Below are 63227 nucleotides of genomic sequence, written 5' to 3' on the forward strand. Positions count from 1 at the left end.
ACCAAACGTCTTAGTAATTTTTTTTTAGGAAAACAAGCAACCAAAGGAGCAAGCAGAACGAGCCGGAAAGATGAATCAGCAAGAAAGGAAGAACTTAAAAGGGGGACTTGCGACTCGATCAGGCGTGGCAGTTTTGTGGAGCGGAGTCTCCCTGCCACCCAGCGCTGCAATTTGCCTTTGCCGTCTGTACTCAATAAATTTTTCAAATTGGCTTTGAGTATGGCCCTTTGTGCTCATTTATAACAATTTGGTGCCATGACTTGGATCGAGATTGGGTAAGGGGGATTTCCCGTCTGTGGGAAGGCGCGCCCCACCCTCTTGGTGGTCCCGAGGGACGGGAGCCCCCGCTTCCACCTCGACCGACGAACCTAAAACCAGAAGGCAAAAGCAAAGGAGGAAAGGGCCCGGTTGACCCCTTAAATTTTGTGCACAAAGTCCGGACGAAGACGCGGGACGCGTAAGTAAAAGGGGATCCGTTCGGGCGGGGTCGGGATCCCGGAGTGCGGCGACGTGGTGTGTGACTGAGAGGGGAACTGGCAGCCAGATTCCCCAAGCGAGTGCAGACCCTTAGTAGTGTGGTTCCCATTGACCCGTGAGGGCGTGGGCCACGAAACAGGGGAAGCGAAAGTGACTTTTTGTGCGAATGAAGGCACTCCGGAGGAATGGGACAGGGGAAGAGTAAGCCTCCTGCAGGGATTAAACTCCCACCTGTACCAAGGGACAGTCCCTTGGGGTTTTTATTAGATAATTGGGAACATTTTCCGGACACAGGGGGGAAGGATAAGGCTAGGATGATACACTATTGTGTAGAGATATGGGGTGGAAAGGAAATCTCAAAGGGTGTGTTTTGGCCAGTGTTTGGGTCTTCCGAGGACTGGGTGAAGCAAAAACTAAACATTTGGGTAAATACAAAGAAACCTTTTCACCTGGAGGAGAGTGAATATGCTAAGGTGTTTATTTTTAAACTAACAGAAAAATCTAGCGAGAATAAGGAGAAGATGAAGGGGGGTCGAGCTGAGGAGACTATGATAGCCCCTCCCCCATACTGAGGGCAAGATCAGGGAAAGATGCAAAAAGAGCCTATAAGAGAGTTTGGGGGTCCGAGAGATTCGAGGGAGAGGAAAGACCAGAAGGTGTGCTTTTATTGTGGAATGAGGGGACATTTCAAGAGGGAATGTCGAGTTCGAATTAGAGATGAGAAAATTCAAAGCAGATTAGAGGGGTCAGGGGCTCTATTTAATGGGGACCCGGAAACAACAAAAAGAACCCTTGATAAAACTGAGAGTGGGTCCCCATGACCAGGAGATAACCTTTCTGGTCGACACGGGTGCAGAAAGATCTACCATTCAATTTTTGCCCAAGGGATGCACCCTGTCTAAAGAAACCCCCACTGTGGTGGGGGCAAAAGGACAACCTTTTGAAGTAAGGGTGATAAAAAGGGTGACGGTGGAATCAGAATCAAAGATAGGAATAGGGGACTTTTTACTAGTACCAGAATCTGATTATAACCTATTAGGAAGAGACATGATCATAGAATTAGGAATTCAAATAGAAGTAGTGGAAAAGGAATTACAAATTAGGCTTTGCCCCCTTAGACAAGAGGAGGAGGACAGAATAAGTCCTGATGTGTGGTACAACCCAGGAAGCGTTGGACAACTGAAAATAGCCCCATTCACGGTAAAAATTAAGAATCCTGAGGTCCCCGTGAGAATAAAACAATACCCCATTTCCCTAGAAGGAAGGAGGGGACTAAAACCTGAGATAGAAAGACTACTAAATAGGGGGCTGCTGGAGCCTTGTATGTCTCCCTACAATACACCTATACTTCCTGTCAAAAAGACGGATGGGTCGTACCGTCTAGTACATGATTTGAGGGAGATAAACAAACGGACCATAGCAAGGTTTCCTGTAGTAGCAAACCCCTACACCATTTTGAGCAAGCTAGGACCTGATAATTTATGGTATAGTGTAGTGGACTTAAAGGATGCTTTTTGGGCCTGTCCCCTCGATGAAGCAAGCCGGGATTACTTTGCTTTCGAATGGGAAAACCCTGATACAGGAAGAAGACAACAGCTTAGATGGACAGTGTTACCCCAGGGGTTTACAGAATCTCCAAACTTGTTTGGACAGGCACTGGAACAGGTCTTACAAGATTATCAAACTTGACTGGGGGTGACCCTGATACAATATGTGGATGACCTATTGCTGGCAGGGAAATTGGAGGAGGACGTAAGAGAAGAATGTATCCGGCTATTGAATTTTCTGGGACTTAAAGGGCTGAAAGTTTCCAAAGCCAAACTTCAATTTGTGGAGGAGGAAGTCAAGCATTTGGGACATTACTTGAGAAGGGGAGAAAAGAGAATAGATCCCGAAAGGATCCAAGCAATTGTGGCATTGCCAATACCAAAGAATAAAAGACAAATTCACCAAATTTTAGGACTTACTGGGTATTGTAGACAGTGGATTGAAAACTATAGTAGCAAGGCCAGATTTTTGTATTACAAATTAACACAAGAAGGGTTGTTAAAATTGAGCCAAGAGGACACAGACAAACTCCAGGAGTTAAAAGAGAGCCTGGTCCATGCCCCAGTCCTAAGCCTCCCCGATCTAAGGAGGCCATTCTTTTTATTTGTGAACATAGAAGAAGGTATTGCTTTTGGGGTGCTTACTCAGGACTGGGCGGGGAGGAAGAAGCCAGTGGCATATTTGTCAAAAATTTTAGATCCAGTGAGTAGGGGGTGGCCCACATGCTTGCAAATTGTAGCGAGATGCACTCTATTGGTTGAAGAAGCTAGAAAAATTACCTTTAATAGTAGCCTAAAGGTGATGTCTCCTCATAATATCCGGAGTTTGATGCAACAAAAGGCAGACAAATGGATCTCTGATGCGAGACTTTTAAAGCATGAGGGCATTCTAGTAGAAGCCCCTGATTTAACACTAGAAACTACCACCTTACAGAACCCAGCTGCATTTTTATATGGGGAACCGGAACATCAACCCCTAACCCACGATTGCATAGCAACCATTGAAGAGCAAACAAAGATTAGGCCTGATTTGGAGGAAGAGGAGTTAGAAGATGGTGAAAGATTATTTGTAGATGGATCCTCTAGGGTGATTGAAGGAAGAAGGAGATCGGGATACGCAGTTGTGGGGGGTCCGACTTGCAAGTGATAGAGTCAGGTGCTTTAGATAAATCTTGGTCTGCACAAGCATGCAAGTTGTATGCCATATTAAGAGCCCTAAAACTCCTCAAGGGAAAAGAAGGGACAATATATACTGACTCCAGATATGGATTTGGGGTGGTACATACCTTTGGAAAATTATGGGAAGAAAGGAAGAAAGGGGCTTGATCAATTCACAGGGGAAAGACCTAGTGCACCAGAAGCTAATAGTTGAAGTATTGCAGGCTTTGAGGGGACCTAGGAGAGTGGCCGTGGTCCATTTAAAAGGACACCAACGGGGGATAGATTTCAAAAGCAGAGGAAATAATGCAGCGGACCAAGAAGCTAAGCAGGCAGCCTTAAGAGAGATGGTCCTAAAAGAAAAAGGGGGGCAAGAAAACCAAGAAGTACATAATGAGGAAAGTACTAACATAATTTTTACTAATGAGGAAAAGGAAAAATTAAGGAAAATGGGGGTTAAGGAGAAGTTAGGAAAATGGATGCTAGAGGATGGAAAATGTATTCCACTAGCCTTGCTGAACATCCGAACCCAACCCCGAGCGGATGTGGGGCTTTCCCCATTTGAAATGTTATGAAATTTATATCAATAAGAACCTGGTAGCTCTAACACCAGGTACAGCCCGGGAACTGGATATTGATCCGGAGTTGGAAAGAAAATCCCATAACCCCGAAGTGGGAAGGACCATATTTAGTACTCCTCACCACAGACACGGCCATCCGGACGGCAGAGAAAGGGTGGACTCATGCCAGCCGAATAAAGGGACCAGTGGATCCATCGAAGTTCACAAAGGACACTAATAACTCTGAATGGGAGGTGAAAACAACAACGGGTGACTTAAAATTGACTTTGAAAAAGAAAACGCCTCCATAAATGGACTCGGGGGACATTTGGGTAGGAGATAACTGGATATTGCAAAAAGAATTAATCGGAACCTCAGAGTCACCTGGATATTGCGGATATTTAGAGGAACTTGCACAACAACCTTACTATCGAGACATTAGGTTAACAAATAAAGGGAAATTGTATAATGGGGAGGGGAATGTAAATCATAAAGATATAAGGGTGGCATGCAGCTGGTTAGACTGTGATTGCTACCCATTTGTATGCTTTTGTTGCAAAATTTGCAGAGAGTTGTGGTGGGTTCATTGCCAAAGAGGGAGGGCTCCTAAAAGCGTGTGCCAGCCTTGTTGGGAGGGACAGCGCGAGCTGACTACCTTGGTTTTAAGTCAAAAGGTAGCAGCTCGAGAGCTAAAAGTGGGATCCCCATCTTGGTGGCAAATATTTTCCAAAGGTATTAACCCTGAGCTTTATTGTTACCACCCCAATGAGCCTTTGGGACCATTCAATACAGATATTGTAGAAGTGAAGTGCCGGAAACAGGTAAAGAAACTCAGGTGTGATACTCCACCATTGAAAGAAAAGAATTGGCATTCTAAAGGAAGGAAGTGGGAGAGAGGAGCAAACTCCACCCCTGAAGAATATCCTTGCTGCCGCGAAGATGGGTTACCCCGCAACTAGCAGCAACCTAGTTGGCGGGCGAGGCAGAAGGGTAAATAGTGGGGAAAAAGGGCTCCCAAATATAATCACCAATAAGGCACTTATCCGTTCAAGAACCCAAGGCCGGGAGGGAAGTGGTAAGAGGGATGAAATGGAAAGAATTGGTAAACAACGAACTAACTTTGGCAGTGAACACCCCCTAACTCTAAAATTGTGTGTGATGGGGGGACTTCTGGGACTTGTTATGGGACCAGCAGCAGCTAGTCACGAACCCTTCAAATGGTCGCTAATAAGGTCCGAGGATCAGAAAGTTCTCTCTACAGTAATAACCTCAGGAAGTCCTTCGTTTGGTTGTCAGCCCTGCGACCTTATGCCAACAAAACCCTGCCTAAACAAGATAGGATTTTATTTTTGTCCTGCATCCAACCCGGGAAGGAGTTATTGTAATTACCCAGGGGAGTGTTATTGTGGATATTGGGGATGTGAGACGGTGGCTCATGGCTTCGCCCCAGGAGGCGGGAAGGATCAATACATAACTTTAGGGTGGATACCAGAGGGCTGCACTCCCTCTAGGATAGGCTCTGATACAGGAGTGGCGAACATTGGCAACTGTGCAGGAATGAAAATAACCGTCAACCGGGAGAAGCTTCAGGACCCAGTGTGGACAATTGGAAAACTTTGGGGATCCAGGTTATGGGAACCCGGGAAAGATCGAGGGGGGCACTTCCTTATAAAGAAGGAGCCAGTCCCACACGACCCGGAACCCGTAGGGCCAAACCCAGTTATCCATGAAGAAGAAGAGATTGGCACAAAATTAAATAACAATGTAACCCTGGAAACTAACGGGTCAGGAAATGGGACTAGTTTATTCAATCAATCACATGAACTTCAGGCCACCCAAGAATATGGTGCCTTATGGAAAGTAATGCAGGCCACATTTGAGGTTTTAAATAATTCTCACCCTAATTTAACAAAGGAATGCTGGTTATGTTACATGATAAGACCACCCTTTTACGAGGCTCTGGGGTCATCTGCGAAATCTAAACGAGTCAATGGAACAAACCCTAGAGAGTGCTTATGGAAAAAGGGGAAAGAAAATACCCCTGGGTTATCACTGGCTCAGGTAAAGGGAAAGGGGAGATGTGTAGGGAATATACCCGCAGAGAAAGACCATCTCTGTCAGGTTAAGATGTCCATTTCCGACTCACGGAGACCCGCTCAGTGGCTTATTCCCGCAGCCAACACAAAATGGATTTGTAATAATCTAGGAATCACCCCATGCCTAGATACTAAAAACTTTAATGAAACATTGGAATATCGCATACAGGTTCTCATCATCCCCCGAATATCATATCACCCAAAGGATTATGTGTCTGAACATCAGGTGACCCCTGAATATCACTTAATGAAAAGAGAACCATTTACAGCACTCACAGTGGCAGTGTTGCTGAGTGTTGGGGGGGGCGGGATCGGTACCGGAGTAGCGTCCCTAGTAAACCAGCAGCAAGGGATGAGGGATCTGAGAATGTCAGTGGATGAAGACCTAAGTAGAATTGAAAAGGCTATTGATGGCTTGGTAAAATCAGTAAGGTCTTTATCAGAAGTAGTGTTGCAAAATCGTAGAGGGTTGGACCTGTTGTTCTTACAACAAGGGGGATTATGTGTAGCCTTACGGGAAGAGTGCTGCACGTATGCAGATCATACCGGCATAGTCATAGACACCATGGCTGAGCTCCAAAAACAACTAGAGCAACGAAAAAGGGAACGAGAGGCTCAACAAAGTTGATATGAATCATGGTTCAATCATTCCCCTTGGCTAACCACCCTTTTATCTACTATAGCAGAACCTATAGTTTTACTGGTAATCGGATTGAAATTCGGCCCCTGTATTTTTAACAAATTAATTAATATTGTAAAAGGGAGATTAGAAGCTGCCCACCTTATGCTGATACGGGCGAAAAATGAGCCTTTAGATGGTGTCGAAACTGAGGATTGCTTAGAACTTAGCAGAAAAGAGCTCCAGAGATACAACAAACAAAAATAGGTAAATAGAAAAAGGGGGGATTGTGAGGGAATGGTGACCTTTTTGTTCGTTGTAAGATAGGTTATCTTGAAACCCGGACATGCAGGCTTAAGATAAGTAATCTTGAAGCCCAGGTATGCGGGCTGGTCTGTGGGTATGTGATTACTGATTACTTAGGCTAGCACAATAACCAAACGTCTTAGTAATTTTTTTTTAGGAAAACAAGCAACCAAAGGAGCAAGCAGAACGAGCCGGAAAGATGAATCAGCAAGAAGGGAAGAACTTAAAAGGGGGACTTGCAACTCGATCAGGCGTGGCAGTTTTGTGGAGCGGAGTCTCCCTGCCACCCAGCGCTGCAATTTGCCTTTGCCGTCTGTACTCAATAAATTTTTCAAATTGGCTTTGAGTATGGCCCTTTGTGCTCATTTATAACAGAAACAACTTGCTAAATTGGTATTAGAAACAAAGTTATCATGGGTTAAGTGCATTCCCCTGGCCTTGTTAAACATTCGGACTCAACCTCGAGCGGATTTAGGAATTTCCCCATTCTAAATGTTATATGGCATACCCTATAGTCTGGAAAAGACACAGAGAAATCCGAATGTTAATGAACAGTATGTTAACAAGTACTTAGTAACCTTAATGAAATTCAGGAAACAGTTGTGGGAAAAAGGAATGTTGGCACAGAGACCACCGTTAGATCTTGTATTACACCAGGTTCAGCCCGGAGACTGGGTACTGGTCCAAAGTTGGAAGGAAAATCCAATAACACCTAAGTGGGAAGGACCTTACCAGGTGCTGCTTACAACAGACACAGCGATGCGCACTGCAGAAAAAGGGTGGACTCAAGCAAGTCGAATTAAGGGACCAAGAAATCCGTCCAAGTTTACCCACGATCCTGAGTGGGAAGTGAAAGGCACACCTGGGGACTTGAAGCTAACACTGAAAAAGAAGGTACAGCCTTGAGAGACATTTTTTTTCCCTTTTTCTCCTTTCTCTAGGATATGAGACCTGTATCACATGGATGCTGAAATTTGGGACCCACAATACTTTTCTTTCACAATAGAAAACAGAAAAACTGGAGCACCACTAGGGGGCGGGGAAAGCTTACTGGGTGTTGAAGTTAAAATCACATGTAATGGTGAAAATTGTTGGGGAAATTGTAACCCATTTGTATGTTTTGTTTGTTTAGTTTGTAAAGAGGAGTGGTGGGCCCATTGCCGCAATGGTTACATCCCTAGGGGGGTGTGTTGCAATTGTTATTTGAGTCAAAGGAAACTCACTTCTCAAGTCCTAGCCACCATAGTGGCTGCTGGTGGGCTTTCGGTGGGATCCGAAGAGTGGTGGAAAATCTTTTCAAAGGGAGTGAACCCTCAATTTTACTGTTATCACTCTAACGAACCTACCCCATTTGTAGCCAAAATTGTAGCTGCCCTGTGTAGATGGTGGGTACCTGAACTCAGCTGTTACACTCCTCTGATTAAAGCCCGTAAGTGGAGCAAGTACATAAAACGTATCAAAAACCATGGGACAAACACCCCTCCTGAAGAATACTCTTGCTGCCGAGAAGATGGAACTCCCCATAGCTCGTTGCAACTGAGTTGATGGGCGAGGCAGAGGAGGGAAATATCGTGGAGAGTGTTACCCAGGTAAAAAGAGGAGATCAGAGATCAGGGCCCAGGGCATCAGAGCAGTAGGGAAAATAGACACTGAAATAATAAAAAAAAATCATTGGCAAATAAGTTGCGGACAATGGGAAAGTTGCTACCTCCAGTTAGGAATCATTTGTTTAATGCTTTTAAAAGGGGTGCATGCAAGTCACGAGCCCTTTAAATGGTCACTTATGAAATGGGAAGGTCAGAGAGAAATTCAAACACAAATTACTTCGGGAAGTCCTAGCTTTAACATAACCCTGGATGACTTACTTGATAAGAGGGGTTCTAGCCCCTATAGTGTATTCTACATGTGCCCAGCATCTAGCCCAGGAAGGTCATACTGTAATTACCCCGGAGAATTTTGCTGTGGATATTGGGGCTGTTAAACGATTTCCCTGGGATGGCCGGTCCAAATCCGAGATAAATACTTTAAAGTTTAAAGAGGTCCACATGGATGTAAAAAGCCCTGGACAGATCCGTCAGGGGGGGGTGATGTATATCGGTACTTGCAAATGGGTCTATCTTAACGTCCCGCAGCCCCAGGACCCAGGATGGGTAATAGGAAAAATCTGGGGAGTTAGAATATGGGAACCTGGGAAAGACCGGGGAGGATATATTATTATAAAAAAGGAAATTGTACCCCACGATCCTCAACCTGTTGGACCAAATCCTGCAATAATAGACTCAGAAGCCACAATAATAAATCAGGGTGACTTAGACAGCATGACCCAAGAAAATTTCATGAAGGCCAACAATAAATCACAGTTAATAGGAACCACAATCATGACACAATCAAGTAGAGGGGCCCTATAGAAAATTCTACAAGCCACCTTTAGGCTGTTGAATGACACATACCCCAATTTGACTAAGGAGTGCTGGTTATGCTACAGTATTAATCCACCCTTTTATGAAGCTTTAGGTTCTGTAGCAAAGTCTAAAAGAGTAAACGGGACCAATCCCTCCTTGTGCCTTTGGAAAAGGGGAAAAGAAAACACCCCAGGAGTGTCAATGGCTCAGGTAAAGGGGAAGGGGAGGTATATAGGCAACATACCTCGAGATAAAGACCACCTCTGTGGGGTAAAAATGGCTGTAACTGATTCCCACGAACCGGCCCAATGGTTAATCCCTGCTGCAAACACCAAGTGGGTTTGTAACACATTAGGAGTAACCCCGTGTATATCAATATCTATTTTCAATGAAATATCCGAATACTGCATTCAGGTCATGGTAATGCCCCGGATTGTATACTACCCAGAAGACTATGTGTATGTGTCACAGTCCGCCCAATTCAAGACCGAGTCGCGACTGGTTCTTTTATGGATTTCAGAGCGCAAAAGACACAGCAGGGGACAAAACCAGTTTACTTCTACAGAAATGCACTTTATTTAGTGCCAACCAAAATGCGATCGTGGGACAGAGAGAGAGAGAGAGAGAAAGAAAGAAAGAAATGGAGGTCGGGATTATAGCTACCAAGACGGGCAGACGAATCCTCGTGGAGCCAGCCAGTAGATATCTGTTGCCGTCTGGGGAGATCTCAGGGGTCTCCTCCGAGAAAGTCACTTTTATAGTCCTTTCCCAAAGCGAGTGGCTTCTGGCCAAAAGGTGGGAAGATTTATGGACTATTGTATGTGGAGCTCGTTACGCGGGGGAACAGGTGGAAACAGGACGCTTCAAGGCACATCAGACCATCTTTGTCGTCATGAACACACGCGGGGCAGCCCATACTGACCAGTCCATTATTATTCCATCTGTGGGAGCTTGTTGAGTAAACGCCCCATGACTAGTTGTCATGAGAAACCAGTCCTGGTAGGCATCACCTGCAGAACAGTCCCTTGGCGTTCCTCCCATCCCTGGCCAGTGCAGGCCTCAGGCAAGGGTCGTTGGGCAGAAACAGACGAGAGGTTCGGACGGACTCACACAGTATGCTCATCAAATCACTTCAAAGCATCACATAGAAAAACAAGAAGCATTTACAGCCCTCACAGTTGCTGTATTACTGGGTATAGGAAGTGCTGGAGTGGGGACAGGAGTGGCTTCCTTAGTGAACCAACAGCAAAGATTTAAAAATCTCAGAATTTCAGTAGATGAGGATTTAAGTAAAATAGAGAAGGCAATGGACAGTCTCGTAAAATCAGTAAGACCTCTTTCAGAAGTTGTATTACAGAATAGACGGGGATTAGACCTGCTGTTTTTACAGCAAGGGAGGCTGTGTGTGGCTTTGCGGGAGGAGTGTTGCACCTATGCGGACCACACTGGGATAGTAATTGACACTATGGCTGAGCTCCAGAAACAACTGGAGCAACGTAAAAAAGAAAGGGAGGTCCACCAAAGTTGGTATGAAGCGAACAAAAGTAATAATATAGCAAAAGGGGGGAGTTGTGATGAGTAAAAAACCTTTTGTTCGCCTGATAGTCCTTGAGAGGATATTGCAAGGACTTGGAGGCTGGAATATCATTTTGCTGTTTTGCTTTACTTGCAAGGATGCTGTTAATTATTTTGCTTTGCTTGTCTGAAAGACGTTGAGAGTGAGCCAAGATGTCTCTAATTGTTTTGCTTTGCTTGCCAAGATGCTGTTAGTTATTTTCACTTTTCTTGCATTAATCACATATCGCTTTAAGTGCTAGTAAGGGTCAGTAAAACAAGGATGAGGAAGACTACTCACCTTCATCCCTCGACCACCAGAAGGCAGAAGAAGACCCCCTAGCAACTGGAGGAGCGTGCGCAGAACTACTAGAGGAGGGGCATGGAACCCTGGAAACTGAACAACTTAAAAGGAACGAACAGAGAAGGGGGGACTGCGGCAGTTTTTGGAGCAGGAGCTCCTCTGTCGCCCAGCGCTGTGGATTTTGCTTTTGCCTTCTGTAACTAATAAATTTTTTAAATTTTGATTCGATCCTTTATGGCCAATTGCGTTCATTTATAACAGTAACTAAAATCCTAATTTTCTAAGATGTGTTTCATTGTCAGTCTGCCACAGCTGGCAGCTGTTCAGGCCTTTGGGATTGACCCCTTTACCCATAGAGAGTATTTGGTAATTTTGGCAGTTTGGGCATGTTCAACAATGGCTTTTGCCTGATTTTTGGGAGCTTAAACATTCGGATAATAGCAGGTACATTTTGATGAAAAAATACATGTGCCAGTTTTGCCTGAGCAAAGATGTCAGGGACGTTTGCAATTTCCATAGACATGGCCAGTGCATCTGCTTTCCTGTTTCCTTCTGTGATGAGGCCTGGGAGATCAGTGTGTGATCTCACATGCATAATATGGTAAGGTTGTTTTCTGTGGGAAATTAAATGTGTCAGTGAAGAAATTAATTGGTCTAATTTTGGGTTGGAAACTTCCTTGAGGAGGGCGTGTTCTGCTCTAATGGCTATTCCAGCCACATAAGCTGAATCTGTGACCAGATTAAAGGGTTTGTCTTTGAATTTCTCAAAGGCTCTAACAACAGCTTCCAATTCGGCAATTTGTGGAGATCCCTCCACTATTTGGACATCAGATTCACAATTTTGGGTTTCAGGGTCTTTCCAAATCATTACTGACTTGTGGGATCAGCCTGAGTCGTCTGTGAAAACAGTTAGAGCTTTGAGAGGTGTCCTACTTTGGACTAATTTTGGGACCAGATGAAAAACTGCATTCTAATTAAAAAGTTTGTGTTTTGGTAAATGGATGGAAATTTGGCCTGTATAGCTATCTAGAACAAATTGGAGGCTTTCATTGGTCTGGAGAAAATGCTCCAGATCTCCAGTGGTTAGTGGCAGGTAGATGCATGTGAACTCACACCCTGCAAGTGAGCGGAGGCAAGTTCTGACTTTTTTATCAGATGTTCCATGATTTCAAGAAATGTGGCAATTATCTTTGTGGGTTGATTGCTTGTGAAGATCCATTTGAGGATTAACAGAGGGTCTGTGAGTTGAGGGTTTGATTGGAAAATCAATCCATGAAAAGGAGGGGTTTTCTCCGGATGACAAACTGGAAAGGCAGGCTAGGCTCGAAGTGATGAGCCTGAAGTGAGGACAGGGCTTCTTGGACCTTGGTGATTGCATTTTGGACTTCTGGTGTGCAGGTGCATGGACAGTCCAGCTCTTCTTTGCCTCGGACAAGGTTGAATGGTGGGGCGAGGTCTCTGTTGTGATTCCCAGTCGGGGGCGTATGCAGTTGATGTAGCAGTGGCCTTGGTCTCAACTCTTTGAAAAATATTGTTTGGGGTTTGGGTTTGTTCCCTTACTTTTCCTCCTCTTTGGAGAATTTTTCCCATTATTATGCTAAGGAAGCCTGCCGAGCGGCATCCCCAGCTCTTCATGGCTCAAGACAAAGGGATGGGCTAGGGCTGTCTCACTCTCTTGCTTGCCGTCAAGTTCTGAGGGTAGTCCGGACTGCTCACTTGCATCCCGTGCCATCCAAACACTGGGGAGCCAGGTTCTCTGCTGTGGAACACTGCCCTGCCATCTTCTCTGCTCTGGCTTTCTACCTCTGAGAACACAGCTGAGCACCAGGACCCAAACGGTGAGCGGAGAGCCCTTAATCCATCCTTCTCCCACCTGGGACACGGTGCTGCCGCCTTCACCATTCCCCCCCCCCCCTTTCCTCCCTCCCCCTCACTCCAGCCTGCTTCTTACGCAGCCGCGTGGGACCTGCCCCGCCCCCCACCACCAGGACCAAGCACAGGAAGAAAAGTGTCTGCAGCTGAAAGGACTGAAACTGAGTTATTTGTTCTGTTTGTTGTTAATTTTCATACCTGCTGTTGTTTCTGTTTGTCTGGTTAGATATGTTAGTAAAGAGCTGTTATTCCTACCCCCATATCTCTGCCTGAGAGTCCCTGATTCAAAAATTATAATAATCGGGAGGAGTTCCTGCCGTTCTTGGCAAAATACCTACTCTTCAAACCAGGACAGATCTTGGCACCCAGATGTGGGGCAGAGGGCATAAGGAATAAGAGCTCTTGAGTTGCCTAAGGTTTTCTGTTAGGTGGGAACATGTTGTCTGGTTTAATCTGGCTTGAGCTATCGTACTCTAAGTGTGTGTTTCTGGGGTTACTTCAAGAATGGTACTTACTGTGAGGAAATGAATGCAGGGGAAATTTTCTCCCAACACATCACCGAGTTTTTTTACTCTACCCCACCAGTTTTAAAGGAGTCCAGATCTGCTTTAAAAGCTAATGATATCATACAGTGGCTGGTGTTGCTGATAGGCCTGTTCTATTTAGCGTTCAGAGATAAGGGAATATTGGCTTGGATAACAACCCTGATACCTACCCCAGGAAATAGAGGTGCCGCCCCAGAGCCTGACCCTGACCCACAGTCAACCGCAGAAAGGAACCACTCAGAGTGGGTGAGGGTTCTAGTGAAGAAGATATGTGAGATAGGTGACATGCTGAATAAGCACTTCTCCCCAGATGGTGAGAAAACCTCACCCTGCCTTAAAGAGGGAGAGTCTGATGGTGCTGCAATGGAACCCACAAAGGTTACATTTGTCCAGGTTCCAGCTGAACCGCAGGGACAGCCACAGCCAGCAGCAGTCACCCCTGTGGAAAGTATAAAGTCTAAGATTAAAACAAGGCACCTAGATAATGAGGATAAGCAAGGAGGGCCCTCACAAACAGCAAGGGAGCCAGAGGTTGAAATCATTACCGAGTCCCTGTCATATGAAAGTCTCCGTAATCTGTGAAAAGACATTGTACAACAGGGCCTTGAGGTTTTTACAACCTGGTTACTCCGGGTCTGGGACCTTATGGGAACAGGTGTACAACTGGATGGTACTGAGGCCAGGAATTTGGGATCCTTGGCTCAGGACTCCAATGTGGATCAGGTATTTGTAAGGGAAAAAGGCACCCTTCCCCTCTGGGAACAGCTTTTAATGAGTGTAAAAGAGAGGTTTGTCAATAAAGAGAGAATGCAGGAGCACCACCATAGAATGAGCTGGAAGACCCTTGAGGAAGGGATCCAGAAGCTGAGAGAAGTGGCAGTATTGGAGGTACTCTTTGGAAGGGATGGACAGCATGACAATGACTCTGACAAGGTCAGGTGCACAGGGCAGATGTTGTGGAATTTGGCAACCCTCGGAGCATCTCAATATACCATTTTTATTGCAATGATTAATGCTGATAACCACCAAGAGACAGTGGGTTCTGTTGCTAACAAGCTTAGAAATTTCGAGACTATGGTGAATGGCCCGATGCAGGCCCATGACTCTGCCGTGGTCAGGAGCCTCCAAGAGGAGATGAAGGAAATGAAAGGGTTGAGAGGTGAGGTGAGGGAGATGAGAGAGGAGATGAGGTAGATCAGTGTGGCACCAGTGCGAGTCACATGCCCAAAATTTAGAGCCTAATGCCCCCAGCTAGGGAGAGAGGGTACATCCCACGAGTTGACCTGTGGTTGTTCCTGTGAGACCATGGGGAAGACATGGGAAAATGGGATGGGAAACCCACTTCTGTCCTGGCAGCACAGGTGCATCAACTCAGGGAAAGAAATGCTAACTGAGGGAGCTACACTAAAGTGAAGGCAGCCTCAACCTCCCTTGATCAAGATGCAGGGTATTACAGAAGGGAGGATGATCTGTCAGATCCCCTGGAAGGAACCTCCACTATGTATGCCCAGGAAAGAAATAATAACCAGGGCTAGAGGGGCTCTGCCTCTAGCCAGGGAGAGGCATGGGATGACAGAGATGGTATTGGATGGTATGGATTCAATAGCCTGGCACATCAAAGCCACAGAAACATAAAGTGCTAGTTGATACTGGTTCACAGTGCACCCTAATACCATCAGAACATGTGGGGAAGGTACCTGTTTCCATTGTTGGCATGGCAGGGTGATTACAGGACTTGACTGCTAAAAGCTGAGGTGAGCCTCATTATGAAGGGGCGGCTGAAACATCCAATTGTAACTGGCCCAGGGCTACTGCGCATTCTAGGCAGAGACGTCCTCAAGAACGGCTACTACAAAGACCCAAAGGGGTTCAAGTGGGCTTTTGGAATAGTTGCTGTAGTGGCAGAGAGCATTAAGCAGTTGAACACCTTGCCTGGACTGTCAGAAAACCCATCTGCAGTGGGACTCCTGAAAGTGACAGAGCAAAAAGTTCCAATTGCTACTTTGACAGTCCACCGCCGGCAGTACTGGACAAATCGAGATTCTGTGATCCCCATCCACAAGATGATCCGTGAGCTGAAGAGCCAAGGGGTGGTCAGCAAAACCCACTAACACTTCAACAGTCCCATCTGGCCTGTGCAGAAGTCTTATAGAGAATGGAGATTGACTGTGGACTAGTATGCATTGAATGTAGTGATTCCACCGTGGAGCACTGCTGTGCCGGACATGCTGGAACTCCAGTATAAGATGGAGTCCAAGGCAGCAAGGTGGTATGCCACCACTGACATTGCAAATGCATTCTTCTCCATTCCTTTGGCAGCAGAGTGCAGGCCTCAGTTTGCTTTCACTGGAGGGGCATGCAGTACATCTGGAACCAGCTGCCGCAGGGGTGTAAACATAGCCCCATAATCTGCCATGGACTGATCCAGGCTGCACTGGAAAAGGGTGAAGCTCCAGAGCACCTGCAGTACATCGATGACATCATTGTGTGGGGGAACATGGCAAAGGAGGTATTGGAAAAAGGAGAGAAGATCATCCAGATTTTGCTGGGAGCCAGCTTCATCATCAAGAAAAGCCAAGTCAAAGGACCTGCCCAAGAGATCCAGTTCCTGGGAGTAAAGTGGCAGGATTCCCACTGAGGTCATCAACAAGATCACTGCAATGTCTTCACAGACCAGCAAGAAGGAAAGAAAAGCTTTCCTAGGTAGGCTTTTGGAGAATGCACATTCCATAGTACAGACAGATTGTAAGCCCTCTCTACCTGGTGGCAACATCTCCTGGCACCCCGACTGCCAGTGCTGGGGTGGATGTTCAAAGGAAAGCTTCCCTCTGCCCACCATGCCACCAATGCCACATGGAGCAAGTAGATTGCCCTCATCACGCAGTGTGCCCATATTGGCAACCCGAATCACCCTGGGATTTTGGAGATAATTACAAACTGGCCAGAAGGTGAAGTTTATGGTCTTGCTGATGAAGAGAAGCAGAAGCAAGTGACCCGGGCTGAAGAAGCCCCACCGTACAACCAGCCGCCAGCAGATGAAACATGCTACGTCCTTTTCACCGACGGTTCCTGCTGCATTGTGGGGATGAACCGGAAGTGGAAAGCTTCCGTATGGAGCCCCACACGACAGGTTGCACAAGCTACCGAAGGAGAAGGTGGATCAAGTCAACTTGCTGAACTCAAAGCTGTTCAGCTGGTCTTGGACATTGCTGAGAGAGAGAAATGGCCAAAGCTCTACCTTTACACAGATTCATGGATGGTAGCCAATGCTCTGTGGGGTTGGCTGGAAAGGTGGAAAAAGGCTGACTGGCAACGTAGAGGAAAACCAATCTGGACTGCTGATGAGTGGAAAGACATTGCCACTCGGGTAAAGAAGCTCCCCGTGAAAGTCCGTCATGTGGATGCCCATGTTCCCAAGAGTCGGGCTAATGAAGAACAGAGGCACAACAAGCAGGTAGATCAGGCTGCACAGATAGAGGTCTCAAAGATAGACTTAGATTGGGAACACAAGGGAGAAGTGTTCCTGGCTCGATGGGCCCACGATGCCTCAGGCCACCAGGGTAGAGACGCCACCTATAAGTGGGCACGAGACCGAGGGGTGGATCTAACCACGGACAGCATCTCTCTGGTTATCTATGACTGTGAGACGTGTGCTGCCATCGAGCAAGCTTTCACGGTGTGACTAGAGGGTTTGCCAATTTTAAATATTTAATTTTCTTTAGAGATAGGATTTAGGAGTAAAGACAATGCAGGCTCAAAACTTAAAAAAAGATACAAGAAGATATTTATTAATAACACAAAAAAAATTATTCAGAATAAGATTCCTAGATTATTCCCTCCTCCCTTCACTCCACATTTCTTACCAACCACATACAGAGAACACTTCAGGCAGTTATCCACTCAAATAATCATTTCAGTTCACTTAAGAGAGAAAAGTTCCTTTTTCTGCTTTAGACTTAGGGGGTGTCTTCATCTTCACAGTATGCATCGCCAGGGACCTACAGAACAATAAATTTTCCTTCCATTCCCACAGTCTTTCCTGAGCCGTGTTATGGATTACGACGCACACATGGGGTACTACTTTTAAAGGAAGGCTGCTGAAAAACAAAATCCTCTTCATCCTCTTCTCTATCAAATGTCTCTGTTCATATTTGTTGGGGGTTGAGTGTTTTTCTATTACTGTGTCAATTGAAAGAATTTTTCCCATTTTCATGCCAATGGAGCTGGCCGGGTTACACCCAGGATCTCTGATGACTCCAGAGAAAAGGTGTCAATTGCAGCGGCTCCTGGAGGGGCCTCTGAGGCTTCTGGGGGCAGGGACTTGTGTTTCCGGAGAGCGGGGAAGAGTACGCGCGGGATCTTCAGCCCACACGGCCAGGCACAGAAGAGCCAGACCCTCTGTGATCACCTGCCCTGCATCTGCCCCATTCCAGCCTCCTGCCTCTGCGAACACAGCTGATCACCCGGACACACACAGTGAGCGAGGAGCCGCCCACTCCAGCCCGTTCCCGCCCGAGACCAGAGTGGCCGCTGCCGCCCCCTTCCGCCTGCGCTCCCGCCTGCCCTCGGCAGCTCCGGGCTTGGTACTAAGCACGGAGACAGTGTGCTTGCATCTAAAGGGACTGACACCGAGTTATCTATTCTGTTCTGTTAGCAATTTTAACAACTGCTGTTGTTTTCTGTTTGTACAGTTATATATATTAGTAAAAGAGCTGTTATTCCCACCCCTTTATCTCTGCCTCAGAGTCCTTGATTCAAACAATTATAATACTTGGGGGGAGTGGAACCAAAGTCTCTATTTCAAAGGGAATCTTCTGCCCTTACTGGCAGACACCTGTCCTTTCAAACCAGGACAATATTCCAGTCCTAAAACAGAGAGCTCAATTTCCCGAGGCAAGGAAATTCTTCTTTTCAAGCACCCATCCTCTCCAAGTATATTTTACAGTTTAAAGGAATTTTAGTGAAGTCACAATCCCTTCATAGCCCCACAAAAATAGGTTTTCAGCTACTTCTCAGTTCCATCTTTTCAATCTCTTCCTATCAGGAACTTTATCTTCATTCCGCCGACTTCTGTGGGCTCCATGCTTTATCTCTTCTCATTAAGGGTTTCAGGAGATCGAGAATCTTATCCAGGCATTAAGAAGTTAAAATTGTATCCAGATCATTAAGAAGAAAGCATGTGGCCGGTGCCGGGGGCGCCATGTGACCGATGCCGGGGCCATGCGGCTCCACCGATCCAAGCCGGGGCTGGACTAAGGGCTCCCTGCAGAGCCGGTGCCGGGCAGGGGTGCCAAGTCAGGCCCCCTGCAGAGCCGGTGCTGGGCCGGGATGCTGGGCTGGGCCCCAGACCAAGCCCAGAGCCAGGCCGGGGCCCTGGCCGGGGACCCCCGCTCCTCCAGAGGCCGGAATCCGAAAGACCTCCCAGCACTTGATCCACTGTGATTTGTGAAAGCAAAATAACTTTTCATTGGTTTCCCAAGCTGTCCATCACCAAATCAGCTCTCTGATTGCTGCCAGCAGCTCACAGGAGAAGCCCCGGCAGACGGGACAGCCCCCTCCATTCCCACACCACATGAAGCTTTCCGTGAGGGGAAGCCACCCCTCCCTCCAAGCACGTGAAACCAACACACAAGCCAAGCGGGTGAAGCCCTTCTTTTCCACAACTCATCCTCCCTCCAGGAGGATATCATCTCCTGCTGAGCCATTCAGTCCCACTGTATGACTGATAAAATTACATCATCCCATTGGGAGATGCTCCAGCCAGGGGGAGGAGCCAAGCCTGTCCTACCTAGTTAAAAACCTGAGATTTTGGACAGCAAGATACCGTCTTTCTACTGGATTCCAGAGGAAAACTGGATCTTTCCACATCATCCCTGGGCCTTCAGAAAAAAATTGCACCCTTCTACAGGAGCATTGCTTCAGCTGAACCACACCTGCCACTGCAGGAAGACCGTAGCCACCATTTATTTGGACTGCTACTAACACCCTGACTGACAGGGTGTCAGGTTATATTCTGACTCTGTCAGGGCTGGGATTGTTCTTTGTAATACTGTATTTCTGTTTTAATTTTACTAGTAAAGAGTTATTATTCCTATTTCCCATATCTTGGCCTGAGAGCCCCTTAATTTCGAAGTTATAATAATAATTTGGAGGAAGGGGGTTTACATTCTCCATTTCAACGAGATGCTTCTACCTTTTTTGGCAGACACCTGTCCTTCAAACTAGGACATGGACTCATATCAGGCTAGCAGCCAGTCATCAGTGGGATCCCCCAGGGCTCAGTTCTGGGCCCAGTGCTCTGCAATGTTTGTATAAACTATCCAGTTGCAGGAATCAAATCTATATTCAGCAAGCTTTCTGATGATACTAAACTAGGACTCCCTTGAGGGTAGAGAGACCATACAGAGAGATCTGGATAGACTAGAGAGCTGACCAATCACCATTCATGAAATTTAACAAGGCCAAGTTCCAGATTCTCCACTTGGGATGGGGTAATCCTGGTTATACATACAAATTCGGGGATGAGATGCTGAAAAGAAGCCCTGTGGATAAAAATCTGGAGGTGTGGCTTTATGGCAAGTGTCCTGGTTTAGGGCAAATTTGGAAGGAAACCTCTCAATGGGATCCCTCTAGGAAACAGATTCAAGCAGTCCCTCCCCCAACTGGTTCAGGAAAATATATTTCCTCAGAGAGAAGTGGAAAAAACCAGTTTATTTAATAGGCAAAGCACTCCTCAGCACAAAAATGAACAATACTAAACAGCAAAACCTCTCACTGCTCCGAATAGATGACAAATTCAGGAAAGTCCCCTCAGTGGGTCGCAGCCTGGCTCACTCAGTCTGTTTTCAGTTGCCATGGCCCAGGCCAGGCCTGGTGGGCCACAGGTGTGAGCTCCCAGTGCTCCACCTGGGTTTTCAGTCCAGAGCAGGTTGGAACAATTCCAAGAAAAAGGGAAAAAACACACTCCAGGGGACTCCTTTGCTTCAGCTAGCCAGAAAAACTAACCAAAAAGCAATAGAGACCTCTCTCCCACTGTCCACTGCAGACAGCGCAGTCTGTGTGAAGAATGCAGGGGAGTGAGTGCAGACACTGATAGCAAACTCTGCATCTCTTTCTCTCCCCGCTTTACTCCTGGAACCAGTCTTAAAGCTGCAGAACTCAATATTCAACACCAACAGACGATTTGGGGATACGAGCATCATGAAGTCACGCCAAGACATTCCACCCCTTATCCCCATATCGCCAGCTTACTACTATATCTAATATATATTCTGATTTTATAAACTCACTATGAACTGGCAGTGTGCACTCACAGCCCAGAAAGTCAACTAAATCCTGGGCTGCATCAAAAGGAGCATGGCCAGTAGGTTGAGGGAGGTGATTCTCCCCCTCTACTCTTGTGAGACCCCACCTGGTGTACTGTGTACAGTGCTGGTGTCCTGAACATAAGAAGGATATGGAACTGTTGGAGCAAGTCCAGATGAAGGCCACAAAGTTAATAAGAGGTCTAGAGCACCTCCCTTATGAAGACAGGCTGAGAAAGTTAGGGCTGTTCAGCCTGGAGAAGAGAAGGTTGCATAACAACCTTCCAATACCTGAAGGGGGCCTACAAGTAAGCCAGAGAGGGACTCTTCATCAGGAACTGTAGTGGTAGGACAAGAAGTAATGGGTACAAACTGAAAGAGAGGAAATTTAGGTTAGATATTAGGAAGAAAATTTTTACTGTGATGGTGGGTGAGACACTGGAACAGTTTGCCTAGGGAGGTTGTAGATGCCCCAAACCTGGCCATATCACCAAAATTCACTGAAAACCAGTCAAATAAAACTCGTTAACACAAATTTAGTCTTAAGAAGGGCATTATTTATTACAGGCCTCTGGGTCTTGCATGCACAGGACCTTTTACAAATGTGTTGCTTATATGCAGTCACCACATGCATATTATGATTTGCTCATTACCATAAAACCCTCCTGAAGTTCCCAGGTTCAGTTCTTGTTTTGGCTGTGACTGCATTCCTAAGACTGATGTCTTCACCTTGTCTTCCAACTGTCCTTGCTGAGAAAGCAGATCCTACATACACTGTTGCTAAAAGTACACAAGCACAGTAGAAATTGGATTAAGCCTTTTCATATCAATTCCCCCCTTTGAAACTTTTCAAATTCCTTTAGGCCATTTGAAGAGTTTCAACTCAGGTTTTATGTATAGTCACATATATTCCTGCAAGATTATGACTGATCATTTTGCAAACACAACCAGTAGCAAGACTAATAGTTATTACAATTACAATCACAATTATGATAGTTTCTTTCCAGTATTCCAGCCAGCCATCCTTTCAGGGACCATCCTCCTATTCCTTGAATAATTTTATTGAACCAATTAGTTTCAGAGGCCATTTGGATAGCATTGATATCTTCAGCAACTTGCCAGATTTTGTCAAGTTGTTTTGGAAATCTTCTGTTACATTTGAGATGCGTACACAACAATGTTCTCTATTCAGTTTTAAGTACCCACAAACCCCTTGTTCTTTGGACAGCAATATTACTAAGGCCAGTCTGTTTTGTTATATCAATTTAGTATTTGCATGTATTTCCCAATTTATAATTTGAAATCTTCTTTCTGTGGCTTAGGATAGTTTCTTTACTTGCCAAGTTCGATTAGCTAACAAAATTCTGTTTTCCAGAGCCATAGCTCCTGGCAATAGCAAACTCTGCATGGCCCATCCAAACTGAGTGGAAGATGAAGGCCTTGTCCATTCATCCTCAGTGTCTCATTTTACCTTACACCAATATTGGGCTTTTATGGGGCTTCTTCTCCAAGCTAGGCATAAGGTTAATAACTCTAAGGAAACTTGCCTGGTGGTGGGTCCAAAGAGTAGTCAAGTGGCCCAATATCTGCCTGAGGTAGCCCAAACAGTATAACCTGGGGAAGGAACTTCAGAGATTTAACACAACTTAAATGTTGGTTACTTCAATTTACAAGTAATTTGGCCATCCATCTTATGGTGCTGGGCTGACTTCCACTGTTTTGTTTTTCTCCACACCTCCATTGATTTTTACTTAGATTATACATAGGTGTAATTCCCCAATTTACACAACATCCCACCTCCTCCAAGTATTTCCATTGCCCTTCTAAGGGCTTCATCCAGGTATGAGGCTTGGTTTAGAGAGTTTGATACTCTGGCAAGTTTGAAACATTTTTGGTGATTTTTAGTAACACATAGTTCTAACAACCTGGTTGCTTCTCCTCCTGAGGCTGCTAAGGTGAATTCTAAAAAATATTGGTCGAGACCATGGGACCCTGTTGAACACTCCTTACCTCCTTTTTTCCCAGAAATAGTTATATTATCTCCTGGCCTGCAAGCTGTTGGATACTCAAGAATACCATCTCCTCCTTGTCTACATCTCCTCATCCAAACAGTGGGTGATATTGGCCTTTGCTATTGCATTAGTCAGATTATCATATTGGATCACAATTGACAGATCTATAGGGATAATTCCCCAAGGAATAGATTCCCCTGCTGAACTGGGGATAGGGAGGCAGGCTGTAATGTTGGACAGATTGCAAATCATACCAAACCCTTGGATTAATGTAAATATCATTTTTTTTCAACATTTCCACCTGAAGATAAAAAGATTTCCATAAACATTAGTCTGTACATTTTGCTGCTCGTGTACAGATGTCTTCAAAATTTTCAGCCACAGGGGTCTGGTGTTTTCTACTGTTCACTCTGAGCCAGAAGCCTTCTTAATTCAGGTGCAATGCATCCAGGAGTTAATTCACTTTCACTGCTCTTCTTGTAGTCAACAGAACTAGATAACGTCCTTTCCACTGATCCTGAAGTGGTTCAGATTTTCAGGTCTTGATGTATATGTGATCCCTGGGCTGAAATGAATGAACTGGGGTGTCTAGGGTAAGATGTTCTGAGAGAATGATAAATCTTTCAATTCATTCAAGGATTTCCACAATGAAAAGAAATATTGTTCTATTTCCCGATTCCCAATTTGTTGTTCAGAACCAGGGAAAGTAACAACAGAATACAGTCTTCCAAACATCAACTCATACAGGCTCACCATCAGTTTAGTTCGGGGTTGCACTCTAATTCATAACAAAGCTAATGGTAACACCTGTGGCCATTTCAAGGAGGTTTCCCGACAAATTTTGCTAATTTGTCTCTTTAGTTTTATTCATTCACTCAACCCTTCCACTAGATTGTGGTTTCCATGGAGCATGTAAATCCTGACTTATACCCAACTGTTTGCTAAGTTGCTGTAACACTTCAGATATAAAATTAGGTTCCCTATCAGATAACATCCCTATAGGCACTCTGAACCTGAGTATGATCTCTTTGAGAAGTATGTTGGAAACTTCTCTAGCCCTGTTGGTGCAGCAGGGGAAAGCTTCTGGCCACTTGGAAAAGGTATCCACTATTACTAGGAGATACCTGTATCCTTGTTGGCATGGTAGCTCAGAAAAATCAATTTGCCAGTACTCCCTGGGAGTGTTTCCTCTTTTAGTAATCCCAGTAGGTGGTCTTTTTTAATTTAAAGGATTATTTTTAAGACATATCAGGCATTTTTCTGTAATAGACCTGACAATTTTTGTCATCCAAACACCGAGTATCTGAGTCCATAGACTTGTCATCATAGCATCAATTCCCCAGTTGGGTTTGCTGGTGTTTCTCTTTTACAATTTGTAACATCAGTTGTGGTAGGACTATGACCTGGTTGTTGGGAGTTCTCAGCCATCCACTCTCTTTATTTTGGGCTTTTAGATAAGTAGCTAATTTAAAATCTGCTTGACTATATCCACGGCTGCCTTCTGGCAGTGACATAGCTTTATTAGGTATTAACGGTAGGATGCCTTATTGTGCAACCTCTCATGCTGCTTTATCTGCAAGTTTATTTCCTGTATGAATTCAGGAATCACCACACTGGTGTGCCTTGCAGTGTAGTACAGTCACTTCTTTGGGCAGTTGGATAGCATCGAGAAGGGACAATATTTCTTGTTTATATTTAATGGGAGATTCTTGTGCTATTAATAGGCCTCTTTCCTTCCATATAGCTCCACAGGCATGAACAATGCTAAAAGCATATTTCAAGTTGGTCTTTTTCCTGCTGCCAATTCCAGGTCTCTCCATAGCGCTATGAGCTCTGCCCCTTGTGCTGAGGTGTCCGTGGGCAGTAGAGCAGCTTCTATTATCTTGGTTGACATGACTATGGCATAGCTGGCTCTTCATTTTCCATCTTGCACCAAGCTACTTCCATCTGTAAAGAATTCTGTCTCTGGATCTTCAATGCTTGTGTCTTGTAGGCCTGGTCGCCTTGCATAAACTTGCTCAATTGTCTGTAAGCAATAATGGGTTAGCTGTTCATCCCTTTGCATCAGGGTGTTTAGGAATTAGGCTGGATTTACTGCTGTGGTTAATTTCAACTCTACATCTTCTTGCTCCATTAAAATAGTCTGATACTTCAGCATATAACTCAGGGAAAGCCAATGTCCCCCCTTTTTGTCCTAATACATTGGTTACTGCATGCTAAGTGTACACTGCTATCTTTTGTCCCAAAGTCAATTTCCTGGTGTCTTGGATGAGGAGAACAGTCATCACTATGTCTTGTAGGCATCTGGGCCATCCCTGGCTGACCTTGTCAAGCTGTTTTGAAAAGTACCCCACAGGCCTCTTGAAGTCTTCTACCTTCTGAGCCAGAACTCCAAGGGCTAGGTGCTGTCATTCATGCACAAAAAGCTCAAAGGATTTTGTTAAGTCTGGAAGTGCTAAGGCAGGTGCAGACATCAGGGCCATCTTTAAGTTACAGATCGCATGTTCACTCTCAGGAGTCCAAACCAAAGGTCCTCCTGGGGCCTCCTTTAAAAGCTCATACAATGGTTTAACTAAAAATTCATAATTTGAAACCCACAATCTGCACCATCCAGCCATACCCAAGAATGCTCTTAAATCTCAGGGAGTCACAGCTTGGGGTACCTGGCAAATGGCTTCTTTTCTCTCTGTTCCTTATTTCCACTGTCCTGGTATTATTTCAAATCCTTGGTAGGTAACTTGCTGCTTCATGATCTGAGCTTTTTCCCAAGACACTTTGTAGCCTCCTTGGCCAAGGAAATTTAGAAGACTGATAGTCAATTCCATACACTTTTCATTAGTTTCAGTTGCTAGCAAGATGTCATTAACATACTGCAGGACCAACCATTCAGGGTTGTCCTTTTTCCAGACGTCTAATTATTTTGCCAGTTGGTTCCCAAAAATCATTGGACTATTTCTAAATCCTTGCAGTAACACAGTCCAGGTAAGTTGAGTCTTCTGGCCAGTTTAAGGATTTTCCTATTCAAAGGCAAAAATGCCCCGACTTTGCTTATTGAGAGTTATGTAAAAGAAAGCATACTTCAGATCTGTTACTGTAAACCATTGGTGATATCCCATAAGGGATGTTAACAGGGTATAAGGATTTGCTACAACAGGGTGGATAACCTGAACTATTTGATTGATCACTTGTAGGTCTTGTACCAGCTTGTATTTATTCATCCCAGGCTTTTAAACTGGCAAAATAGGAGTGTTATATTCTGACTCACATTCTAATAATCCAAATTCCCTGAAATTTTCTATTAGACTCTTGATTCCCCTTTTAGCTTCTAATTTTAAAGGATACTGCTTCCACCTAACTGGCTTTGATACAGGTTTTAGGGTAATGCTTATAGGCTGAGCTTGTTGGGAATGTCCTGGAGTTCCACTGGCCCAAACCAAGGGTATTACTGCATTTTCTACTGCTTAACAGTATTCCTCCAGAATTGTCTGGTTCTGGTGTTCCCTGCAACATAATAGTCCTTGCCTCAATGGCTTTAGTCTCGGGTACAAATAATTGTACTTCTCCATCTGTAAATACAATCTGAGCCTCCAATTTACTTAACAGGTCACTTCCCAGAAGAGGAACCAGACACTCCGACATATATATCAAAGTTGGTGTGTTAAATTTTTTGGCTAAAATTTACAATCTTTCCTACAACTTTTCCACACAAACCCCTTTCTTGTGAAAAACCGCATATGCACAGTATGGTATGATGCTTTTAAAAGCAGACACCTGTAGCTGCAGGCTCCCTAGCATGTACAATCTTGGTCCTGTTACAGTCACAGTATGCTATTAGTTCCTGTAGGAAACAATTACAAGAGAATATTGTCTTTTTGAAAATGCCATTTCCAGTCTTTTGTGATTTTTAAGGGAGGTGTGCCTCAAATACATCCCGAGGCCTCAGAACCAGCTGCTGACACAAACCCCAAACTTGTTTGTTGTTGGAAGTTGAGCCCGTGTTGGGGGAGAAGAGGGGGAAGCTGACTCATCAATTATGAACAGGTGAGGTTGGCTACGCAGCCCGACATCCAGGCGAGAACCTTTAACCCCGAGCAGCCGAGCTGATGGGGACAACTCTCACAAATACCTCGCCTGACCCAAACCTCCGGGTGACAATGGCGCCTGGCGGGCCGGAGTCTCCTCCCCCTCCCGGCGGCGGGTGGTGCTAAGCCTCAGTGCCACAGAGGTTGCTATGGCGACGGATGTTGAGAGGTCTTGAAGGGGCGCTGTGAGCCGCCCTGGGTCGCGACCATCGAGGCGGTGTATGTGGGGGTGAAACTGAAAGTCAAGTGCTCGGGCCGCGGCGAAGCGAGATTGAGTCGCTGGCTCCTTCCCATGAGCGCCTGAGCCACCTCGACCCGAGTATGTCGGATAGTTTCGACCGAGCTCCAGGTACCGGCCGGGGCAGGGGTAGAGGTCGAGGTCGAGGTGGTGCTGCTCTCAGTGGCGCGGACACGTCGGAGAGCGGTGGTGGGGCCTGTCTTGGGTGTACTGGTTCCTATAGTTTAGTCTCGGCCGAAAAGCAACATAAAACGGGCGGCCTCTTGCTGCAGCAGGAACCGTTGCGACCTCCGAACACAGAACGGCTGAGCACCGGAAACGCAGGTACTGGCCGCCGTGCAGTGGCCCCTTCCCCGCCCTTCCAGAGGTCCCCGGTGCCGAAGGTTTTGAGGAGTGGCCCCCTAAAGTTCGCTGTGTTCCCATTCTTTGTGCACAGTGCCCTGCTCCTGCTTCGCTTGCTGCTCCGGCACCCTCCACCCCCATTCCCGTCGCCGTCTCACTGATAGCGGAGCCCTGAGGCTTCCCACACACACTTCCCTTTGGCCTAGCCACGGAGCCACGTACTTTCTCCCACCCCACGCACCTAAGGGGCTAGAGGCCACCGCATGGAGATGAGCTGCGTAGGGGGCCTGGCAACTGCACTTTTCCTTAGATGAGCAGTCATGTTTCTGGGCTATGGACCTGTGCCCAAGTAAAGGTATGATGTACCGTTGTAGCCTGCTTGCAACGTTTCTCTGTCTCTCCCTCCCTCCCTCCCTTTCTGTGCCCACACATCTGTATGTATGCGTTTTAGCCATGTGTTCATCTGGCTGTAGATGTTCTCATTCTTCCCCTTACAGAAGAATTCTCTAACTCTGGACTAAAGGTTTGACAAAAAAATAAACCCAACCCAACAGTAACATAAAGCATTATTTGTTGGTTACCTTTTCCAGGTAGATCCAGATTATGTTTTCAGTAAATTGAGGAGTTAATCTATAAACATGAATTTGGAAAATGTGGTTTAAAAAACACCATTTCATTGGATTATTTTTTTTAATTGCATACAAAAATGATAATTAATTTTCTAAGGATTATGTTAAAAAATAGTGATTTGTTCCATTTATTGACCTTTAGAGTCTTGCCTTTACATATAATATCTATGAGAAAAACCCCAAAGCAGCAAGAATATCATAAGAAAATTTACTAGTTTCTCAGGTTAGCTCTTAGAAAATGTTTTCATGGGGAAAGAGAGGGCTTTCTTTTACCCTTCTTTTGGTCACCTTCATATGAACATTAATTGTGTTCACTTTCTGTCATGTAGAAAGGTGCCTAGAGTTTGCTCAAGGGAAAGCTTTATATATATTTGAAGTATAGGATGATAGAATGGTTTGGGTTGGAAGGGATCTTAAAGACGATTTAGTTCCACTTTCCTGCCATGGGCCAGGACACCTTCCACTAGACCAGGTTGCTCCAAGCCCCATCCAACCTGGCCTTAAACGCTTCCAGGGATGGGGCAGCCACAGCTCTTCTGGGCAACCTGTGCCAGGGCCTCACCACCCTCACAGGGAAGAATGTCTTCCTAATATCCAATCTAAACCTACTCTTTCAGTTTGAAGCCATTCCCCCTTATCCTATCACTCCATGATCTTGTAAAAACCCCCTCTGGCTTTTTCGTAGGCCCCCACCAGGTACTAAAAGACCACTATAAGGTTTCCCCAGAGCCTTCTATTCCCCAGACTGAAAAATCCCAACTCTCTCAACCCATCTCCATAGCAGAGGTGCTTCTGCCCTCTCATCATCTTCATGGCCCTCCTCTGGACTTGCTCCAGCAGGTCCACATCTTTGTTGTGTTGGAGGCCCCAGAACTGGATGCAGTACTCCAGGTGTAGTCTCACAAGAGCAGCACAGAGGGGCAGAATCACCTCCCTCACCCTGCTGGTCATGATTTTTTTTTATATAGCCCAGGACAGCATTGGCTTTCTGGGCTGCAAGTGCATGTTACCAGCTTATGTTGAGCTTCTTGTCAACCAACACCCCCAAGTCTTTCTCCCCAGGACTGCTCTCAATGCATTCTCTGCCCAGCCTGTCCTTGTGCTTGGGATTGCCCCAACCCAGGTGCAGGACCTTGCACTTGGCCTTGTTGACCTTCATGAGGTTCCCATAAGTCAATTTCTCATGACTCTCCAGGTCCCTCTGGATGGCATCCCTTCCCTCCAGCATGTTGACTACACCACACAGCTCTGTGTCATCAACGAACTTACTGAGGGTGCCCTTGATCCTGCTGTCCATATCACCAACAAAGATGTTAAACAGCACTGGTCCTGGGGAAGGTCACTTGTCACCGGTCTCCACTTAAACATTGAGCTGTTGACCACAACTCTGAGTGCGACCATCCAGCCAGTTCTTTGTCCACCAAGTGGTCCATCTGTCAAATCTATGTCTCTGCAGTTTAGAGACAAGGATTTTGTGTGGGACAGTGTCAAATGCTTTGCACAAGTCCAGGTAGATGATACTAGCTGCTCTTCCCTCATCCACCACTGCTGTAACCCTATTGTAGAAGGCCACGAAATTTGTCAGGTAGGACATACCTATAGAAGCTTTTCTTGTTGCCTTTGATGTCCCTGGCCAGTTTTAATTCTCTCAGGGCTTTTGCTCTCCTAACCTCATCCCTGGCTGCTCGGACAATCTGCCTTCCTCTCAGGCTACCTGTCCCTTCTACCCTCTGTAGGCTTCCTTTTTGTGTTTGAGTTTGTCTAGGAGCTCCTTGTTCATCCATGCAGGTGTCTTCTGGCAATTTTGCCTGACTTCCTCTTTATTGGGATGCATCCCTTCTGAGCTTGGAGGAAAGTATATTTATAGTATAAGTAAAAGTATATTTAAAGTCCAAAAAGAGATGTATTTGTTTTTGTGTACTCTGTGTGAATACATACTAATTTAGTGGTTTCTAAGAAAAAACATTAACAAAACCCATTTATCAAAAACTTTTCAGAACACCTGCAACAGGCAAGAATTCCATCTGGATCACAAGAAAAAGTTTCAGTTCCTGATTCTGGACCAGAAATGTCTGAATCTCAGGTGGCTGTGGCTCCTGTGGTAACATCAAAGTTGTCTGTTAAAGCACCTGAGTTTTATCCATCAGGATATAACCAGAACTTTGCAGTGAGTGTTAGCCTTCTCTTCTTAGTAAATGCCAATTTGCTTCTCTTCAGTTTTACAATGTATCTTGTGTATCAGATAACTTGAATGCTGCATTTGCTGAAGAGATTTCAAAAATTTGGATGATAACCTCCAGTCAGAATGTTGTGATAAGTGAATGTTATACTGTGAGAGCCTTTAGTATTTTGCTTGAAGTTTGCTCCAGATAACTACATTCCTTATTGATTACACCCAACATCAGCGTAAGCTGTCTTTTTCACAGCTATCTCTGTTATATCTACACTGCATTTTCATTAAAAACTTAGCTGCCCTTTTATTCAGATTGCATAAGTAGGTGAGAACTATTGCTTTTACAAATACAATAAAATGATAATAAACAATTATATTGAAAGAAATTTATTTTGAATAACTTAGGAAAAAATACTTGATTTGAATGCTAAACATGGTGATTTGGAATTTTGAAGAGTTTTTTTCTCACCAGTAAAATTGATGTTATCTGGATGTTACCAGCTTTGCCAGCTTACTGAATAAAATCACTGTCCTGAATAATAGAAGCCCATAATCATATACAACCATTGACAAATGCCAGTACAAACATGCTTCTGTGAATGGATAATCTAGGGGGAAAAATACTACTTTGCCCCAGTACGTTACATGGTTTCTATGGCATGAGTGTGCATATGTATAATTACAAAGTTTTGATTCCAGCAATGTTGCTTTTTTTTGCAAAAACAGGTATGTTGTAGAAATATGTCATGAATACAAGTGACTCATCTGTTAATGAAAATAACTCTTAAAATGGTAGCAAAACCTAGAACATTTATTTGGAAGTATGTTGTAGGAACCCTAATCTAATCAGAGTATACTAAGGATAGAGTAGTGATGTTTCAGACTTGTTAGTCCTTCACTATTACCAAGTTTGGGGATTTTTTTTCTTTGTTTTTGTTGGGTTTTTTGGGGAGTTTTTTGTTTTGTTTTGTTTTGATTTTTTTACTTTAATAGCTGAATTAGTTTTGTAAACTGGGTCCATCTGCAATAAAAAATAAGGAATTTAGCACACTTTACTATTACACAGATTTTTCACCATGAGTTTTAAAATTTGAAACAAAGCAGTTTTGAGAAAATTCAGTTTTTCTTACAAGTAATACTTAGCTTTCATTTATAATGTTTCCTGAAATTTTTAGATCTGAAAATTCATGTTGTTTTTTGCTATTTATTAAACATTTATTGTTTTAGAAGTAATGTGTTGGTTGATTCATTGTTTGATTGTACATTACTGTAATTACTATGTGTGTCCATATAGCATTTGATTGTTAGATTATTTAATCTCCATTTAGTTCTGATACTCAAAATTATCAGCTACCTGTGAATATACTTTAAGGGCTACAGCATCCAAGGCATACTAGATTTTTCAGAAAAACTTTACCAGGACTTTGGGGAGGGAAGATTTCTGTGGGATTCTGTTTACATACAGCTGTCCATCCAATTGGAAGTTGTGGATATCTGCAGTAGAACTGGTGAGTAGATTTAGGTTCGGATTGACAGTAGAAAATGTCAGACGTTCTCTGGCATGGATATATGAGAATAATATGACTCTATCAGAAGGGCATAATGATCTCAATTAATAGTTTTACGAGTGATATTTGTATTATCTTAGGTGGAATTTCCCCTCCACCTCCTTTTATTTCTTTAACTAATTTCCAAAAGGAAGCTAAGCATCCTCACTAGTGGGGTTTATACTTTTAGTCAAACATTAAGGTGCCAATTAAATCACCTATTCATGTCATATGAGGTTTGTACCTGTAAGAGTCTTTATACCTAATTTTGCATTAACTATTGTATACTTGCTGAGTAGGTATAATCTGAAGATAAAAACCCAAAACTTAGTTGATACAGTATGTGGTTCTATCTCCTTAGTTAAAGCTTAAAATCTGCCAGTGAGAAACATGAGGGATTTATGTCTAGAAGTTACTGGACTAAATCTAATTAGGCTTTAAGTATTTATTGCTCCTAATTTAGCAATATGCAACATATAAACAAGTTTGAATTATTATTTTTTTCTCTCCAATTTGTTCTGTTCCCTGGCATAATTACTAAAACTTAGAATGTCTTTGAAGTTGCATAATTAGTAGAAGTAGATGAATGTGATGCTGAGTTTAGCCTCTGTGGTTAGTCTTTAAATTACAAAATGGGAAGAGGAGTATGTTTACAAGGACACCAGTATACCAAATGGGATTGGAGTCCCTTGCAGAACAAGGACATTTCCTCCAAGAGTGAATTTTTATCAGGTGAGGATGAGAGAAATATGCCTTCCTCTCTACTAAATGAGGATCTCATAACAACCTGATGGCTTTCAGAAAGAGCAGTTTCTTTTACTAGCTACAACAGCTGCATCCCCTGCAACTTGTATGGAAAGTTTTCAAACAGGTTGTTGGAAGGGATACTAGTTGTGCTGTATGTGACTAAGCTGCAGTTTTTGCACAATAATGTCAGTTCTGTGGACCAAAATAGTTAGTTGTACAAAACTTTTACTAAAAAAAATGAAATTGCCCAGTAAATTTTTATTTCATTTAGAGAAATAGAATATTTAGCAGGTTAGATGCTTGTTAGCTTTTATTCTTTGGCTTCATAAGCTCTAAACCATTAGAATCATAGAATAATTTAGGTTGGAAAAGACCTCTGAAATTCCTCTGGTCCAATCCCAACTCAGAAGGTTGTTGAAGGCTTTATCCTTATGAGTAATAATGGTTTGCCACCATTTCCTTAAATCCATATTTTTTCCCTATATTCTGCTGGGTCATATTAACTTTGTCTTCAGTATTATTCACTGGGCAAATATTCTACTTAATTAAACATCATATGAAACCTTTCCAGTTTTTCTTCTGTTATATTGATGTGTCCCTCATTAGCTTATGTTGTATACTCCTACAACACGGGTCTTTAAAGAATTTTAGAAAATCTGAATTTTTCCCCACACATTCTTTACAAGTTGTGAAATTAATGTCAATACTTGATTTTCAGCAATGTATATCTGTCTTTCTACACAGTTTGTATCTAGAGCTTTTATCTTTCACAGATCCATGTTGCTTTGCAGTAGAGAAGAGAATGAGGCATTTTGAAGGCAGAAAGTAAAGGATATCCCCTCCTTAAGGGAGGGATGGTGGAAAGAGGGAGAATGTAATTATAAACCTTATCAGTGTATTTATGTCCACTAAGTAAAGAAAAAGTGGTTATCATTTTTAGCTTGATTTTTCATTACAGTAGATATATTTAAATCTTTTTCACATTAAGTAGATCAGTTGAGAATTCTGATATCTTGTATGTTACCCTTGTCTTGAATCACTAATTATGTCAGCTCTTTAGCAGTTCCCTCTTCACGTTCCTGCTTGCTCTTCTGAGATCTCATGAGATACTTTTCACAATCTTTTGTACAGTATGAAAAGGTGAATTATTGGTACTGTGTTATTACTAGTTACATCACAAAGTATGTTGCTTCCTATGCTATTCCTCATATACTAGCATTGTAATTATCCAGGACAGCATTGACTTTAGAGACTGTTACATACATTCATTTTTGAATGGACAAAATTAGTGGATTGCCCCTGGTTGAATGCCAGGCACCCACCAAAGCTTCTCTCTCCCTCCTCTCCACATCTGGACAGGGGAGAGAAAATATAATAAATGTCCATGAGTTGAGGAAAGGACCAGGAGGAAATCACTCACCAAATGCTGTACATGAACCAAACAGGCTTGAATTAGAGATATGAATTTAATTTATTACTAACAAAAATCAGAGCAGGATAATGAGAAGTAAAATAAGACCTTAAAAACACCTTCCCTCCCTTTCCTACCTCTACCTTCTCCACCCCCATTGGCACAGGGAGACTGGAATGGGGGTATGTTGGAGTCAGTGAGTCAAGGGGGGGGGGGGGAATAAGGAATACTAAAAGTATGTTGAACACTTTAATTTATTAAAAAATCAGACAACCTTTTGGCTGTGTATGCAGGGCCTTTATCTATCTTTACTTCTTGAGGCACACTTAGTGAAGTAAAAGCTTGCAAAAAATGTTGACACAAGTGGTTGGCTGTTTTTCCTGTATGTAGGGAGGCATAAACTGCACTTGAAAAGGTGTTTCCTGACACATGGATGTTTTTAAATTTCTTAAAAGATGGGTATTTAGTAATATCTATTTGCTATAATTTAAGGCTTTGCAATCCTCGTGGATTGACCCCTCCTGTCGACAGGAGGTTGGACTAATTGACAGTCAGGACAGGCACTTATAATTGCTTTTGCCTGATCTTTTGAAAGGTGAAAGGTCTGCACAAGTGCCTGTGCATTTTGGTGAAAGAAAGAATGACTTAACTTCGCTTGCTTAAAAATGTTGGGCAGAGTGTTAGCAACAGCTACTGTTTGCAAAAATACTTTGTATCTTTTTCCTAATTACTTAAGATCAGACAAAGTATCTGCATGGATTAGAATGGATACAAAAGAGGCTCTTTCAGGTCTCACGTTTATTCCATGGCGATGGTATGGCAGGAAAGAGGGAGATTCTCTCCGGGAGAGGGGAATGGGAGTGGCCTTGGGCTGGCAGCCAATAGGGTAAGGACACAGGGGGTCTAGGTTCAGAATACGGGAACTCTAGGTGGGCTACAAGGTCACAGGGGAAGGTCACAGGACAGGAAGAAGGACAGGGAACCAGGGACTAACCGGAAGAGATGGACATAGGTATGCTGAATCATTCCCTTTACCTCATTACAGCATCTCCCCGTTTTTTGTTTTTTAAGTAGGGGGATGGTATTAAACTAATTCTAATCCGAATTATTTTTTGCCCACCATTTGTAATAAGCGGGAGGGTTATATTGTTTTATATTTGTCATCTCTATATGATTGTCTACTGAGGTAGAAGGAATGATACCATTAATGGCCTTAAAAATTAAATGACGTAAGATTCCAAATGCCATTTTTACAAGGAAAATAACAACAAAAATAACAAAATTGTTTTAACAATAGAAGTTCACCACCCTGAGAACCCCCAGCCTTTAAACAGTTCATTGAACCAATCTTTTGATTCTTGTTAACAAGAAGACAACTTTGATGAGGTTCTTCACAGTGTTAACTGGAGGGTAGCTTTTTTCTAAAAGGAAAAACAAACATTTTAAAACATAAGTCTCTTTCTGTTGAAGGGTATTCCTTTATGAAATTTTTGTTTTCTTTTCCTCTGCGGCGTCTTCTTTTCGAAGCAACTGTTACTTGCTTCTCATCCTCTTCTGCTGTAGCTGGAGTTTTTGGAACAAAAGGTTTTACCCACTTTTGGGGAATCCACCGAGGGCCTGAGGGAGTGGATACACATGCATAACCCCTTCCCCAGGTTACTAGCTCATCGGGACCCTTGGCTTTCCATGTTTCTGGATCCCTAATCAACACTGGTGGATGCTGAGACAATTTAAACTGTTTACTGCTGTTAAAATGACGGACCACAGGAGGACTCATATTTTCAAATTAACAATTCAAGAAATTGATTGTAAACAGAGCTTTACAGAGCTTTTGCTGGGGAGACATCCACACAGTTGAACTGCTTTGCCTAGCTAGAACTTGTTTGAGTGTCTGGTGTGTGCGCTCGATCACAGCTTGGCCTGTAGGGGAGTATGGGATGCCTGTTTTATGATTTACTCCCCACTGCTGTGTGAATTCCAGGAACTCCTTGGATGTATATGCTGGGCCATTATCTGTTTTTATTTCTCTAGGGATCCCCAAAACTGAGAAGGCTTGTACTAGGTGTTGTTTTGCATGTGCTGCCTTTTCCCCTGCGTGAGCGGAGGCATAAACTGCACCTGAATATGTGTCAATACTCACATGAACATATTTGAGGCGTCCAAAACTAGGAATGTGTATGATGTCTGTTTGCCACACCTCACAGCTGCCAAGGCCCCGAGGGTTAACCCCTGTACCCATCGATGGCATGGCCTGGAGCTGGCAGCTGGGGCAGGTGGCCACAATGGCTCTAGCCTGACTCCGTGTTAGCTGGAACTGACGAACCAAACCTGGAACATTCTGGTGGTATTGCTGGTGGCTCAGCTTTGCCTGTTGGAAGATGTCAGGAAGGCATGCCTTTTCAGCTGGAGCTGCAAGAGTGTCTGCCATACGGTTCCCTTCTGTGATCTCACCTGGCAAATCCGCATATGACCTCACATGCATCACATAGAAGGGATGCTCTCTGTGTGAAACCAAATAGATTAGTTTTGACAGCAGCCTAAAGAGCTGCTCATTATTGATGTCTTTAAGCACTGCCTGCTCCGCCCTGGACACTACCCCAGCAACATAAGCTGAATCTGTTACCAGGTTAAGAGGCTCTGAGAACTTCTCAAAGGCTCTCACAGCTGCAGCCAGTTCTGCAATTTGGGGTGACCCCTCCACAAATTCAACATCAGCTTCCCAATGCTGAGTCTGTGGGTTTCTCCAAGTCATCACCGACTTATGAGAGGCCCCCGATGCATCTGTGAACACTGTGAGTGCCTCGAGCGGTCTCCTGCTCCTCTTCTCACAAGGAATGAGGTGGAATTCCTCATTAAACAACTTATGAGCTGAGCGGTGGACTGATATCTGTCCACTGTAGCTATCCAGAGATATCTGGAGGCTGGCATTGCTTTGTAGCAGATGTTCAAACATCTCTTTTGTCAGCCTTTCAGGAGAATTCTTTCCCTCCCCAGAAAGTTTAACTGGCAGGTGTATGCATGTGAAATCACAACCGGACAGTTCACGCAGCCTCATTCTTGCTTTTTGAATCAACTGAGCCATAAGCTCCTGTGGTTGTGTAATAGTTTTGGATCTTTGGTGGGAGAGGAAGACCCATTCTATGATTAAGAGTGAGTCCCTCTGCCCCTCAATCCACTGAAATATTAAACCATGTAAGTGTGGCAGTTTCCCCAAAACAATGAAATTTAAAGGCAGTTCAGGCTGATAGCGGTGAGCCTGCCTCTCAGACAGAGCTTTCTGTACCTTTTCAATTGCAGCTTTTGCCTCAGGTTTCAGTTCCCTGGGAGAAACCGGCTCTCTCTCCCCTTTCAATAAATTAAAAAGGGGTTGTAAGTCCTCAGTAGTGAGGCCTAACCAAGGTCTTACCCAGTTCAACGAACCACACAAAGAGTGGAGATCTGCTAGAGTTTTGGGATTATCATTAATTTCTAATTTCTGTGGAACAATGGTCCTGGCAGTGATCTCTAGGCCCAGATACTTCCAAGGCGACATCCTTTGAACCTTGTCGTCTTGTAATTGAAATCCAGTAGAGGTTAAAACTTTAACCACTAGGTCAAGCGTGTTTTGGAGTATGAAGTTATCAGGAGCACACACCAGCACATCATCCATATAATGTAATATTATTGCTTCTTTTCTCTGTGCACGCACAGGAGACAACAATGAAGCTACATACCACTGGCAAATAGCAGGACTGCACTTCATGCCCTGTGGAAGCACTTTCCAGTGGTATCTCTTCATTGGAGCCTCTCTGTTCAATGATGGTACTGAGAATGCAAACCTGGGAGCATCTTCAGGGTGTAATGGGATTTGGAAAAAACAATCTTTGATGTCTAATACTGCCAATTGCCAATCTCTAGGTAACATAGTTGGAGAAGGCATCCCAGGTTGGGGAGATCCCATGTCTTGAATTACTTTATTTATTTCCCTGAGGTCATGTAATCATCTCCATTTGTCTTTCCCTGGTTTTTTTATTACAAAGATTGGAGAATTCCAGGGGCTTGTTGTTTCTTCTATGTGATTTTTTGCTAATTGCTCCTCTACAAGTTTTTCCAGTGCCTGTAACCTTTCTTTTCTTAATGGCCACTGTGATGTCCAGATAGGTGTATCATTTAGCCATGTTAGCTTCTAGACCTGGCACTGCACAGTGGCCGCTTCTAAAAATCCTGAGGAGTTTTTGGAATTATCATTTTAATTCCCCATTGTGACATGGCATCTCTTCCCCACAAGGGACACTTGTAATCAATTACAAATGGACGAACACTGGCCAATTTGCCGTCCGGTCCCTCAATCTGCACAATGCTTTTTGCTATTTTAGCCAATTTAACTCCTCCTATACCCTGAATTTCCCCAGCCACAGGCTGCAATTCCCAGTGTGAAGGCCACATCTTTTCAGGTATAATGGTTACATCTGAGCCTGTGTCCAGAACACCTTGCACATGTAGATGGTCTGATCCATGTGTCAGGTTGCATGCTAGGGAAGGCTTTTCTTCACGTACCGTCTCTGCCCAGTAAACCTCTAGTGACTTATCATCTGCTGTGATATCTGCTGGAATAGGAAAAGCTTGGGCCAGAACTTGCCCCTCATGCAAATAGAAAGGTGGTTGAGAGCATCGTGCTAATATGATAACACTGGATATTTTCCCCTTTATGATCATAGGAGCTATCTCAAGTTCTAAAGGTGTGTGTGCTGTGTCTCCTGTTGTAATCCGATACCAGAGGTATAAGGAATGTCTTACCTGTCCCTCCTGTCCCTATCCTATTGGCAGACAGCCAGAAATCCCCTCCCTGACCCTTTCCTAGAAAAAGCCAAGATCTGAGATGCACTTCCTCTTTTGCCCTGCTACCACCATGCAATAAAGGCAAAGAGCCACTCTTTTGATCCTCGTGCTTGTCTCATATGCTAGACCTAGCTACTTCTTATTGATACAATAGGAAGAAGTTACAGTTTGTAGCAGTTGGCGACTCAACTTTGGGGCTTGTATTAAGAACCCACAGATAGCTGGAATCCCAGTTTCAGGATTTTCCGCTTGTTCGTTCGATCAACTACCTCTGTGCTTGGTAGCTGTGTTTATACAGCCCCAGGCAGGAGGACAGAGCCGGTAGCTTGCTTTAGCGCCGAACTAAGTCGGCTCGAAGACAGGCAGCTTTCACGAACCACACAACAGCCAGGTCTGCAGGACAGGTAAAGTCCCTCGTGGGAGGCGTGAACCCCAGTGCCCCTAGGAAAGGGGAGGGGGGGTTCCCCCATGCAGACTGGTGGCGGGCGCGACGCCAGGGCGGGCTAGCAGCCTGGAGCGCCTCAGCAGCAGCCGCGATTTCAGCGGGGCGGCTCCTCCCCAGTTTCCGCGGAAACCGCAAGAAAAACTCGTTCGGAACGCAGCTGCTCACGGCTCAGGCATTGTGCAGTGACTGGGAAACCCCCCGAAAGCAGTGCAAGGCTGCAGGGTTCCCCCAGGCTCGGCATGGCCGGCAGGACAGAGTCGTGTGTGTTGTGGGGTGTGAGTGGAAGTGAGAGGCGTTGTGCAGCTCTCTTTGAAACAACAATGGGCGCTGAGTTAACTGCATATCAAAAGAGTGTTTTTTCTCAAATTCAAGGAATTTTGCATGCTGAAAAAATTACAGTTTCTAAAAAGCGGTTAAAGTATTTTGTTTTCTGGCTGTTTTCTAAAATTCCAGACTGCAAATTACAAAATATAAATTCAATTTCATTTTGGGATAATGTGGGAACATTATTAACATCTAAAGTACAAAAATTTGACTCTATAGCTGCTGTATTTCTTCCAATATTTTTACAAGTACGCAAATGCTTATTGGAAACCGAAAATAAAAGACAGCCACAAACAAATTCTTTAAACCATCCTCCCTCCTCTCCTCCAAAATCCCCTGTCCCTGGAAATAGTGAAAAACCAGAAAAACCAGAAAATACTAAGCCACTCCCCTCCACATACCCAAGTTCTGAAAATTTTGAACAGCCTGCTACAGGATTCTCTGTTCCCGTCTCTTTCCCTCAGTTTACCTCAGAATAGTTCGGCGAGAAACTTTCCTTTGTCTCACGGGGGGGACCACGTTTCTAATGGTGGCAACCACGCTTCAATTTCTTCATCTCTTAACCTTTTGTCCTCCTCAATCCCCTTCCCTGCCCCCTTCCCCCCATACCCTCCTGACCCGTTCCTGCTACCGTATAACTCTACACCAACAGGTTTGGCTAGTCGCTTCTTCCCGGCTCAAGTTACAGCTTCTAACCCTTCTGATTACAGCGAGTGCCAGACTGAGTGCCCGGAGGCTACAGACAGTCAAGGAAAAAAAAAATTCGGTTAACAGCAGGGACTCTGTCCCTCCAGAGGGAGAAACTGCATTGCCTCCTAGGCTGATAGATAAAGATACACCTAGCCCTAAAGCTCAAAACTTGGAATATTATATACCCTCCGTTACTCCCGTAGTTTATATGGGTAGAAGAAAAATGGTAATAAACTTTCTCAACCTTTGTCTTACCATGATAAGAAAAAAAAATTTTTTAAATCATAGAAAAATTTTGGCCATGAAAGTGAAATTTTTAAGGGCATGATGAAAGCAACTTTTACCTCAAATGAATTAGTACCCCATGAATTGAAGGACCTTTTCAAGTGCTTGCTAACTCCCTCAGAATATGATTTGTGGTTTAATATTTGGAAATGTTCTTTAATGGTTCTTTTAACAGAAATTCACCAAAGCCTTGTAAATTCCAAAGATTATATTGATGTTAAACAATATGCTTCTGAGATTTTTTTGCAGTTCGTAGATAGACTTCGCTCACAGATTGAGAGGCAAGTCCATGATCCAGAAATCCCAGGCCAGCACCATCCAAGCCTGCAGCAGCTGAAGCACCACAAGCGAGGAAGCACCCAGTGTCACCTGAACAGCTGCAGAATGTCACCTGCTTCCAGTGTAAAAAGCAAGGACATTTTGCTGGGGACTGCCCTCTTAACCAGAAAAAAAAAAAAAAAAAAAAAAAAAAAAGCAGAAAGCACCAGCTCGCTTTTAACATTCAGTGCTATGACACAAATGCAGCGAGTACTACTGTGGAAAAAGCCTCTCTCTTAAAAACAAAGGGGGGGGGATGGGATAAAAGGTGTGGGTATACAAAACGAATTAAATGTCAAATGTTCTATTAACCAGGTCCAGCAGCCTTGTGGCCGTGTCAGGCTGGAGACTACCAAAAGTTTTCATTTCAAGTCTACTGTCTGGACAATTGTAACAGTGGACCTGTCAAGCAGCGTATTAGACATGACAGTATTTCACATGGAAATGGAGAGTGAGTAATTTCGTTGAGGGAGACACAGCACACACACCCTTAGAAATTGAAATAGCTCCTATGATTATGAAAGAAAAAATTCCTGTCACATAATATCTTGGAATATTTAGATGATGTATTAGTGTGTGCTGCCAACACCTTAATACTCCAAAACACACTTGACCTAGTGGTTAAAGTTTTAACCTCTTCTGGATTTCAATTGCAGGAAAACAAAATTCAAAAGATGCCACCTTGGAAGTATCTGGGCTTGGAAATTATTGCACGGACTATTGTCCCACAGAAATTGGAAATTATTTGTGCATTAGCAGAGAGGCAGGCTCACCGCTATCAGCCTGAGTTGCCTTTCAAATTCATTGTTTTGGGGAAACTTCCACACCTGCATGGTCTAATGTTCCAGTGAATTAAGGGGCAGAAAGATTCACTCTTAATCATAGAATGGGTCTTCCTCTCCCACCAAAGATCCAAAACTATTACACAACCACAGGAGCTGATGGCTCAGTTGATTCAAAAGGCAAGAATGAGGCTGCATGAACTAGCTGGTTGTGACTTTGCATGCATCCACCTTCCGGTAAAACTTTCTGAGGAAGGGAGGAACTCTTCTGAAAGGTTGACAAAAGGGATGTTTGAACATCTGCTACAAAGCAATGCCAGCCTCCAGATATCTCTGGATAGCTACAGTGGACAGATATCAGTCCACCGCTCAGCTCATAAGTTGTTCAATGAGGAATTCCACCTCATCCCTCATGAGAAGAGGAGCCGGAGACCACTTGAGGCACTCACAGTGTTCACAGATGCATCAGGGGCCTCTCATAAGTCGGTGATGACTTGGAGAAATCCCCAGACTTAGCATTGGGAAGCTGTTGTTGAGTTTGTGGAGGGGACATTCCAAATAGCTGAACTGGCTGCAGCGGTGAGAACCTTTTAGAAGTTTTCAGAGCCTCTTAATCTGGTAACAGATTCAGCTTATGTTGCTGGGGTAGTGTCCAGAGTGGAGGAGGCAGTGCTTAAAGACATCGATAATGAGCAGCTCTTTAGGCTGGTCTCAAAACTAATCTATTTGGTTTCACACAGAGAGCATCCCTTCTATGTGATGCATGTGAGGTCACACATGGATTTGCCAGGTGAGATCACAGAAGGGAACCGTATGGCAGACACCCTTGCAGCTCCAGGAGAAAAGGGCTGTTCATGCTAAACAACACCTAGTGCAAGCCTTTTCAGTGCTGGGGATCCCTAGGGAAATCAAAACAGATAATGGCCCAGCATACATATCCAAGGAGTTCCTAGAGTTTTTCCAGCAGTGGGGAGTGGAAAATAAAACTGGCATCCTCTACTCCCCCACAGGTCAAGCTGTGATTGAGCGTGCCCACCAGATGCTCAAACAGGTCCTGGATAGACAGAGCAGTTCCACTGTGTGGATGTCTCCACAGCAAAAGCTCTGTAAAGCCCTGTTCAAACCAAAGGTCCCTATAAGCTAGTAACCTGGGGAAGGGGTTATGCGTGCGTATCTACTCCCTCAGGCCCTCAGTAGATCCCCAAAAAGTGGGTAAAACCTTTTGTTCCAAAAAAATCCAGCTCCAGCAGAAGAAGGTGAGAAGCAAGTTGCCATTGCTTCAAAAAGAAGACGCCGCCGGAAAAAAGAGGAAAATTCTTCATAAAGAAGGACCTTCCATCAGACAGAGACTTTTAATGTGTTTTTAAAATGTTTTTTTTTTCCTTTTAGAGAAAACCTACCCTCCACTCAACCCCAGAAAGAACCCCTTCAAAGTTGTCTTCTTGTTAAGAAAAATCAGAAAATTGGTTCAATGAACTGTTTAAAGGCTGGGGGTTCTCAGGGTGGTGGACTTCTATTGTTAAAACAATTTTGTTATTCTTTGTTATTATTTTCCTTGTAATAATGGCATTCCGGATCCCACGTCACTTAGTGTTCAAAGCTACTAGTATCATTCCTTCTATCTCTGAAGTCAATCGCATAGAAATGCAAATCATAGAGCAATCTAATGCTCCCACCAATTACAAATGTTGGTCAAAATCATAATTCCAATCAAAATAAATTTAATATCTTGCCCTCACTTAATTAAACAAAAAACGGTGAGATGTTGTAATCCAATACCAGAGGTATAAGGAATGTCTTACCTGTCCCTCCTGTCCCTATCCTATTGGCAGACAGCCAGAAATCCCCTCCCTGACCCTTTCCTAGAAAAAGCCAAGACCTGAGATGCGCTTCCTTTTTTGCCCTGCTACCACCCATGCAATAAAGAAAAGGCAAAGAGCCACTCTTTTGATCCTCGTGCTTGTCTCATATGCTAGACCTAGCTACTTCTTATTGATACAATAGGAAGAAGTTACAGTTTGTAGCAGTCTCCCACAACAAAATACTCACGCTCTGTGTGGCAAACCATCATATCAATTAGGGGGCTCGAAACGTCCACCAGGATGATAGTCCACTCAGCAGATCTGAAATGAAAACCTTTGGTAGTCTGGAGTTTAACACGGCCACAAGACTGCCTGACTTGGTCAAGAGAACATTTAACATTTACATTATCTGTTATACCCACATTGTCCATCCCCTCCTCCCCCTTTATTTTTAAGGGAGAGTCTTTTGCTAGAGTATAGCCTGCAGAATTTATATCCTGGTGCGTTATGGCGTTTATAGCAGGCCCGCGCCTTAATTCTAGTTTTTTTGTTTGTTGAATTTCTTCTGTTTCCTGTCCTGAGGACAGTCTCTAGCAATATGTCCTTGCTGCTGACACTGGAAACAGGTGATGTTTTTCAGCTGCTCTGATGACATCTGCAGCTTCTTCATCTGTGGTGGTTCAGGTGCTGAAGGCTCAGGTGGTGCTGGACTTGGGGTCCTCTCTGGAGTACTGAACATCTCCGCTCTGTGAGTGCAGGCTTCTATCATCTGTGCCAGGGTTGGTTCTGGGTATAGTGGCAGACTCAGGATAACTCTCCGACAAGCTTGACTGGCGTTTTTCTCTGCTAATTCTCTAATCATTTTTGCCTGCATGGCCGGATTATGCACCTGTCGTTCCACCTGTGCCTTTAAGTGATCTACAAAGCTTAAAAATGTCTCAGAAGAATATTGTTTAATATTAACATAACTACTAGTTACTTCAACCGTTGGCAATTTGATAAAGGCCTTTTCAGCTACATCACAAACCTTATCCAAAATAAATTTAGACAATAATCGAGTTTGCTTTTCAGGGCACTGTATTTCCCCCTCCCCACATAAATGATTTAATGTAAGTTCATTATTATCAGAATCTTTGGAATGTTCAGGATTTTGGTGAAGCTCTATTAAAAGACTGCTTAAGGAACGTTTCCAAATATTAGACCATAATTCATATTCAGCTGGGGTTAGCAAACACCTGAAAAGGTCCTTTAAATCATGCGGGACTAGTTCATTTGATGTAAAAATTGCTCTCATAATGCCCTTAAATATTTCACTTTGCGTTCCAAACTTGCGTTGTAATTTGCAAATCTCCTTTCGGTCTTGGTATGATAATGGTTGGTAGCTTCTTTTACCATTATTTTTACCTACATAATGAACCGGGGCTGAATCCAAAATACGGTCAGGTTCAGGGTTAGCTGGTACGTTAGGGGTTAATTGGTTCTGTGCCTCTGCAGTCTGTGGCTGTGTAACTGAGACACATGCTTTCCCTCCCCCTCCCCCTGCTCCTGCTCCTGCTCCTTCGGGGTGTGGCTCCTCCCTCCCAGTGTGAATAGAAGGATTAGGAGATGGTGTAGGGTTACAAGGTTGGAAAAATGGGTTAAAACAGCCAGGAAAATACTGAGCAGGAATAGGTGTTGGGTGCAGGAACGGATTATTTGGAGAAAAAGGCATATTGTAAGAAGGTGCTACAGGTTTCTCTGTCTGCACTAGAGAAGGATGATTTTCTAAATTAGTATGCTCAGAAGGCAAGGCTGACGGAGATGGATACAGTGGCAAGTTTGTAGCAGGTTGTTCAGAAGTTTCTAAGTCTGTATATTTCGGGGGATCTTTAAAATTAGTAGTTTCTTGAGGTATTTCTAGTTTCTCTTTTAATTTAGGGACAGAAGGTTCCGAATTAGGTAAAGAGGGCTTTAAAGAATTTTCCTGTGGTTGATCTTTGTTTTCTAATTGTGATAATTGTTTGTGAATATTTAAAAATATAGGCAAAAATAAAGCAGCAGTGGTATCAACTTTCTGTATTTTAGAAGTTAATAAATTTCCAACACTGTCCCAAAATAAAACCGAATTGATATTTTGGTTTTCAAATTCTATAACTTCTCGAGACAACCAGCTCACAAACTTTCCAATCTGTTTCTTAGAAATTACAACATCCTGTGCATGTAACATTTCTTTAAGCTGAGAAATAATACTCTTTTGTTGTGCAGAGAAATTCCCCCCCATTCCGATGTTATCAAAACAAAATGCACAATTCCCTTACTTTCGCAGAAAAGTTACACAATAGCAGTTAGTTGCAAACCCAGGTGGTGTTTCTGTGTGGGGGTACTGGGCTTTGTCACAACACGTGGCTGCTGTTATGGCCACACAGCCGTTCCCGGGGAAATCCTCCTCAGGGAAATCCCCGCGCCTGTGCTTACAGCAATAACGTAGCACACGCCAGGCAGAGCTTGGCTGAGCACGTGTAATGCCAGGCGGGTTGCGCAACACCCCCCACGTGCTCCCTGCTCTGCCTGCAACTGCCACCGCTGCTACCACCCCGCGGGGTACACCTCCCTCCACGGGCCTGGAGCTACCCCGTCTAAACCACCCCCCGTACCTCGGGGCTAAACTGGGGTTCACATACCTCTCTCAGATGAAGTGCGGTTCCGCAGTAACTCAGCGAAAGTTCTAACCCAGAAATGACTCCCCTAATTCCCCAGAGGAGTTCTCTGTCCCATCCTCCTGTGCTCGGGGCTGGTAAAAGCAGCTCCACAGCCACAGAGGTAGATGAACAACCCAAACGGCCTTTTGAAGTCCAAAAAACTGGGACTCTAGGCAAGGTAGGGTCTTAAAAGCAAGCCCCATGTTGGGCGCCACCTGCAAAAATATTGTGTCTTTTTTCCTAATTACTTAAGATCAGACAAAGTATCTGCATGGATTAGAACGAATACAAAAGAGGCTCTTTCAGGTCTCAGGTTTATTCCATGGCGATGGTATGGCAGGAAAGAGGGAGATTCTCTCTGGGAGAGGAGAATTCAGGAGAGGGGAATGGAAGTGGCTTTGGCCGGCATCCAATGGGGTAAGGACACGGGGAGTCTAGGTTCAGAATACGGGAACTCTAGGTGGGCTACAAGGTCACAGGGGAAGGTCACAGTGATACCAAAATAATGAGAAAAAGGAATAATGTAGATATAGTAGTAGTCGTGCTAAGGCTTAGAAAACTGCAGTTTTCGGACAGGCCCTGAAAACCTACCTTGTGAAACAATAGTAAAAAGAATTAGTAGAGCATATAGAACATTTAGAACTGTGAAAACAATAATCAAAGGATTTAGTAGAGCATATAGGACATCTAGAAACTTTCAAGATAAGGCTAAAGTATAATAATAAATAAAGGGTTCTGGTGATGGGCAAACATGCAAGGGGGATTAAGGGGGTAGCCTATAGTTCTGAGTAGACAAGCATGCAGAATTTATAACTTTTAGGAATGATACCTGCAAGATTTATGTATCTGTATTGTTTTGAAGAATGTGTATTTCTGCACGTAGACCACTTTATAAAAAGGTATAAAAACCTGATGGAAAAAGGAAACTGTGGGATCCTGACTTTGGACGCTAGTCCGCAGGTTCCCCGGGCCCTGAATAAAGCACCGCATAAACTAACTCTGTTAGTTTGTGTTCTGTTTGGGGCATCGGGCAACAACAGGACAGGAAGAAGGACAGGGAACCAGGGACTAACCAGAAGAGATGGACATAGGTATGCTGAATCATTCCCTTTACCTCATTACAATAACTGTTAATTTATTGTCTCTTGCGTTTCTTTCTGCTAGAAATCTTGGAAGTGAAGAATGAGCCTTGATATGAGTGTCATGCTGTGACTAAAGGGTTTGCCAATTTTAAATATTTATTTTCTTTAGAGATAGGATTTAGGAGTAAAGACAACGCAGGCTCAAAACTTAAAAAAAGGTACAAGAAAAAATTTATTAATAACACAAAAAAAATATTCAGAATAAGATTCCTAGATTATTCCCTCCTCCCTTCACTCCACATTTCTTACCAACCACATACAGAAAACACTTCAGTCAGTTATCCATTCAAATAATCATTTCAGTTCACTTAAGAGAGAAAAGTTCCTTTTTCTGCTTTAGACTTAGGGGGTGTCTTCACCTTCACAGTCTGCATTCGCTGGGGACCTACAGAACAATGAATTTTCCTCCCATTGCCACAGTCCTTCCAGAGCCGTGTTATGGGTTACGATGCACACGTGGGGTACTACTTTTAAAGGCAGGTTGCTGAAAAACAAAATTCTCTTCATCCTCTTCTCTATCAAATGTCTCTGTTCATATTCCAGTCCCAAAACAGAGAGCTCAATTTCCCGAGGCAAGGAAAGTCTTCATCTCAAGCACCCATCCTCCTCAAGTATATCTCACAGTTTAAAGGAATTTTAGTGAAGTCACAATCCCTTCATAGCCCCACAAAAACAGGTTTGCAGCCACTTCTCAGTTGCATCTTTTCAATCTCTTCCTATCAGGAACTTTATCTTCATTCCGCCGACCTTTGAGGACTCCATGCTTTATCCCTTCTCATTAAGGGGTTCAGGAGATTGAGAATCTTATCCAGGCATTAAGAAGTTAAAATTGTATCCAGATCATTAAGAAGAAAACATGCGGCCGGCGCCGGGGGCGCCATGTGTCCGGTGCCGGAGCCATGCGGCCCCACTGAGCCAAGCCGGGGCTGGACTAAGGGCTCCCTGCAGAGCCGGTGCTGGGCCGGAATGCTGGGCTGGGCCCCAGACCGAGCCCAGAGCCAGGCCGAGGCCCTGGCCGGGGACCCCCGCTCCTCTGGAGGCCGGAAGCTGAAAGACCCCCCAGAGCTTGATCCACTGTGATTTGTGAAAGAAAAATAACTTTTCATTGGTTTTCCGAGCTGTCCATCACCAAATCAGCTCTCTGATTGCTGCCAGCAGCTCACAGGAGATGCCCCGGCAGACAGACGGGACAGCCCCCTTCATTCCCGGACCACGTGGAGCTTTCCCTGAGGGGAAAACCATCCCTCCCTCCAAGCTCATGAAACAAACACAATGAGTAAAAAAATATAGATTACTTCTGTTTTGTAAAATAGCATAAAGACATATAAAATAACGACATAAATCATCATTGCTGACATCTTTTAACATCAGTTCTTTTATTTTTTGGACTATGTTAGCTATATATGCAGAGGCTGTGATCAAATTAAAAGGTTCTGAAAAAGCTGAAATGCTCTACCTACAGCTGCCAATTTTACAACTTGGTGTGAACTTTTCACTGTCTGCATATCAGACTCCTATTCTTTAGTTTTTTGGTTCTGCCATGTGATTGCTGGTGTGTGTGTTTTCCTTGAACTATCAGTAAACACTGTGACAGCCTCTAGAAGCACTACACTTCAAATGGGTTTTTCTTTAAAACTTAATTCTGCTTGCAATAGTTTATGACGTGGGAAGTGAATAGAACAGACACCCAAAACATTTAACAATGCAATTTGCAAATCCTCTGATAACCCCTTCCCCAGGTTACTAGCTTATAGGGACCTTTGGTTTGAACAGGGCTTTACAGAGCTTTTGCTGTGGAGACATCCACACAGTGGAACTGCTCTGTCTAGCCAGGACCTGTTTGAGTGTCTGGTGGGCACGCTCAATCACAGCTTGACCTGTGGGGGAGTAGAGGATGCCAGTTTTATTTTCCACTCCCCACTGCTAGATAAACTCTAGGAACTCCTTGGATATGTATGCTGGGCCATTATCTGTTTTGATTTCCCTAGGGATCCCCAGCACTGAAAAGGCTTGCACTAGGTGTTGTTTAGCATGAACAGCCCTTTTCTCCTGGAGCTGCAAGGGTGTCTGCCATACGGTTCCCTTCTGTGATCTCACCTGGCAAATCCATGTGTGACCTCACATGCATCACATAGAAGGGATGCTCTCTGTGTGAAACCAAATAGATTAGTTTTGAGACCAGCCTAAAGAGCTGCTCATTATCGATGTCTTTAAGCACTGCCTCCTCCACTCTGGACACTACCCCAGCAACATAAGCTGAATCTGTTACCAGATTAAGAGGCTCTGAAAACTTCTAAAAGGTTCTCACCGCTGCAGCCAGTTCAGCTATTTGGAATGTCCCCTCCACAAACTCAACAACAGCTTCCCAATGCTAAGTCTGGGGATTTCTCCAAGTCATCACCGACTTATGAGAGGCCCCTGATGCATCTGTGAACACTGTGAGTGCCTCGAGTGGTCTCCTGCTCCTCTTCTCATGAGGGATGAGGTGGAATTCCTCATGGAACAACTTATGGGCTGGGCTGTGGACTGATACCTGTCCACTGTAGCTATCCAGAGATATCTGGAGGCTGGCATTGCTTTGTAGCAGATGTTCAAACATCTCTTTTGTTAACCTCTCAGGAGAGTTCCTCCCTTCCTCAGAAAGTTTTACCGGAAGGTGGATGCATGCAAAGTCACAACTTGCCAGCTCGTGCAGTCTCATTCTTGCCCTTTGAATCAACTGAGCCATCAGGTCCTGTGGTTGTGTAATAGTTTTGGATCTTTGGTGGGAGAGGAAGACCCACTCTATGATTAAGAGTGAATCTTTCTGCCCCTTAAATCCACTGGAACATTAGACCATGCAGGTATGGAAGTTTTCCCAAAACAATGAATTTGAAAGGCAACTCAGGCTGATAACGGTGAGCCTGCCTCTCTGCTAATGCACAAATAATTTCCAATTTCTGTGGGACAATAGTCCGTGCAATAATTTCCAAGCCCAGATACTTCCAAGGTGGCATCTTTTGAATTTTGTTTTCCTGCAATTGAAATCCAGCAGAGGTTAAAACTTTAACCACTAGGTCAAGTGTGTTTTGGAGTATTAAGGTGTTGGCAGCACACACTAATACATCATCTAAATATTCCAAGATATTATGTGACAGGAATTTTTTCTTTCATAATCATAGGAGCTATTTCAATTTCTAAGGGTGTGTGTGCTGTGTCTCCCACAACGAAATTACTCACTCTCCATTTCCATGTGAAATACCGTCATGTCTAATACGCTGCTTGACAGGTCCACTGTTACAATTGTCCAGATAGTAGACTTGAAATGAAAACTTTTGGTAGTCTCCAGCCTGACACGGCCACAAGGCTGCTGGACCTGGTTAATAGAACATTTGACATTTAATTTGTTTTGCATACCCACACCTTTTATCCCATCCCCCCCCCTTTGTTTTTAAGAGAGAGGCTTTTTCCACAGTAGTACTCACTGCATTTGTGTCATAGCGCTGAATGTTAAAAGCGAGCTGACGCTTTCTACTATTTTTTTTTTTTTTTTTTTGGTTAAGAGGGCAGTCCCTAGCAAAATGTCTTTGCTTTTTACACTGGAAGCAGGTGACATGCTGTAGCTGTTCAGGTGACACTGGGTGCTTCCTCGCTTGTGGTGCTTCAGCTGCTGCAGGCTTGGATGGTGCTGGCCTGGGATTTCTGGATCATGGACTTGCCTTTTAACTTGTGAGCGAAGTCTATCTACGAACTGCAAAAAATTCTCAGAAGCATATTGTTTAACATCAATATGATTTTTGGAATTGTCAGGGCTTTGGTGAGTTTCTGTTAAAAGAAACCATTAAGGAACGTTTCCAAATATTAAACCATAAATCATATTCTGAGGGAGTTAGCAAGCACCTGAAAAGGTCCTTCAATTCATGGGGTACTAATTCATTTGAGGTAAAAGTTGCTTTCATCCTGCCCTTAAAAATTTCACTTTCATGGCCAAAATTTTTCTATGATTTAAAAAATTTTTTTTTCTTATCATGGTAAGACAAAGGTTGATAAACTCTATTACCGTTTTTCTACCCATATAAACTACAGGAGCAACGGAGGGTACATAATTTTCCAAATTTTGAGCTTTAGGGCTAGGTGTATCTTTATCTATCATCCTGGGAGGAAGTGCAGTCTCTCCCTCCCGAGGGACAGAGTCCCTGCTGTTAACCGAATTTTTTTTTCCTTGAATGTCTGTAGCCTCCGGGCACTCAGTCTGGCACTCGCTGTAATCAGAATGGTTGGAAGCTGTAACTTGAGCCGGGAAGAAGCGACTAGCCAAACCTGTTGGTGTAGTTACAGGGTAGCAGGAACGGGTCAGGAGGGTGGGAGCAAGGGGGCAGGGAAAGGGGATTGAGGAGGAGAAAGGTTTAAGAGATGAAGAAATCGAAACATGTTTTCCACCATTAGACACGCGGTCCCCCCCGTGAGACAAAGGAAAGTTTCTTGCCGAACTATTCTGAGGTAAACTGGGGGAAAGACAGTGGAATACAGAGAATCCTGTAGCAGGCTGTTTAAAAGTTTCAGAACTTGGGTATGTGGAGGGGGGGGAGCTTAGTATTTTCCTGAGGTATTTCTGTTTTTTCACTATTTTCAGGGACAGGGGATTTTGGAGGAGAGGAGTTAGGGTGGTTTAAAGAATTAGTTTGTGGCTGTCTTTTATTTTCAGTTTCCAATAAGCATTTGCGTACTTGTAAAAATATTGGAAGAAATACAGCATCTATAGAGTCAAATTTTTGTACTTTAGATGTTAATAATTTTCCCACATTATACCAAAATGAAACTGAATTTATATTTTGTAATTTACAGTCTGGAATTTTAGAAAACAGCCAGAAAACAAAAGACCTAACCGTTTTTTAGAAACTGTAATTTTTTCAGCATGTAAAATTCCTTGAATTTGAGAAAAAACACTCTTTTGATATACAGTTAACTCAGCGCCCATTGTTGTCCCAAAGAGAGCTGCACAACGCCTCTCACTTCCACGCACACCCCACACAAACACACGACTCTGTTGTGACCCGAAACGCCACGTGTCCCGCGTCCTGCCGGCCGTGCCGAGCCTGGGGGAACCCTGCAGCCTTGCACTGCTTTCAGGGGGTTTCCCACTCACTGCACAATGCCTGAGCCGTGAGCAGCTGCGTTCCGAACGGGTTTTTCTTGCGGTTTCCGCGGAAACTGGGGAGGAGCCGTCCCGCTGAAATCGCGGCTGCTGCTGAGGCGCTCCAGGCTGCTAGCCCGCCCTGGCGCCGAGCCCGCCACCAGTCTGCATGGGGGAACCCCCCCTCCCCTTTCCTAGAGGCACTGGGGTTCACGCCTCCCACGAGGGACTTTACCTGTCCTGCAGACGTGGCTGTTGTGTGGTTCGTGAAAGCTGCCTGTCTTCGAGCCGACTTACTTCGGCGCTAAAGCAAGCTACCGGCTCTGTCCTCCTGCCTGGGGCTGTATAAACACAGCTACCAAGCACGGAGGTAGTTGATCGAACAAATAAGCGGAAAATCCTGAAACTGGGATTCCAGCTATCTGTGGGTTCTTAATACAAGCCCTAACGTTGCATCACTAACTGTAACTTCTTCCTATTGTATTAATAAGAAGTAGCTAGGTCTAGCATATGAGACAAGCACGAGGATCAAAAGAGTGGCTCTTTGCCTTTTCTTTATTGCATGGTGGTAGCAGGGCAAAAGAGGAAGAGGATGTCAGGTCTTGGCTTTTTCTAGGAAAGGGTCAGGGAGGGGATTTCTGGCCGTCTGCCAATAGGATAAGGGACAGGAGGGCAGAGGTAAGGCCTTTTCTTATACCTCTGGTATTGGATTACAACAGTGCTAAGAAACTAGAATTCTAATAAGTTAAGTAGTGGTGGTCCAAGTTTGCTTCCTAGCTTGTTGGGAAAATCCTATATTAGAGTATGTATTGGGGAGAGTTAGGGCTTCTTGCCATCTGCTTTTCCTGCCGTTTCTTTTCTGCTTGCCTTTTGAGACGGATGTGCTTTGTAATAAATAACCTTTTTAGCAACTATTAACTGCTTTGTTCATTTAAGACAACCCGATGAAGTTGGTGCCTAGAGCATTGGAGGTCCCTAACCTCACATTCTGGTGCCCCATGTCTGGTAGCTCACTTGTAACCTCACAGGGGTTATGATCAGTTCATCGCCTATTGTTCCTGCCACTGCTCTGGGAGAGGAGTCAGTCTTTCCCTTGCTCCAGCATGGAGTCTCTCCCATGGGAGACAGTTTTCCATGAACTTCTCCAGTGTGTGTCCACTCCACAGGCAACAGCTTTCCCCAAATTGCTCCACCATGGGTCACTCTTACACAGGGTCAGTCCTTCAGGCACAGCCTACTGCAGCATGGGTCCCCCATGGGGTCACAAGTTCTACCAGGAAACCTGCTCCAGTGTGGCCTCCTCTTTCCATGGGTCCGTAGGTCCCTGCCAGGACCCTGCTCCAGCACAAGCATCTCACAGGATCACAGCCTCCTCTCGGGCATCCCCTGCTCTGGCATGGGCTCTTCCAGAAGCTGCAGGTGGAACACTGTATCTTTGTGGCCTTCCCTGGGCTGCAGGGGCACAGATGCTTCACCATGGTCATTACCACAGGCTGCACAGATATCTCAGCTCCAGTGCCTGAAGTACCTCCTGCCCTTCCTTCTGCACTGACCTTGGTGTCTGCAGAGTTGTTCCTCTCACATATTCTCACTCCACTCTCCTCTGGCCCCAATTACATCTGTGCAATAACTTTTTTTCTTCTTAACTATGTTATCCCTGAGGCATCACTGCCATCTCTGATTGACCCAGCCTTGGCCAGTGGCAAGTCCATCCTGGAGCCAGCTGGCATTGACTCTGCCAGACATGGGGGAAGCTTCCAGCAGCTTCTCACAGAAGCTACCTCTTCAGTTCCCCCTGCTACCAAAACCTGGCCACACAAACCCAGTAAAGCAGCTTTCTGTTCCATCAGCAGGAGCATAAACATTGATAAAGTATGCATTATTTCCTGCCTGTATTTTATAAAGGGAAACATTACACTGTATTGTATTTCTGTAATTTCTCCCCCTCCTGCATATTTTGGAGCACTTTTGCAGTCTAGGCAAGCTCAAAATATTTTGTTTCCGATTTTCAATTATTATTTCTTCTACAGTTCATATAGCTGTAGCAGTTTGTGTGTACATCAGGAAAGGGTGTTGAGCCTCAGTTTGGTAATTTTATTCTTAGCAGGTATACTTACGTGTTAGTTAGTTAACCTTACAGTCAACTTGGCAAACTAATTTCTTTTTAACTGCTTTTTGATGCGTTTTGCTGGGAGACCTTAATCTCTATAAAAACATGTTACCTAATTTTTGACTGCTAGAGTTTTTTGTTGCAGAGGTCTATATTTGCTAGAAATGTTTAAGTGAAATGTGTAATAAAGTTCACTACCAAGTATGCAGAGCATCAGGAGTTGCTCAAGACTAAGGGCTATATGGTTACTTCTGGAGATAGTGTGACAACTTTATTTAAGGCTCCTTTTAAATAGCTTGTATATTCTTTCACTGCTATAGGATTCTTCCTTTGAAGATGAATATGATGGCTATTTGACTTTGGCAGAATATGTACAAGACTTTCTAAATCCCCTCGCCAAGCAACCAGGTTGTTTTGAAACTGAAATAGAGCAGTTTGCCGAAACAGTGAATAGCTGGGTCACTGCAGATGAAACTTTGCAAGAACTTGTTGAACTTGTATATCAACAGGTAGCCTGTGTATTCTGTCTTGACATGGATGTTATGCCTGTTACTTAGTGTTCAAGATATGCATACTAGTATTATTTGTTACATCATTGTGCCTACATAGTATTTTAATGGTTTGATTTTTTTCTTTTTAGACTGAAATGTATAGGGAAAGATTTTTCTCAATAAACTGTAATGATAGCTCAAGTGAGATATACTTGGCTGGTTGATAAATTTCCCCAATTTACTCTGTTTCCTTTGTTGTGTATTTGAATCTCTCAGGTCACATACTAGAGTTGAAATTACAGCAGTTCATTAAAGAAGTTATATTTGAATTGCTGGATTTACATAGCAGAGACTGTCAGTTGTACATTTTTATTCTATCCTACAAAAATATTCTTCATAATCTATTTTTTTTTGTTCTTTTGTATTTAAAAAAATCATCTATACCTACTTTGGGAAATGCTCTTTTTACTGACAAGTTTTGTTTTTCATTTGGTATTATAACTATTTTAGAACATCATAATTAGAAAAAAGAAAAGCTAGTCTGCTGGTAACTAGGTCTAGTCCCATTGATGGTCATGGAAATGAGGACAGAGACCTTGAGCTGAACTCTGTACTAATTGGAGAAGCCATTGGAAAAACCAGATTAATCTGTGTGGTTTAGCAAAAGAGCTGCTGCTACTGTCTTCTGGGCTTGCTGCAGAGAATGAAGTCACACTTCTGCTTGCTATTTATTACATTAGGTATCTTCCATTATCCTGAGTTGTTTTCAAATTCTACATTGAAGAATGTAAACTTTATGCACCTTTTAAGTGCAGATACTTGCAGATTTTTTACTGTGAAATAATCTGGAGTGTGCAAGACCTGCGTGATTGTCACACATTGTGTAGTCTTAATAACTGTAGAGTCTTAAGTTTCTTACTATAATACAGAATTGATGCATATTTAATTAATAACAGTTTAGTTATACGTAAAGATTACTTGTGCTGTGTTTGGCAGCATAATTTTTTCATCCTTTATTTGGACACATAAAGTTAATAAAAAATGAAAATGCTTCATATAACTTTATTGGAAGAAATTTCATATATGTTTAATAAGTTGACTCTTGTTTGATATAAGTATTTTCATGTTGCCTCTTTTTCTCTCCCCTTATTTAAAACAAGTTCAATGTTAGGGTTGGATGTGCCTCCCTTAACTGAGAAGCATTGAGGTTTAGTCTGAAAGATAACAATTTTTCTGAAAAATAAAACAGTGCAAAATGCTGTCCTAGTATCCAAAAGCACATGATTTCAGCATCATTGTATGTCAGGATATGAGAGTGTTTGAGTGTCAGTCAACTATGCTTATTCTTCTATCTTGAGCCTCTGCTCAAGTATTTGTTTTTACTTGTCCTGGTTTATCTCAAAACTTCATTTAAATATGCTGAAGTGTGTTTATAAGCATCTGCATCAGTGATGTTTGAGCAAATATATACATGCTAGGTTTGTGAAGGAAAAAAGGCTAAAATAAAAGAAACCAAAATCCTGTACAATCTTCCCTTCATCTGGGTATCAGGTATCTTAGCCTGTCTGTAAGACTTATATACTTTCCCCTGTTCTTCCTAATCCATTTGTGTTTTGACAGAGCGAAGTGCCAGTTAACTTGTTTTCCAGAAGTTGAACACTGACTTCATAGCTTGTCTTGACTATTGTGTAATTAGTATGATGTACTGTTGCTGTTACAGCAAGTAAAATTTCTCAAGATTATTGGTAGGCTAGCCTTCATGCTTAGATTTTGACTTTTTTGGAGTTGGAGGTAAAGTGGGATTACAAAGCAACAATAATTCAGGGAAGACATTATTGTACTATAATGCTTGGTTAGTAAGATATGAGGTTTATTTATTTATTTATTTTGGTCTCTGTTTGCTATGCCAGGTCAGAATACCCCAAATGGCATTGTCTCAGTATTTGATGCAACTAACTGATTGAGAAGATAATGGTTTAAAAAAATACAGATGATGTTTGTGGTGTTTGAAGTAGTTTTTGGTTTTGATTGTGTGGTGGCTTGTTTTGGTGGTATTTTGTTGCTTTGTTTTGTGGTGGTTTTGGGGGGGGTTTGTTTGTTTGTGGCTTTTTTTTTTTAATTTTTTTTTTTTTTTTTTTTTTTTTTTTTTTTGTTGAGGTTGGTTTTGGGTTTGTTTTTATTTTTTTCCTTAGGAATGAGAAATGTAATTTAAGTGACATATTTTGCCTTATAAAAAGGGGGCCACCTCTTCTAGTCCAAGCAACTAATTGAACTAAAGCACCAAAAAGCTTGTTAGTTATTTCACATGCCTCTTACTGGAAATTAAAGTTGATTTGACTTTGTTAACTACTTAAATTTGTTGTATCTTTCAAAGATATCTCAGTTCTTTCCAGCAGTGTAATGCACATAGTACAGTTATGTTTAGTACATATTTTCCTCTGCCTGCAGAAGGTAAGTAGGTATAATGCATTGACATGATAATGGCAAGATTCTTGTTCAAACATGTTAGAAGCAGAAGCACGCAAACACATTTATAGCACTGATTGATGTAAAAGAAATGTTCAAAGATGATAAAGCAAAAGGAAAAGTTTAATGAATTCTTAGTATCCATGAGGTTTTTTTTTTTTTGGCAGAGCTGATCAAATTACTTAGACCAGAGCCTCTTTTCACTGAAGTGATATCTGAGAAATGATATCAAATTCAAGTCTTCTTAAAAGAGAATTCAAAACAAATGAGCAGTAATAAATTGCCAAAATAAGGGAATGTTCTGCTTTAAGTTTTAAGAGAGGTTGAATGCAAACACTAATGGATTCCAAATTACTTTTACCACATCTTGAAATTTTCAAGTATCAGTTTCAAAGCAAAATATTTCTTCAGTGTACAACTTATGTTGTGGAATTTAATTGCCACTACCTATTTTTAGATTATAAAAGTGTAAATATTCAAAGTAACAGGACTTATTTTAGAAAAAAGGACTTATCAAGCACTATTAACTGTAATGATACAGTTTTAATATCTGAATCAGAAGTTTGCTATTCTGCAATTTGCTGGAGCATGTACAGGAGAAAGTATATATCTTTACTTACCATGTTCTTGTACTCTTTCCCTAAGCGTTCCTTACTGCCAAAAATAAAACTCTGGGATAAATAGCTATTAGATTGAATGAAGGTGATATATTTATTTTAACACACTGTTTGGTCCTTTATAAAAGTCTTAATAACCACTCTTGCAGATTTTTTGTCGGTTTTTTCCTTTTTTTTATTAACAGTTTGAAAGTGACTTTCAGATACTCCTTGATGCAGGTCACAATGTAGAAGTAGAATTGAGGACAAATGGCACAATGATGGCTATTTTCTTAAAGCCTCAAAGTCATTATAATGAACTTCAAAGTGCTGAAATGCATATAGCAAAGTGTTTATGAGAGAAAAATTAATGTGAGAAATAGTAGATTTTAATCTTCTGTTCTTCAATTGTTTCATCAACTGTTAAAGACAGATTTTCAAAAATCTCTTAAAAATATTTCCTGATAACCTAATCATGACTGCTATGAATAATTTATTTTTCCACTTTTTTTTGCAAGGCCACATCTGTCCCAAATTTTTCCTACATGGGAGCACGGTTGTGTAACTATCTCACCATCTAAACATTAGTCCACAAAGTGGGAGCTTTCGGCAGTTGTTACTTCAAAGGTCAGTATCAGTGTGTCATTTTGTCCTGGTTTGAAAGGACAGGTGTCTGCCAGTAAGGGCAGAAGTTTCCCTTTGGAATAGAGACTTTGGTTCCACTCCCCCCCAAATATTATAATTGTTTGAATCAAGGACTCTGAGGCAGAGATAAGGGGGTGGGAATAACAGCTCTTTTACTAATATATCTAACTGTACAAGCAGAAAACAACAGCAGTTGTTAAAATTGCTAACAGAACAAAATAGATAACTCGGTGTCAGTCCCTTTAGATGCAAGCACGTTGTCTCTGTGCTTAGTCCCAGCCCGGATCTGCCGAGGGCAGACGGGAACGGAGGCAGGAGGGGGTGGGGTGGCAGCGGCCACGCCGATCCCGGGCGAAAATGGGCTGGAGCGGTGGCTCCTCGCTCAAAGTTTGTGTCCGGGTGATCAGCTGTGTCCGCAGAGGCAGGAGGCTGGAACCGGGCAGATGCAGGGCAGATGATCGCAGAGGGTCTTGCTCTCCTATGCTCCAACTGCGTGGCTGAAGATCCCGGGCGTCCTCCTCCGATCTCGTCGGAAACACGAGTCCCCTCCCGGAAGCCTCAGAGGCCTCTCTGGGAGCCGTTCCCACCCACCCCTTTTCCCTGGAGTCATCAGAGATCCTGGGTGTAGCCCGGCCAGCTCCATTGGCATGATAATGGGAAAAATTCTTTCAATTGACACAGTAATAGAAAAACACTCAACCCCCAACATTATCCACCCCGAATTTTTTCCATGCCAACATGCTACATCATATTGAAACCTTTAAATTATATACATACATGTAGTTATAGGCACAATATCATAGATAGTTCACCCTAGAACAAGGTCCCCTTGGGGTATGCATCGGGTCTCTCCATCCTTTTGCATCACCCACCAAGTGCAACCTGGTCCTTGAGCGAAAACCACCCCACGAACAGGATTGTCTTTGCTGGAAGCAGAGTTCACCTAGACAGTTTTTCCTAACATGCCTCTCAGGTTTACCACTGGAACCTTATCTCCATCTGCTGCTCCCAAGGGCTCTGACTGGGCAGGGCCTGCTCGGTTAGTGGAACCTCGGGTATTCACTAACCATGTGGCCTTTGGTAGATTGATCTCCCAGTTCTTGAAAGTCCCCCCACCAAGTGCCTTTAAGGTGGTTTTAAGCAGACCATTGCACCGTTCGACTTTCCCAGCCGCTGGTGCATGGTAGGGAATATGGTACACCCACTCAATGCCATGTTCTTTAGCCCAGGTGTTTATAAGGCTATTTTTGAAATGAGTCCCATTGTCTGACTCAATTCTTTCAGGGGTACTATGCCTCCAGAGGACTTGCTTTTCCAGGCCCAAGATGGTGTTCCGGGCAGTGGCGTGGGGCACAGGGTAGGTCTCCAACCATCTGGTGGTGGCTTCCACCATGGTCAGCACGTAGCCCTTGCCTTGGCAGGTCTGAGGCAGTGTGATATAGTCAATCTGCCAGGCCTCTCCATACTTATATTTGGACCATTGCCCCCCATACCAGAAAGGTTTCACCCGCTTGGCCTGTTTGATGGCAGCGCAAGTGTCACAGTCATGAATAACCTGAGAGATGCTGTCCATGGTTAGATCCACCCCTCGGTCTCGTGCCCACTTATAGGTGGCGTCTCTGCCCTGATGGCCTGAGGCATTGTGGGCCCATCGAGCCAGGAACAGTTCTCCCTTGTGTTCCCAATCTAAGTCTATCTTTGAGACCTCTATCTGTGCAGCCTGATCTACCTGCTTGTTGTGCCTCTGTTCTTCATTAGCCCGACTCTTGGGAACATGGGCATCCACATGACGGACTTTAACGGGTAGCTTCTCTACCCGAGTGGCAATGTCTTTCCACTCATCAGCAGCCCAGATTGGTTTTCCTCTACGTTGCCAGTCAGCCTTTTTCCACCTTTCCAGCCAACCCCACAGAGCATTGGCTACCATCCACGAATCAGTGTAAAGGTAGAGCTTTGCCCATTTCTCTCTCTCAGCAATGTCCAAGGCCGGCTGAACAGCTTTGAGTTCAGCAAGTTGACTTGATCCACCTTCTCCTTCGGTAGCTTGTGCAACCTGTCGTGTGGGGCTCCATACGGCAGCTTTCCACTTCCGGTTCATCCCCACAATGCGGCAGGAACCGTCGGTGAAAAGGGCGTAGCGTGTTTCATCTGCTGGCAGCTGGTTGTATGGTGGAGCTTCTTCAGCCCGGGTCATTTGCTTCTGCTCCTCTTCATCAGCGAGACCAAAATCTTCACCTTCTGGCCAGTTTGTAATTATCTCCAAAATCCCAGGGCGATTCGGGTTACCAATACAGGCGCGCTGCATGATGAGGGCAATCCACTTGCTCCAGGTGGCGTCAGTGGCGTGGTGAGTAGAGGGAACCTTTCCTTTGAACATCCACCCCAGCACTGGCAGTCGGGGTGCCAGGAGAAGCTGTACTTCTGTGCCAATCACCTCTGAGGCAGCTTGAACTCCCTCATAGGCAGCCAAGATTTCCTTCTCTGTGGGAGTGTAATTGGCTTCAGATCCTTTCTGGCTTCTGCTCCAGAATCCCAGGGGTCGGCCTCGGGTCTCACCAGGCACCTTCTGCCAAAGGTTCCAGGACAGACCATGGTTCCCAGCTGCAGAGTAAAGCACATTCTTTACCTCTGGTCCTGTCCTGACTGGGCCAAGGGCCACTGCATGAGCGATTTCCTGTTTGATCTGGGTGAAGGCTTGCTGTTGTTCGGGGCCCCAACGGAAATCGTTCTTCTTGCGAGTGACCTGGTAGAGAGGGCTCACAATCTGGCTGTACTCATGTAGGTGCATTCTCCAAAAGCCAATAGCACCTAGAAAAGCTTGTGCCTCATCTTTCTTGTTGGTGGAGACATTGCAGTGATCTTATTGATGACCTCAGTGGGGATCTGGCGCCGTCCATCCTGCCACTTCACTCCCAGGAACTGGATCTCTCGGGCAGGTCCTTTGACTTTGCTCTTTTTAATGGCGAAACCGGCTCCCAGCAAAATCTGGATGATCTTCTCTCCTTTCTCAAATACCTCCATTGCTGTGTTCCCCCACACAATAATGTCATCGATGTACTGCAAATGTTCTGGAGCCTCACCCTTCTCCAGTGCATCCTGGATCATTCCGTGGCAGATAGTGGGGCTGTGCTTTCACCCCTGGGGCAGTCGGTTCCAGGTGTACTGCGCGCCTCTCCAGGTGAAAGCAAACTGAGGCCTGCACTCTGCTGCCAAAGGAATGGAGAATAATGCATTTGCAATGTCAATGGTGGCATACCACCTTGCTGCCTTGGACTTCAGCTCCTATTGGAGTTCCAGCATGTCCGGCACGGCAGTGCTCAGCAGTGGAGTCACTTCATTCGATGCCCGATAGTCCACAGTCAATCTCCATTCTCCATCAGATTTCTGCACAGGCCCGATAGGACTGTTGAAGGGTGAGTGGCTCTTACTGACCACCCCTTGGCTCTCTAGATCACGGATCATCTTGTGGATGGGGATCACAGCATCTCGATTTGTCCGGTACTGCCGGCGGTGCACTGTCATGGGGGCAATTGACACCTGTTGCTCTGTCACTTTCAGGAGTCCTACTGCAGAGGGGTTTTCTGACAGTCCAGGCAAGGTGTTCAACTGCTTAATGCTCTCTGTCGCTACAGTAGCTATTGCAAAAGCCCACCTGAACCCCTTTGGGTCTTTGTAGTAGCCGTTCCTGAGGAAGTCTATGCCTAGAATGCACGGTGCCCCTGGGCCAGTTACAATTGGATGTTTCTGCCACCCCTTCCCTGTCAGGCTAATCTCAGCTTCCAGCAAAGTGAATTCCTGTGATCCCCCCGTCACCCCAACAATGGAAACAGGTACCTTCCCCACATGTTCTGATGGTATCAGGGTGCATTGTGAACCAGTATCAACTAACACTTTATGTTTCTGTGGCTTTGATGTGCCAGGCCATTGCACCCACACTATCCAATAAATCCTGTCATCCCATGCCTCTCCCTGGCTAGAGGCAGGGCCCCTCTAGCCTTGGTTATTATTTCTTTCCTGGGCATACATAGTGGAGGTTCCTTCCAGGGGATCTGACAGAACATCCTCCTTGCTGTAATACCCTGCACCTTGCTTGTGGGAGGTTGAGGCTACCTTCATTTTAGTGCGGTTCCCTCGGTTAGCATTTCGCTCCCTGAGCTGACGCACCCGTGCTGCCAGGACAGAAGTGGGTTTCCCATCCCATTTTCCCATGTCTTCCCCATGGTCTCGCAGGAAAAACCACAGGCCAGCTCGTGAGGTGTACCCTCTCTCCCTAGCTGGAGGGCGTGAAGCTCTGACTTGGGGGCCTGTGACTCATACTGCTGCTACGCTGATCTTCCTCACCTCCTCAATTCTCTCCATCATCTCTTCCCTCATATCCCTCATCCTATCTTCGACCTGTTGGAGGTCCCTGGCCACGGCAGAGACATTGGCCTGCATTGGGCCATTCATCATGCTCTCAAAATTTCTGCGTTTGTTGGCAACAGAACACACTGTCTCTTGGTGGTTATCAGCATTAATCATTGCTATGTAGGTGGTATATTGAGATGGACCCAAGGTTGCCAGATTCCATAACATCTGCCCTGTGCACTTGACCTTG

General features: G+C 44.0%; 1 protein-coding gene across 1 annotated transcript; it reads left to right on the plus strand.

Annotated features, from left to right (window-relative positions):
* Positions 1–14514: 14514 nt before the first annotated feature.
* Positions 14515–58612, plus strand: LOC306816052 (polyadenylate-binding protein-interacting protein 1-like; the record flags this gene model as incomplete). The annotated part of the gene is given in 7 exon segments (XM_079332549.1): positions 14515–14604; positions 15869–16059; positions 27081–27400; positions 30045–30214; positions 54753–54941; positions 58504–58552; positions 58555–58612. Coding segments are annotated over 7 exon segments (1067 nt in total), but the record flags the coding sequence as incomplete, so codon positions are not given.
* Positions 58613–63227: the final 4615 nt, after the last annotated feature.

The sequence above is a fragment of the Erithacus rubecula genome (assembly GCF_903797595.1).
Source record: "Erithacus rubecula genome assembly, contig: scaffold_352_arrow_ctg1, whole genome shotgun sequence".
Lineage (NCBI taxonomy): Eukaryota > Metazoa > Chordata > Aves > Passeriformes > Muscicapidae > Erithacus > Erithacus rubecula.